The 60,948-nt window shown below is 37.6% G+C and overlaps 2 protein-coding genes across 3 annotated transcripts; one reads left to right on the forward strand and one right to left on the reverse strand.

The window, feature by feature from the left end:
- The first annotated feature begins 23,289 nt into the window (after nucleotides 1-23,289).
- On the forward strand, nucleotides 23,290-47,529 carry cuedc2 (CUE domain containing 2). Of its 2 annotated transcripts, none has more exons than XM_039772509.1 (10): nucleotides 23,290-23,376; nucleotides 26,518-26,598; nucleotides 27,529-27,616; nucleotides 30,411-30,554; nucleotides 30,766-30,827; nucleotides 33,026-33,150; nucleotides 34,816-34,986; nucleotides 40,219-40,268; nucleotides 44,160-44,217; nucleotides 47,199-47,529. In XM_039772509.1, exons 3-10 carry the CDS (start codon nucleotides 27,543-27,545, stop codon nucleotides 47,343-47,345), a joined length of 831 nt encoding a protein of 276 aa, XP_039628443.1. In that variant the 5' UTR covers nucleotides 23,290-23,376; nucleotides 26,518-26,598; nucleotides 27,529-27,542; the 3' UTR covers nucleotides 47,346-47,529. The 2 variants fall into 2 exon arrangements, with proteins under 2 accessions (XP_039628443.1, XP_039628434.1); XM_039772500.1 differs by having other exon boundaries at nucleotides 23,333-23,434.
- fbxl15 (F-box and leucine-rich repeat protein 15) lies at nucleotides 44,273-60,605 on the reverse strand. The gene is made up of 6 exons (XM_039772491.1): nucleotides 60,442-60,605; nucleotides 56,428-56,587; nucleotides 53,691-54,193; nucleotides 50,206-50,409; nucleotides 47,082-47,139; nucleotides 44,273-44,749 (listed from the first exon to the last, which is right to left on the reverse strand). Exons 1-4 carry the CDS (start codon nucleotides 60,462-60,464, stop codon nucleotides 50,220-50,222), a joined length of 876 nt encoding a protein of 291 aa, XP_039628425.1. The 5' UTR covers nucleotides 60,465-60,605; the 3' UTR covers nucleotides 44,273-44,749; nucleotides 47,082-47,139; nucleotides 50,206-50,219.
- Between the last annotated feature and the right edge of the window lie 343 nt (nucleotides 60,606-60,948).

The raw sequence follows: 60,948 nt of genomic DNA on the forward strand, positions 1-60,948 counted from the left end.
CAGCCAAACAATAATGAGATACAAAATAAACCAACACAAGATCAGCAAAACATGACCAACATTGTCAATCATACAATATCTGAAAATAAAGAAAGATGAAGGTCTCAGGACTGCTGATCTACTTAGGTCACTAAACCATTTTAACAGTGGTCTTAGGAAAGAGAAAATCAAAAATTTTGGAAGTGTTTGCCATTGTAAAATGAGAGCAGTCACAAGCCATGGAATTAAAGAATGGGTTTAATTAACAAGAATCAGCATCTAATTAAGCAGCTGGTTGGAGTGAAATTGGTTAGAGTTTGAGGCCTAGACTTAGTTGGTCTTCTGTCAGCTCACTCACTTCACATTTCACTTCTGTTTGGGTTCCATTTAAGGAAAGAAATAGAGCAATTCAGAGGAACGATGAAGAAATTCAGGGGAACCAATCTTAAAAAGCAAGTAAATTACAATCAATTCAAAAGAGGTTAATTAGCAGAACAAACAGTATACTAACTAAGAGAAGGGCTAGAATGAAACCCTGCGGCCACTGGGGCCCTCCAGGACCAGAGTTGGGGACCCCTGCTCTACAGATGTTCTGTAGGGTTTAAGCCTGGCCTTTGGCAGGGCCACTCAAGGGCAGTTAGAGATTTGTCCTGTAGCCACTGTGTCAACATGTGTTGTCAAGTGTAAACTGAACGACAAAAATGACAAATGTATCAATTTAACATTAAATCTACCACACAATAAAGTGTGAAAAAAGGTAAGGGGTCTGAAACCTTTCTGAATGTACTGTATAAGACAAAACATAACATTCTCCAGCCTACCTAATCCAGTTTAGTGTAATGGTCAGCCAGAATGTATTCCGGTGGAGTTGAGTGCAGCACATTAAAAATTCCCAGAACAGGGCACCAGCCCATCAAAACATGGCACAATACACCATATAAAACTGTTTTGTATTGGTTGAGCATTTGAAATAATGATATAAAAGCATCAGCATCTATTTTACGTCACTTAAACGCAACTAGACATAGAGAAAAGGTATATTCCAGTCAGACTACATTGATTGTGTTGCTAAACATGACATTTTTATCCACCTTAATAAATCTTTTGTCAGTAATAAAATGCATTGGATTTGTCATTCCAACAGATGGCGCACCACAAACATCAACACTGCTTTTATGAATTTCATACCAAATGACATATAACAGAGACAAGCACTGCATGGTGCACTGCAAACATTAATGCTGAGGTCCAGATTGAGGTCCATTTAGATTTCAACCCATACTAGATGGGTAGCATCACTAGTGTTTAGATATAATACACTACGGTGGCTGTTCATTTCTCTATCCAGGATTTTGAATCATCTATAGCTCACAAACCATTTGACCTATTGATGTGAAATTTGGTACACATATACTATGTGACATCTTTTGTCTGCTTTTGAGGTGATGATTGACCTCCAAGGTTATTCCTCTTTTTATTTTTATTTTATTGTATTGTAGAATCAACTCTTGGCAGCAGCCAGCAGGATGACCATGTGACGCATGTGTACGGGCGCCGTTCTCATTCCCCACCACCTTCGCCGTCACTTCCCCTACCTCTTCATATCTTAAATCATTCTTGAGGCAGATTGAAGACTTAAGTGCCAGCTTAAGTGAAAAATTAAAGAAAACTTACTAAGTAATTGCAGCACAAAAACTGACTTAATCAGTTTTAATGCAAAAAGATGCCGACGAAAGAAGAGAAGCAGCGGACCGCTACAATGGAGAAAAGAAGAGCTGCTCAGGAAGCAGCAAGCGCCTCAACCTCTGAGCAAACAAATGCTAAACATACAGAGAAAGAGGATTAAAACTATGAAGAGCACACTCACCATTTATGACAGGCTGATGCAGAGAGAAAGAGAATTGCTCGAGTGACTGAGAGCAAAGAACAGACCATTCACCAAAAACTGAGCAAAAGAGAATCGCAAGAGCAAATGAGACTGAGGAAGAGGCTAATCAGCGTCGGCAATCAGTGGTCAAACGTGTCAGAATTGCAAAGGCAAATGAGACAGAACAAAACGCCATCCAGCGACGACAAAGAGACGCTGATGGCGTGAGAATAGTTAGAACGCTCTTAGTCTATCGTGCAGTGTGCCATTACTGGTTTCCATTGTAAAAGAGGACTGTCTGCATTAAGTTGCGTCCATACTTTAAAATAAAATTTAAAGGAAATACTTTGTAAAATTCTTGATTAGGGACACAGTAATTTTGTTTTTGTAGAGTTTTTTTTTTGAGGTTGGTTTTATTTATCACATTTATCCATCTAACATCTTGTGTGCTGACTCATTGGCCTAATTACTCTTAAGATTTTCTCTCAATACTTACAATCTTTTCCACTCAGACCACCATTTTGGTTTTACTTCATGTAGTACTAGGGTGTTGTACCGTGTTAGCCATTATGAATGTAGTGAGAGGTCAAGCAAAATGACACCTTTTATTAGCTAACTAAAAAGATTACAATATGCAAGCTTTCGAGGCAACTCAGGCCCCTTCTTCAGGCAAGATGGTTTTACTTCATGAAACAAAGGCGATATAAGAAACCTATCCAGCATAAAAATGCAGCAGGAAGAGCAATCAGCATTTCTACCATATACAGTATACCATGAGAGCAAGGCTCGGTTGAAAACCCCACTGCCCCCAGAGTATCAAAACTGAATTTAGTTCATTTTTATTATGCATTTTTTAATAATCTAAAACACATTAATTAATGTCAAATTTGATTAATTAGTGTATTATAATGAATGTAACAAAACACACTGATGAATGCAATATCACAGGAAATCAAATTTCTTCTGAAAGCACAATTTGCAAACAAGGCTTATGCCACTTTGTAGCAAAAAGGTAACGTGTTTTGAGTAAATTAAATAAAAGAGTGTATAAAGATTTCTCCTTCGGTGTTTATGCTGTTGTTATCTCCTGCAATGTCCTTGTTGTCTTTTCACCTCTGTTATTAGACTTTTGCTGCTACACCTACTAGAAGCAGCACTATTAGCCATTTCCGGACTATCTGTAAGGTCACTCTGATTACTCTCAACTACAGCATTTGCCATTTGTTCCAATCATCATTCGCCGAATAATGGTAATTCACTGGAATAAAGTTTGCCTTTCATTTCTATTACTCCCTAACATTTGCCATAACTGAAAAAACATTTCGAGTTCTATTTAATGGAAGTTTATAGGGCCAGACATGTGCAAGGACAGAAGGAATAAGTTACAAAAGTTTTTTTATTAATTTATTTATGTTATGTTAATTTGCGCTTGCATTCTGTCATTGTATATGAATATGGAGGGTGTGCGTTTGTGAATGTGGTACTTGTGATAGACTAGCAGGCTTGCTTTCAGCCCTTTGCCCAGTCCCAGTGGGACAACCCTAACCCCCCACCACACAACCTTAGAATGGACTAAGAAGGTTCTAGAACCTGCCTACTGAACTCAATCCACTGAGGGCTACAGTGCCCGAGCAGTCCCTAAACGTACCATGCATGCTTTTTCTTACTTGTTTCTTTTTCTCTTTTGTGCAGAAGGAGTTTACTGTACTGTTATGTTGTATTGGCCCATGAAAACGTGACAGCAGAGTATACTCCAGTGCAGTAACACATCAAATGTATGATCTCATAAAGTGACCTATTAGACACTTACTCTGATCGTATCCTGCCTGCTCATATTTTTGTTTTAAATGCTTTTTAATTAGGTTTCAGTGCACAAGTTTCTAATCATGAGGATCAAATTGGAGGAGGGATATGTATTAATAATAATAATTCTTTGCATTTATATAGTACTTTTCATAGTGAGTGGGGACCCACTTTGGCCACCACTAATCTATAGCATCCACCTGGATGCTGCTGTGGCAGCCATTTTGCGCCAGTACACTTACCACACATTAGCTGTTAGGTGGTGAAGTGGTGAGAGAGATAGCCAATTAGAGACGAGTGGCTAGAACGACTAGGCCTTGTAGAGCAATTTAACTTGGACATCGGACTACAGCCTGCTCTTTACGAAAGATGCCCAGAGATCTTTTATGACCACAGAGAATCAGGACCTCGGTTTTACATCTCATCCAAAGGACAATGTCATTTTTACAAAACAGTGTCCCCGTCACTGCACTGAGGCATTGGAATCCACCTTTGGACCATAGGGTGGGTGGCCCCTGCTGGCCTTACCAACACCTCTTCCAGCAGCAACCCAAGCATTTTCATAGATGGTCTTCTGTACAAGTACTGGTGTGTTTTTGTGAGTGCCTGTTGGTGAAAACTTGGGGTTTTCCTGTTATTTGGCATTTTTTCCATGCATATGCAAAGCCCCCTTTGTGATCAGGACATTCAGGTATGGCATATCAGCAGAAGACCAAGGGGTACACCCAGGAAATGATGGAGGGATTACGGTTTATCATTCAAATGGCCTAGGAGTGTTGCCAAATTCCACAAAGATCTATTAAGAATAAGATAGCCTTGTCTGCCCACCTCAGCATGTTTACCACCCCAACCCTGGACCGAATAAACGGAGTGAAGATTTTGTAAAATTTTACAGTTGTTTTTATAGGCTACTGTTATTTCAATTAATTAAATAAAATATTGTGTATTCTGATTTACAGTATTTGTTAATAATCAATCATTTATTCTCACTTTGACACAGTTTTTATTGCACCCTCACAAAATACATACTTAGCTACTAGTCATTATTTCATTGAACGGGTGTAGTAAATTAGTGAAGCAAACTTCATTTTATCAGGACTTTGTATTCCTTGCCGAGGGTTTTCTTCTATTTTGAGAGGATGAACCCTTACTTCTCTGCAGACCAATACGTTTTGTACCTTTTCTTAGGGGTCTTGACAATTCAGCAGTTTAAACATGTGCTTTAGGTCCTGCTTGCTTTGCTCCATTAATGGCCACATCCCTTTTTACTAGAAGTGCTTTGTATCTAGAAATATGTGATGCAATACAATTACCCTTATAAAGATGAAGCATTCAAGTAGAGCTCAGTTTCTGAGTTCTCCTCATTATCCCTTGTCTCAGTTATTTCTGTCTTTTTTAAAATGTGTTATGAATCTTTGTTTTTTTCTCCGTGTTAATATGTGTTGTAGTTTTTTCTTTGTTTTTTCCTCTTAAGCTCCTAGCTTCTTTATGACCACGTTCTTTGTCTCTGCCAGTCCCTTACCTGATTATCACCAGTTTATGATCCACAAAGCCGCTACATTTCAGTGACACTCAGAGAGGTATTTTATGTCCATATAATGTCAAAAGCCACATAAAGCAGAGGTGGCCATAGTGGCTGTCAGGTTTGTTTCTGTCCAATTGTTTAATTAAAGTCAATTCTTGCAGATAACAGAACTGGTGATCTAATATTCTGGCTAGTTAGTGTTTTCATTTTGCCACACCGGTTATTCTTATATCGTAGGTTTTCCCCTCAAAATGTTTTTGGCCAGGAGCAAATTTGTTAAAATGGATATTCTATGATGAAAACACACAGGTATACAAATGGGGCCAAGTTAGGTGATGAGCTGCTGGCGTCTTTGTTGTTTGCATCTCATTGGGATTCAACAGCTGGCTAAGAAGATTTGTAGCAATTTAAAACAGATCATGCAACTATTTAAGGCTAAAAGAAGCAATTAAGGGTTGGGAATTTAACAAGCGCCTTAACTAAAATGAAGCAGAAAAATATGCTGGAGCCATAACTACTTTAGCAGCAATAATTAGCTTACAATTAAGTAACTGGGCTGAAACAAAACTTGAAGCCATTGTAGCCCTCCAGGACTGAGCCTTGAAAGCCCTCATGTAGTCTAAAAGCAGTGTTACACTTACAGTGCTCTGCATAATGTTTGGGACAAAATCACCTTTGGTAGACTTGAAGCAGTCATTGCATGCAACCTTGCCATTGCTACGTCCCAAACATTATGGTGCCCTGAAATGGGCAGAGGGATGCAATGATAAAAAGTGTTGTCATTTCTACATGGTTTGACCGAAATGTATGCAAGTCTGTAATGTGCACTTTAATCATGTCCGAATTGTTTCATTTGTAATTATAAACTGTGGAACAGTGGGTTAAATTAAGGAAAATTGTGTCTTTGTCACAAATATTAATGGAGAGCACTGTATATTGTACTTGCCCATGGCATTTAAAGTATAAATTATGTTAAATTCAGATGGCTTCTGAATTTCAGTTTGTGTGTATATGTGTGTGTGTGTGCGTGCATGCATGTGTGTGTGTGTTTTCTGAAGCATGAACTAAAAGCCCTAACGCAAATGGCCAGGTTGCTGGCTTCTTTGGCTTCTTTTCTCTGGCTTTTTTAGATTGCAGTGGTCAAAATATCCAAAACATCTGCAAATAATAGTTTATTCTTACAGTTTTTAAACTTTTTCAATTTAGCAGTGATTTTCTGTATTTTAATCAGCTTGCCAGGGCTAATTTTTACCTCTGTAATAAACACAGATTATTCTTACTAGCATTTAATACAGAGCAATACCGCATGCCTGAAGTAACATTTAGCCTGTAAGTTGATCAGTACTCTGTGCTCTGTAGGGTTCAATGCATAATATTCAAAATGCATAAAGAATCCACTGGAGTCCTGTTTATTGAAGAATAATAAAAAATGCTTTCTATAAAGACAAGGTATAAGAAAACTTTTAATTGCCGTACTTGCATGTATCCTTTCCTCTTGTAGAGTAGAAGCATATGATGGCATCTCTTACGATGACCGATAGATAGTGTCTAATATTAGCTTTCAGGCTGAAAATCCTTTCCTTTCAAGTCAAAATTTTGAATTCAAAATTAAAATAAAAAGCAAAACAGCCCTCTTTGATTTGAGCACAGTAGGAAAGAACTACCTTCACTGACTTTTAACTACATTACTTAAAGTAAACTTTTACATTAACATTGTCTTCTTTATTATATTGATTTCTCAGCACCACATGACTACACCTTGCTTTTCTTTCATTCCAGTAACTTTAGTGATTCTGGTTGTTTTCCAGCAAAGGAACAAGAAAAGGGAAATAATATGTCCCCAAGAAAGCTTTGTGTATAATTAGCCAACAGTATGAACAAGCAAAATACTAAAACCTAAAAGCTAATGACTAATTCAAGTTGGAAATTATTCAAATGTGAAAAAAAAATAATAGATAAGTAAATAATTCTTCTAGTGAGACCTTTTCACTTGGGGAGTTTTCAGGGGACAGAATATATGTAAGAATTTTTAAGAGCAGAGCAAGAACCAGTGTTGTACAGGGCTTAATATAATGTAATATAATATAATATAGTATAATATAATATAATATAATCTATCCATCCATCCATCCATTATCCATCCCGCTATATCCTAATTACAGGGTCACGGGGGTCTGCTGGAGCCAATCCCAGCCAACACAGGGTACAAGGCAGGAAACAAACCCTGGGCAGGGCGCCAGCCCACCACAGATATAATATAATATAATATAATATAATATAATATAATATAATATAATATAATATAATATAATATAATATAATATAATATAATATACAGTATGTTGGTATGGTAACCCATTCTCAGAATGTCAACTTCGCCAAATGTGAGAGAGGGTGTGTGTGCATGTTAGTGGGCCATGCAATGGACTGGGCCTCTGTACAGGGTGGCTTATTCAAGTGCAGGGTTTCATGGGTCAACAACCTGTCCAAACAGCATTGGGCAGAGAGACCTGCCCATCGCAGGGCCTACACACACACTCATAATCAACCGATTTGAAATCGCCAACCATCAATACAGCACACCTCTAACGACGTGGGATTAAAACCGGAGTATCTGCAGAAAATCCATGCAGGCACAGTGGGAATGTGCAGACTCCACATGGAGATCAGCTAGAAACAGGATTTAAACTTAGGACAGTGGATTAATGGGGCAGAAACACTATCCAATATCTACTATGTAATAAAGTGTGAGTGTGTGTGTGGGGGGGTGTGTCTGTCTAGTTCCAATTTGAATTTGGCTTTATTCTGATAGGCCATTTTCACTGCTGTTGCTCAGTGAATCGTCATCCAGACAGGAAGTACTGGACCACAGAGGTTGACACCAATGAGGATACCAAGGAATGGCATAGAAGGACACTGAGAGTTGTCTTCAAACAAGGGAACTATTTGCAAGAATACGAATAATGTTTTCACAGCGGGTAATGGGGGACCCATCTACCATTGGTGGTAGTCAAAAAGCAGACAGGAGTCAAGTAAGGCAGCTCAAAATGACAGATTCTGGGAAGCAGGCTTTACAGGGATAATATTGAGAGAGGAAGAATCAGACAAGAAGGGTTCAGACACACCAGTATTCCAAGGAAAAATGAAGGAGGAACAGTGAGTATTGGTATTTGCAAGAATATGAATAATGTTTTCACAGCAGGTAGTGGGGGCCCATCTTATATTGGTGGTAGTCAAAAAGGGGACAGGAGGTGAGCAAGGTGCCATGAAATCACAGAGTCTGAGAAGCAGGCTTTAGAGGAACACAACTGAGAGAAGAAGCATCAGGCATGAGAGTTTGAAACAGATGAGGAATCTAAGGAATGGCATAGGAGGAATACTCAGGGTACACATAAGGCAAGAGATATCAAAAATCAAATATTTTGAAATGTATTATTTTACCTGTCTTCAACAAGTAATGTTGCAGTAAACATCATCAGTCCTTAATTGCTAAAGATTTGTAACAAGCATAATGTCATCAGTACCATAAATGAGAAAGAATTGACAATATCCAGTGGGAAAAATATGCAAGGGAAGCTAAACAAAAAAAATGTTCTAAACTTGGACAATTTCCAGCTGATGATGACAACCTGTATGAAATCGTATGCCTTGTGCAACCCAGCAAAGAGAATTCAGCATGAACATGTCATGGTTATTTCTGTGAACATATAGCTAAAAAAGTGTACCTTAATCAGGCCATCGTTCTGCCATATGACACGTTGCTGTTTAAGTTACAAATTGTGAAACAAACTTTGTGTACTGCACCTGACAGGCAAATATTTCTCATGCATGCCTTTATAATATGCTATAAAAATGTATGTATTGTATATGAGTGAATTACTTCATATTTCTTGTACTTACTTAGTAAGTCATTTTAATTTTTACTACATGATGTTTTATTTGATGTGATGCTTATTAATGCAGTTGCTATGAAAAGTTGTAATGCAGTATTTTTTTGGCTTTTTTTTTCTTGATTTGTTGCTGGGAGTTGACTCCAAGATGAAGTTAAAGCCATCTATCAGCCAAATACTACATCCCCAAAGGTCATGCGAAAAGGCAATTTCCTATCGGGGATTAATGCATTGTACCAAATAACAAATATAAAGTTTAGATTTTGGGAGGTGAATTGTGTGCAAGCACACAACCTGTGAAGGGAAGAAAGGCCAGATATAACAGAGAAACAGAGAGAGACAGAAGTTATGAAGCATGTGTGGTGTTAGGGCTCATTTATACTTCACGCTCAGAACGCGTACGCGTCCGCATCATGGCTGCCACGCGTTCCCAGCGTTCATTTCACGCGTCCTCTGAGCAGGTCCTCAGAAATTAACGCGACGCGTGCGCGAGTTGCAGTACCAGCAAAAAGTCGGGGGGCGCAGTGTGCTAAAAGTCGGAACGTGACGTCAGAGTCTCTGTTTACTATCTACATGTGACAGCAAACCTCTATGGAGATCCTTCGGGGATCGATGTGCGCGCTTTGCTGTTTGATGAATGGCTCAAATACAGCGCTATACATTATGTAGCCGATGTGAAGTTGCAAAAAAAAAAAATAGATGGCACAAAAGATGGTATGTGAGACTTTTAAAATGTATCGTGTCATTTATATATGTCTTTTTTATGTTTTAATTTTTGCAACTTAACAACAGCAACATAATGTATAGCGTTATATTTGAGCCACTGAGAAAAAAATAAAGGACACGGTGAAAACGTGTATTTTGTGATTAAAGTGGAAATTTCGGCTTTAATCTCGAAATGTCCACTTTAACCTCGTAGTTTACTTTATCATTAAAGCAGACGGTCGTAAACATCATCCCAGTTTTTAATCGCTACAAGCTTCTTGGACCTGACAGCAGGTAAAGTAAAACAATAAAAAATAGATGGCACAAAAGATGGTATGTGAGACTTTTAAAATGTATCGTGTCATTACGATCGGAAATATGTGACGCTTGAATATAAAAGCACCACGAATGCATCTGTATGTCGGCATTTTGCTTCAGCAGCGGAAAGCAGCAATAGATCGCCAAACAGAACAAATTAAATGTATGATATTCCAACTCTCTGCACATTTAGAATCTTTAGATTTATACTTAATATCACTTTCATGATGAAATGCATTAAAATGTGTATGTTACATTTTACATATAATTTCGTTTAAATAATGAATACTGTTAATAAATACACACATGGGGGAATAATTACACACACGGGGGTGTCACGGTGGCGGAGCGATAGCGCTGCTGTCTCGCAGGGAGTTATATTGCTGGTATTTCCTGCTTGTATTCCACACTGTGCTCCGGTTTCCTTCCAAAGATATGCAGATTTGGGGATTTTGTGCCGCTAAAATGACGCTAGTGTATGTGTGTGCTTGTATTCACCTTGCGATGAGCTGAGGCCTCGTCAAGGGACTGTTTCTCACTCATGCCCAATGCTTCCTGGAATGGACACATACATCCCTGGATTTATGGATTTAATCAATAAATATCCTTTTCAGAGATACTGCGGTAAGGTGTTATTGGAATTTAATAGGTGTTTTAGGCAATTCACAACACAGAGAAGCCGAACATGTTCTCACCGCGATAATATCTCGCACTGCCACCTGGTGGATTCCTCCAGATTGACGTAAAGTACACGCGCAAGTATAAACACTACAACGCTTGCGTAGCAGGAGCGTCCGCTGCAGCATGCGTCGCGTCGCGTGAAGTATAAATGAGCTCTTAGTGGTGCAGTACATTGAGGTGGGATAGTGGACAAGCCAACTCACCAGGCAGACAGGGTTCAGGACTTGTGAAATATGTTCTACAACAACAACAACAACAACAACATTTATTTATATAGCACATTTTCATACAAACAGTAGCTCAAAGTGCTTTATATATTAAAGAATAGAAAAATGAAAGACACAATTATAAAACAAAATAAATCAACAATAATTAACATCGAATAAGAGTAAGGTTCAATGGTCAGGGGGGACAGAAAAACAAAAAAACTCCAGACGGCTGGAGAAAAAATAAAATCTGTAGGGATTCCAGACCATGAGACCGCCCAGTCCCCTCTGGGCATTCTACCTAACATAAATGAAACAGTCCTCTGTGGATTTAGGATTCTCACGGAAGGGCTTGATGATGATGATGGTCACGTAGACTTCTGCCTTTTAATCCGTCCATCATTGTTTGAGCATCATGAAGCTTTGAGTAGGTGGTGATGGCGCAGGCCACCACCACAAAGAAACCGGAAAAAGAAACAGAAAAGAGAGTAGGGGTCAGACAGTGGCTGCACTTGTCTGGTTTTTGGTTTACTTTGTAATTTTCTCTTCCTCCATGTTCATCCAGCTGTGTGTGCTTTATTTTTTCTGTCTCCAACATTCTTATAGTAGTGTGTTGTGTTTAATGTATGTTGGTATTTATTTAAAAAAAGACTCATGTGTACAGAGTTGAATTGAATGGAGTCAAATGGAATGGAATTAGTCAATATTCTACATTTCATTTGTGTGTTTCTATTTAACAACCAGCAAGATAAGCAGTCAGAGGTTCATGAAGACCAGGAAGTGAATGGAGTAAGGACTAGCAGAGATCATAACCAGAAATTCAAACAGGATCTAGTGACAGTATGACATTAAAAATTCATAAGCAAGGACTGACCACATAAAAAGTAGCACATGGGAAAGTCTTTTAGATATCCACAAAGTTGGATACTGGAATGATCCGATAGGAAGCTATTTATATTGTCGTGCTCATGACGTAATCAGATGCGACTTCTGAGGCAAGTCAATAGCAACACCAAAGCATTGCACAATAGCAGAGCCACAAAATGGTGTTGTAGTAAAAATAAAAATAACGAGGCGAATAATAATACTTTTTAAATGAGCTTCCAATGAAAGCTATTAGCACACCCTCAGATTCCTATTGAAACACAACATAGCTGAATAGCTCTAAATTTGTGGGAAAAAAAAAGGAATTATTTTCAGAATATATTAAAATCGAAACAAATTAATAGCCATTTTATATTCCTCTGAATTAAAAAAAGAACCAATGGTATTCTCCAGGAACACTGCACTCTGTTAGATTTAGTGTACTTAAAAGCCAAAATGCACAGATGCATAACATCGTAATTGTTAACTTGTTAAGTATATACCGTGGATTCTTGAAATTCCAGTGAGATATTCTGATGAGAGTTGATAATTCCACTACCAGCAATTTCAGACTGAATGTGTTTATTATATGTTTGCACAGTGGAGTGCTGCTGCTGCCTTCCAGCTCCAGAGTTCTGGGTTTAAATTCCAACCCAGACGTTGTGTGGAGTTTATATGTTCTTCCCGTGTCTGTATGGCTTTTCCTGCCACATCCCAAAGACATACATGTAAGGCAGATTGACCTCTCCAAGCACTCTGTTCAGAGTGGTTCTCGTCCTGCACTCAATGCTGCTAAGATAGGCAGTGGGTCTTCATGGCCCTGAATTGGATAAGCAGTTTAAAATGTAAATGGATTTTAATTTCTAACTTGGCATGCACACCGATTCTTTACATTTTTGTGAATTATTCTGATAATAAGATTCCTTTGGAAAACAGAGGACAACTCCATTAACTGTGATTCCAAATGGAATATTCAAATTAGTGGTAGAGTTGAGGCAAAGCAATTTTTAAAATATGTTTTCTTTCTATATTTGGTATAAATGATTTAGGACACATTCCTATTATATGACATTTTATCACCACAGCCTGCACTGTGGATGCCTGCACATGTCTGCCAATATGAAGACAGCTCTGTCATTCAATGACATAAGAAAAGGTTTTGAGCCTCCTGTGGTGCGTTGGCTCCAGTAATCAGTTTGTGAATCCTGCTCCTGAGGTTTTAACATTGTTTTACTTTATCCAAATAAAAGTGGGTGTTTACTTAGTCTGCAGCATGACTGCCAGACCTTTGCTTCATTGTCTGTGGACCTTGCAAACCTCAGTGCTCTAATAATGGCCATGAGGAAGTCTCTAATGGCTACTATTGTGAATTGTCCACATGAGGCAAAGAGCCTGCTGCTCTTGTTTACTACTATTCTTCCCATATTGTGCAATATGCTGTGACCAATAGGAATATTTCTTCTGCACCCAGAATAATGTCAAGGAAGCCAAAATGTACAAAAAGTTGTATTTTTATTAAATAAATAAAGTTTTTAGAGCGGATTAACATGGGGAACGCAAACGTTCAAAAATAAACCTAAAACAAGGCAACTGCAGCCACGCTAGAAGATCTTTCATGATCACGAACCCTGATGTCCCACCTCATAGTACTATACCACAAAAACAAAACATACCTCTCCCCTTCTACCTCTCTCTTTTTCTCTCTTTCTCAGCTTATTCTCACTCACAGGTTGTGTGCTTGGCCATAGCTTACCTCCCAACTTTACAAACTATATTTGGTGTGAGGCAGCTTTAAATTCCATCTTGGACTCACTCTCAGCTTTACCTTTACAAACACTTCAAGGTTCATGAGCAAAGAACTTTTCTAGCTTCATCAAGTGTATCTGCATCTTTGAGGCTTGTGTCATTGTTTAAGCACCAGACAGCTAAGCTATTCCAAAGCCTGCATTCTCTTATGGGTCATCTAGCAATCAGGAGGTTTTGCAATGTCTGAAATCACCTCATATGTCTCAGTAGGTCCATGGGATGGTCAGACATCCCAGCAAATATCTGGGTCATCTACAAACTAGTATCCTTTCAAATGATATTCCAAGACATGTAGCACATATGCAGGTCTTATTAAAATCTCTTCTTCGTCTTTTGGCTGCTCTTTAGGGGTTGCCAGAGCGGATTATCTGTTTCCAAATTTTCCTTTTCTCTGCATCTTACTCTGTCACATCCAGCACCTGTGTGTCCTCTCTCACCACATCCATAAACCTCCTCTTAGGCCTTCCTCTCTTCCTCTTACCCGGCAGCTCTATCCTGACAATTCTTCTTCCAATATACCCAGTATATCTCCTTTGCACATGTCCAAACCAACGCAATCTCACCTCTCTGGCTTTTTCCCCAAAGTGTCAACCTGAGCTGACCCTTTAATGTACTCGTTCCTAATCATATCCATCCTCATCACACCTAATGCAAATCTTAATATCTTTAACTCTGCTACCTCCGGCTCTGCTTCCTGACTTTTCGTCAGTGCCACTGTCTCCAAACCATATAACATAGCTGGTCTCACTACCTTCTTGTAGATCTTCTCTTTCACTCTTGTTGGTACCCATCTGTCACAAATCACACCTGATGCTCTTCTCCATCCATTCCACCCTATCTGCAGTCTCTGTACTGTTGATTCCAAGTATTTAAACTCACCTACCTTCACCAACTCTACTCCCTGCATCCTCACCATTCCATTGACCTTCCTCTCATTCACACACATGTATTATGTCTTGGTTCTACTGACCTTCATTCCTCTACTCTCTAGGGCATATCTCCACCTCTCCAGGATCTCCTCACCCCACTCTCTACTCTTGTTACAGAGTCACAATGTCATCCGTAAACATCATAGTCCACGGGTACTCCTGTCTAAACTCATCTGTCAACCTGTCCATCACCAATGCAAATAAGAAAGGGCTCAGAGCCAATCCTGAGCCACTTGCACATACATCTCTGCCACTCCTGACTTCCTCTTACAACATCACAATTCCTCTCTAAGCACCCTGTCAAATGCTTTCTCTAGGTCCACAAAGACAATTCAACTCCTTCTGGACTTCTCTATACTTCTCCATCAACACCCTCAGAGTAAACATTGCATCTTTAGTGCTCTTTCCTGGCATGAAACCATACTGGTGCTCGCTAATCATAACCTGCCTTCTTAACCTAGCTTCCACCAGTTTTCCCATAACTTCATGCTGTGGCTGATCAATTTTATCCCTCTGTAGATAATACAGCTCTACACATCACCCTTATTCTTAAAAATTGGAACCAGTATACTTCTTCACCACTCCTCAGTCATCTTCTCACTTTCTAAGACTGCATTAAACAATCTGGTTAAAAACTCCACTGCCATTTCTCCTAAACACCTCCATGCTTCTACAGGTATGTCATCTGGACCAACAGCCTTCCCATTCTTCACCCTCTACATGGCTGTCCTTACCTCTTCCTTGCTAATCCATTGCACTTCCTGGTTCACTACTGTATCTCCACATTATCTAACCTTCTCTCTCTTTCTCTTCATTCATTAACCCCTCAAACTACTGTTTTCATGTGCTCAATACACTCTCCTCACTTGTAAGTACATTTCCATCATTATCCTTTATCACCATAACCTGCTGCTTATTTTTTCCAGCTTATCCCCTCTGCCATAACCAATCAGTACAGGTCTTTCTCACTCTCCTTAGTGTCCAGTCTCTCATACAAATCATCATACATCTTATCTTTAGCCTTCTCCACCCCTCTCTTCACCTTATGCCTTATCTCCTTATTCTCCTATCTACTTACTTCATTTCTCTGATTATCCCACTTCTTCTTCACCAGCCTCTTCCTCTGCATACTCTCCTGTACTTCTCCATTCCACCACTAGGTTTCCTTGTTTTCCTTCCTTTGACCAGATGTCACACCAAGCACCCTTCTAGTTGTCTCTCTTACCACTTCTGCTGTAGTTGCCCAGCTATCTGGTAACTCTTCACTGTCACCCCGTGCCTGTCTGACCTCCTCCCTGAACCCCACCTTACAGTCTTCCTTCAACATCCACCATTTGATTCTTGACTCTGCCCTCACTCTCCAATGTCATCATACTGACCACCATCCTGTGCTGCCTAACTACTACTTTCCCCTGTCACCACTTTACAGTCTCCAATCGACTTCAGACTGACTCTCCTGCATAGGATATAATCCATCTGTGTGCATCTTTCTCCACTTTTGGATGTCACCTGTGTTCTTCCTTCTTCTTAAAATGTGTATTTACCACAGCCATGTCCATCCTTTTTGCAACATCCACTATCATCTGACCTTCTGCATTTCTTTCCTTGACACCATACCTACCCATCACCTTCTCATTCTATCTGTTCCCTTTACCAACATGTCCATTGCAATCTGTTCCAATCACCATTCTCTCTCCCTTGGATACACTCTTCATCCCTTCATCCAACTCACTCCAGAAATCTTCTTTCTCATCCATTGCACAACCAACTTGTGGCGTGTATGCACCAACAACATTCATCAGTCATCAGTCAGTCAGTCTCCAACCCAGTATATTCTAACACAGGGTCACGGTGGTCTGCTGAAGCCAATCTCAGTCAACACAGGGTGCAAGGCAGGAACAAATCCCTGGGCAGGGCGCAAGCCCACCACAGGGCAGACACACACAAACATCCACACACCAAGCACAGGGACATTTTAGGATCACCAATGCACCTAACCTGCATGTCTTTGGACTGTGGGAGGAAACAGCCGCATCCGGAGGAAACCCATGCAGACACGGGGAGAACATGCAAACTCCATGCAGGGAGGACCCGGGAAGCGATCCCAGGCCTCCTTACTGCGAGGCAGCAGCGCTACCACTGCACCACCGTGCCGCCCAGCATTCATCATTGCATGTTCAATTTACAGCTTCATAATCGTTACTCTGTCCAACACACTTTCAAATCCAAAACACTCTTGACATACTGTTCCTTCAAGATAACACCTACCCAATTTCTCCTCTCATTCACACTATGGTAGAATAATTTAAACCCACCTCTGATACACCTGGCCTTACCTCCCCTCCATTTGGCCTTTTACATGCATAGTATATGAACATTACTTCTCTCCATCATATTTGCTAACCCTCTCCCTTTACTGGTCATACTGCCAACATTCAAAGTTCCTACCCTCACTTCCAGTCTCCTACCTTTCCTCCTGCCTCCAGACACACCTTCCCCCTCTTCTTCTCCTTTGGCCAACAGTAGCCCATTTTCCTTTACCACCCTGTTGGCTAACAGTACTGGTGGCAGCCATTGTTAAACAATCCATTTATCCCCGCTTGGGACCGGCACAAAGATACACCCTGGTTTGAGCACCACACTCATGCAGTGCACCACCTGTATATACAGTCAATCAATCAATCAATCAACATTTATTTATATAGCACATATTCATACAAAAAAATGTAGCTCAAAGTGCTTTACAAAATGAATAGAGTAATAGAAGACACAATAAAAGATAAACATAAGTCAACATTAATTAACATAGAATAAGAGTAAGGTCCGATGGCCAGGGTGGACAGAAAAAACAAAAAAAACTCCAAAAGCTGGAGAAAAAAATAAAATCTGTAGGGGTTCCAGACCAAGAGACCGCCCAGTCCCCTCTGGGCATTCTACCTAACATAAATCATCATATTTTCATGGAAGGACCTGATGATGATGGTCACGTAGACTTCTGGCTTTCAGTCCATCATTGTTGGAGCATCATGATGCTTTGAGTAGGTGGTGGTGGCGCAGGCCGCCACCACAAAGAAACCGGAAAAAGAAACAGAAGAGAGAGTAGGGGTCAGTACGGATTTTAGAGCCACCATGAATAGTTATTATGAAGAATTGAACATACAGAGTATCAGGATTATGTTAAAGTGAAGTTATAAAAAGGCCATGTTAAAGTAATGTGTTTTCAGCAGTGTTTTAAATTGCTCTACAGTATACTGTATATATTAGAACACCTCAGTTTTTCCAGTTTTTCTTCAAATGTAATCAGTTGAAATGTGATGAATGACCTAAAATGGTGAAAAAGTAAGCAGAAAACTGCCAGAAATTTAAATTTAAAGTTTAAGTTAGCAAAAACTGAAAGAAATGAGATTTCAGAATATTCCAAATGGGCCTTCTTCAGGGAACAACTAAGGTTACAACCTATAGATGTTCTGCAGCTAGTAAAGTAAATTAATCCTTGAAAGTTAAAGCAAACGTTTGTTGATTAGTTAAAAATCCTCTGTCTGTATTAAGGTAGAGTTGGAACAGACTGTGACTACACTGTCTGAAGTGCTGCTTGGACAACATTACACTGTAGAAAGCTGTAAATTTCAAAGATAATGGCAAGAAAACATCAATTAATAAATGAAAAGAGTGTAGGCCACTCATTTAGAGAAATTTTTAAAAAATCAACGTGTCAGTGAGTACACTTCATTACAACATCTGTTTGTAACAACCTTCTTAACTGATATGAAAGCATTTAGGGTGCATTTAATTTTTTACAAGTGGGTAATTTGACTGTCGACTGACAAATATTTGAAAATGGCTAAAGATTATGAAATTCGTTGATTGTTGTTTGAATTGCTTATAGTAATGTTATACAGTATAAATGAACAATTAATTTTACTCAGTTGTTTCTTTACATATAAATTTGGTGAGAGAGCAAGCACATCCCCTAAATAATGTTCTGTTTTCAATATATATACTGCTCAAAAAAATTAAAGGAACACTTTTTAATCAGAGTATAGCACCAAGTCAATGAACCTTCTGGGATATTGATCTGGTCAGTTAAGTAGCCGAGGGCATTGTTAATCAGTTTCAGCTGCTTTGGTGCACTAGAGGGGCAATAATGAGACGACCCCAAAAACAGGAATGGTTTAACAGGTGGAGGCCACTAACACTTTTCCCTCCTCATCTTATCTGACTGTTTTTTCACTAGTTTTGCATTTGGCTACGGTCAGTGTCACTACTGGTAGCATGAGGTGATACCAGGATCCTACAGAGGTTGCACAGGTAGTTCAAGTTCTCCAGGATGGCACATCAATAAGTGTCATTGCCAGAAGGTTTGCTGTGTCTCCCAGCGCACTCTCAAGGGCATGGAGGAAATTCCCAGATATAGGCAATTACTCTTTGAGAGCTGGACAGATCCGTAGAAGGTCCTTAACCCATCAGCAAGACCAGTATCTGCTCCACTGGGCAAAGAGGAACAACTGCTGTTTTTGTATTGACTTCATGCAGAATTCTCTTATGAGTTTGAATGCTGTGTTTTGACAGACATTCTTTTCAAAGCAGTGTTTGATGCAAATTTGCTTAATATTCTTAGTTATTCAGACCACATTACTCATCCATAGATTTAAAGACTTTGCTGTAAGATTATGGTCTTTCTCAGAATCTATGTGATCTACCTGTATGCTTTTTTTTCCTTAGAGTGTTATTTATTTTTATACATTTCAATAAGGTTCAATATGTGACCAATGATTCCAAAACAGATTTAAGTTGTTGTCCAGAAAATGTGACAGTGACTACAGGGGTGCATGTGCTGAGGCTAGTCGTAAGTCAATTACATCCTCACTTGGGCAATGGGAGCTACCTGGGCACAGCAGTCTGAATACTTATGCAAGCAGTGGCATTGAATTGCCTAATAGCATTGGGCAGAAAAGAACCCCAGAGGTGCTTCTTAACATTGAATGGTGGAATGAGCTTGTGGCTAAAAGTGATCCACGAGAGCACCTCATGGAGGGGATGGAGAGGTATTTTAATGATGGCATCCTATTTTGTCACCATCCTCTTTTCCACAATAGCTTTAAGGGTGTCTAGATTTCGTGCAGTGAGGTACCATATGTTCTCAAACTTTGTAGGTGAAGACATACAAGAGCCAATCAAAAGGAAATCTGAACAATCATTTCTTTGTTTTATTGGACCTTATCGGTACCCTGAAATTTTAAAATAGAAAGCAATACGAACCAGTCTCTGGCTCCTCCACAACCCTAAAACTAAGCTAGACAAGTTTACTAAATGGGTACAATATGGTGAGATGTGACCTGCTACAGTAAGGACTCGACAGATTGTGCTTCATTTGTTTAACTAAGGATATGCTGTCATAAAGAGAAGTTCTTCTTCTTCATCTTTTCTCTCTTCTATGTCGTGTCGATGTGCTTCATTGCCTTCTCCATATAGCTTGGTCCTGCACCTCCTCCTGTGTCAAGCACTTTTACTTCAGATCTTCTTTATTTTTTCCACCCTCCTCCACTTTGGATTCGCTCACTTTCTCTTCTCCTGTACTGCCATTCCCATCATCTTACTTGTTTCTTTCCCCTCTCCTGTCATACTTTTCTTCTTCTTCTGTACTAATTTCTTTAGCTGAGCCCAATGTTGACCTCATATCCCTCACTCAATTTCCAAAAGGGTCAGACGAGGCCCCTACACATTAACTACAGGATACACCATACCATTTTACAAAGCTGATTAGATTGATTTCATCACTAAGGTTTTGGCTAGGTTTAACAGCTGAATGCCCTTCCTGACACTAACCCTAATGAATACTACGATGGGAATTTAGGAAATTAGGACCTCCTTAATCTAAACGACAGTATTATCTTTAACACAGTGAATGAAAAAGTGCACAGTATTCTTCATTATCATCTATAAGTAATGTTCTGTAGACGTGAGTGGAATGGTGCATGTTGAATAAGGTTTTTAACATCAACATATAGCAGACTCACTGCCCAATACATATCAACAAATTTAAAAGTAAAATTACAGTAATAATAAAAAGTAGTAATAGAGTAATTATCAGTAGGATCATAAGTATCTTAATAATTTTATACAGTACTACAATTCTTGCAAACATTTTGAAATATAATGCAACAATTGTTCACGCTTCTTTCTTTAAGCAAAGTGCCCTTCACAGACACCTAGCACTGGCAGCATTAACACGAAAACCAAATGAAAGTGATCTAAAGATTTTTTCCTACAAATTACTAAACCCCTATTATACCTGACAGGGTTCCGATGTATTGAGTGCTCTGTCAATAAGGCAGAGTAGATGGAAAAATGGAGATAACTACGTGTGCAATTCAAATTTACACCTGGGTGAGTAAGTGATTGCTGACTGTCATCGCTGAAGCTCCTCGAGTGTCTTGTTGCTCTAATTGATGAGACACTGTTTGTTTTCAGGTAAAACAGGTCCCGGTTAGAAAAGGAACTTTTACTGCCCCTTTTATGGACATTTTTAGTAATTAAATGATTATTGCCAAATCTATACTGAGGGCTGCTTATTTAGACAAATCCTTCTGGTAAGTGATCTTCAACTCAGAGCCAATTAAATGGCCATGCAGATGACAGCATGTAAAAAAACAGCATGGGCACTATTTACAAATCAGTTAAGAATAAAGGGGATGGTAAGTCTCATTAAAATTAAATGAGTAATTTGGTTTCAATTCCCATTTTTTTCAGATTATGGTAGCATTCTTTTGCAATTAAATTATTCCTTTTTACTTTTAAAATATTTTAAAATTGCAATATAGAGGGTAACACAATTTCAGCTGTCTTTTTAAAACTGCATTCATTTGATATAGCATAGCTACTTATACAGTAACAACCATAAAATTAAACTTAACAATAATTTAGATGCGCCCTGAGATTGATCTTCATTATGTTCAGAGTTGGTTCCGGCATTGCATTTAGTGCAAAGATTCATATGCTGGGCTGTTTAGATTTTACACACTCCCCCTGTGGATTGTATCCAAATGCTTTGCTTTCCATCCATGTCTCACAAAGGTGCACTTAGTTTTACTGGAAATCACATGTCACCTGTCTGGGTCCACACACAAAGGATATATGTTCAGGCCCCCAGTAAAGAAGAAGGCAAGTTCAAAATGTGGAGGGAATTCTGAAACACCTAATATAAGGAAAATTGGAATCACTAAATCACATTAATTAAGAATTTACCATGTATATATTGGCTTCATAGTGAAAGCAAATTCTAATTTTAGCTAGTACCTTCATCAATGCACACTCTTAAAAATAAAGCTTTGAGAGTGATCACATAAGGGAAACCATTTTTGGTTCCCAAAACACCCAGAAAGAATATTTTTAATTATTTTGATCCTTAATAGTCTCTGTACAGTAAATAACCATGACTAGATGGTAACAGATTTGTGAAATACCAATGGCTAATGATTTTAAAAGGACACTGGCTGCACACAATACCGCAGGCAATGTCCTGTTTTTCTTAATCTGTTAGTGTCCTGCTAGGTAGTCTTCTTCTTCTAATTCTTTCAGCTACTCCCGTTAGGGGATGCCACAGCGGATCATCTTCTTCCATATCGTCCTGTATTCTGCATCTTGCTCTGTGACACCCATCACCTGCATGTCCTCTCTCACCACATCCATAAACCTTAGGCTTCCTCTTTTTCTCTTGCCTGGCAGCTCTATCGTTAACATCCTTTTCCCAATTTACCCACCATCTCTCCTCTGCACATGTCCAAACCACCTATCATCCATTAAAGATTTCTTTTTTTCTACATATTAGGAAGTTTTAAAATCACAAAGAACCAAGTTCTTATGCAAAGAACCCTTCCCAGAATCAAAAAGAGCTTGGTCAAGCAATAATTATACGAGGAACTACACAAACCAACAAAGACCCATAAAGTGCCATTAAAGAACAATTATTTTTTATGAGTGTATACCTTAACAAATCAGATACCCTTTTTACAGTTCAAATAAGGAAACAGTCCTTAAAAATCAGCACAACAGGAACTGTGTTGTGGGATGTGGAATTTATGTGCAAAGATGTACTATTACCACATTTTACCATCAAAAGAGAGGGCTTTCTTCGATCAATCACACTATTCTTTAGAGGAAGAACCTTTTCTTTATATTAATAGTGCACTGCCACCTTAACGTACCTTGCAAACCTAATTTGTTAAGTTGTAAAAGCAGAAAAATGGACGACTTGAGCTGGGAAACTATTCATCAGATAACTCCTTGACAGGGTGAGGAAGTCTGGAAGGCTTTCATTGATGGCGTCGCTCTGTCCAGAACAAGTGGAGCTAAGTGAGGTGGTCTGGACATCTACTGGGAATATGTCATGGGTACAATCATTTGGAAAGAGACCAAAGAACAAACCTAAGATGCAAGAGGGAGAACAGATCATATGGACAGTCTCGATTCCTCATAACTAACGACTCAGTTCCAGGGTAAAGTCTACACTCTCCTAAATCCCCAGGACTCAGTGTCGATAATGAAGGGGCACAGGATCTTAATGAAATGAAAGAAACACAACAAGGAAATGATAAGCAGCAGACGAAATAGAGAAATAAAATCAAATGATTTAATGCAATTTGGATATCTTCAAAGGCGGGTCCAAACCGTTCGCCTTAAATCAGAATGAAATTTCAGTGGAGCCTTGTGTCCAGTAGATGGCGCTAACGGATCTCCGAAAAGCTTTTGAGTAGCGGGAAGTGGCGTGACGTCAGGAGTATTCAAGTCAAAAGAGGGATGGCGGGTAAGGTCATGACTCGTGGTGGGATTGTAAACAATGGGGGGTGCAAGAAAAGATTAATGTAAGTTGCATTTAAATTTCTAAATTTGCATTAAACAACGTTTTGGGCAATATAAGTCTGCATTTTTACGCGGCAGCTGAGTATTTTAGGCACATTTGTGATAAAGAAAAGCGTGAGATCTGTGTCAACCAAAATCTTTTTTTTAGGGTATCTTGTATAGTTGATACAATATGCTGTTTTTGTGCAGAGAACCTATATTCCTAGTCCGATAAATATTTGCGATATTGTTTTAAACGTTTATTTTTGCTATTGATACTTTTTATTAAGCTGTATACTTAAGGCAAATCGAGAAATTTGCTATAAATAACGAGCAGATCAAGCAAACCCATCCTTTTGTTACAGTAAGTAGACACGCAAAAAAGTAAAAATGAACTCGGGAGGCCTTTTTTCACGTAATATTGCCATCCGGTTTTCAGTGCAGATTGGGAATTTAATAAATGCATTCCCAAATAATACACAATTATTATTATTTTATATTTTATAAGTGTATTTATACTTGGAAGACATTACTGGCTCTGGTAGTTTCGTGTAGGTTGTGTTGAAGCACACCAAACGTACGGCATCGCGATGGCAGGAGCCCAGCTGCCGCTTCACGCCTTCGGGACGACGCTGCGGTGTGCAGTTTGCAGGGGGGTTTCATTTCACTTCCTGTCACATTGTTTTCGAATCGAAAATGGACGCGTGTGTGTGTTCATTCATTTGTGCCCGGTTCTGCATACAAGGCTGGAGGAATAAATGAAATATGACAGTCTTAAGTCTGTAACTGCTGAATAAATCGTTTCTAAAACACTAGAGATCTGACTTTTCTTCCATTCTTTAAGGCATAATACGATAAAAGTAAAATCTGAATATTGTTGTATATCTTTTAACCTCCTTGTGCTTATTTTATTGAAGTCTGTGTTAATAGTTGTACTGTAACACCGTAATAGAATCACCAACTGTAGGAACACAATTAGATATGTATGTTAGGGACCAAAAATAGTTTTCTTTTGGAATATGCACTTACCCTTACTGATATGAGTTGTTTAGCTATCAAAACATGGTTGAGATGATAAAATAATAAAGTGATTGTCCAGTTGTGCATTACACAAGTTTATAAAGTGACATGAACGTGACTCCAGATCTGCATTTAGTGAAATATATTCTTAACATATTAATGCCCACAGAGAGTTGGGTTTGTCAGAGGGCATCTTTGCTAGTCCATCACACCAAACCAATTTAGAGTCACCAGGTAATATTTATATTTTTAGGATTTAGGAGAAAAGTGGAATAAGTGGATTCACAAAATGGATTGATGATGCCCATTTCTTGATACATATCTTAGTGCATAATAATCTTCTTTCGGCTGCTCCGGTTAGGAGTCGCCACAGCGGATCATCTTTTTCCATATCTTTCTGTCCTCTGCATCTTGTTCTGTTACACCCATCACCTGCATGTCCTCTCTCACCACATCCATAAACCTTCTCTTAGGCCTTCCTCTTTTTCATCTTCCCTGGCAGCTCTATCCTTAGCATCCTTCTCCCAATATCTCAACATCTCTCCTCTACACATGTCCAAACCAGCGCAATCTCGCCTCTCTGACTTTGTCTCCCAACCGTCCAACTTGAGCTGACCCTCTAATGTACTAATTGCTAATCCTGTCCATCCTTGTCACACCAAAAGCAAATTTTAGCATGTTTAACTCTGCCACCTTCAGCTCTGTCTCCTGCTTTCTGGTCAGTGCCACTGTCTCCCACCCATATAACATAGCTGGTTTCACTACTGTCCTGTATACCTTCCCTTTCACTCTTGCTGATATCCGTCTGTCACAAATCACTCCTGACACTCTTCTCCACCCATTCCACCCTGCCTGCACCCTCTTTTTCACCTCTCTTACACAATCCCCATTACTCTGTACTGTTGATCCCAAGTATGATTGTGTAACGTTTAAAATACAAATAAGTATCACTTAATGAAGTATTTTTTTCCCTATTGAAATATAATGAAGCAGATTTACTAACTTTGCAGATAGGAAGTAACTACAAGCTCCCTCTTGGCTTGTGGAAATCCCTCTCCTCTGAGCTTTCAAAGCCAGTACAAAAAATGAAAGATGAATGAAGTGCATTCAATTTAATACCAGGCTATAATGACTTGTTATTCTGTTCTTTGCAGTGAAAACCGCATGGTGGCAGTATGGATACTTTTGTTTTTGATGCTGCATGTGTATGTTGTTAGATTTAGCATGTGATAGACTTTTATCTAATTCAGCACTGGCTCCTTCTTTGCTCCCATTAACAACAGAAAAGTTCAGAGCAAAATAGAAAGGCAGTGCAGAGTTGGAAAATAGTGAACTTTAACACTGAGGAATTAAAAGTGCTATTATCTTAGATACAAAGGCCCTTACATACTCCTATGTAAAGTTACTCACCCATCTGTATTATAATATTTATTGTCTAAATATTGCATGGTGGCCCTGGGAAACATAATTTTCTACCACTCTATAATGTACCGAGGTATGTTTATAAATGGTATAGCATGTATAGTATGACTTGACTTGAAATTGGTACATGTCTCAAATCAGTGCTGCATGATTGTGCAACTATGCAGGGTTTTAGTTAGTAAAGTCAACTTTTTTAAAATAGCGAGGCAAGGAAAGATATTTCAAAAACCGACATAGAGCTGATGCAGTTTCTGCCTTGTTTAATTTTTCTAGCTCTGGTTGCTCACCAGTGTCTGGGAATCTGAAAATGAATGTGTATCCCTCCTGATGTTCACAGAATGCGAGTTCATTATTTTGATTTAATAGAATTTTTAAATTTCTTATACACTGATAAAATGGATAGGATCTGATTAATGTATATTTAACTTAAATATGCATATGTGGGTTGTACTGGCAAATGTTTTGAAAGTAGAATGCAAAATGTGTGGAAATTTCCTGAGAAGTAATTCACAATTTTTACTTTCGCATTCACATTTTCTAATCCTTAGGATGCAGCAAGATCATGTTTTTAAGGCTGCTCTTTTATTTTTAGTATTTGGAAAAAATGCAACTTAGTCATTTTGGTTTGCCTTTTAATCTTACAGTATTTTTGTGTGCTTTGCAGATGTCACTTTCCCGATTTTTCTCAGTTAAGTTTTGTTCAAGAATAAAAAGTCAACAAACAGCAGAGCAAACGTAAAACAGGGTAAGTAGTAGGGTATCCAAATTACTGTGCTGGATATTAATTGTGCTAATACAGTATCAGCCATTCTTTATTTAAGGTGAGAACATAGCAATTTACAATACTTTAGTTCAATAATATTAAAAACAATTGATTGCATTTTTCATGAGAATGAAAGCTATGTAAAGAATGAGGAAAATATTGAAATGTGATTTTTTTTTTCTTATTGCATTGTTTGTCAAATTGTTTGGTTATAACTTCTTGCAATGCACATATTTTCAAAGTAAATAAACAATAGGTGTACAGAAAGGAGGCAAAACAGATTACTAAAGTTAAGGATTAGTTTGAATTTTACAATTAGCGCGTGCCTCAAAAAAGTGGAAGAGTGGTGGATAATAGAAAATTAAATGAAATGATGTTTTTAATTCTCGAGTTGCATACTGAAGCTCAAACATGCATCATACAGGGGTTATGATTTATAAAGTATTAAGATGGAGGTTGGCAGGAGGATAGGATAACCTATACTACGGTTTATGCAGTCCAGGCTTTTAGTATATATGGAAATTACTTGTAGTAATTTTCAGATATTTCCTGTGGTTGCTAATAAATGTTTTTTAAGATGCATGATTAACAAAAACAATTTTTAATATGCTATAATTGCATATTATAAAGATCTTCTAATCAACCAATGCCATTTATTAATTCATTACATTAGTAAAACATGGTTTGATAAGTGAAATAAACATGACCGCAACCATTTAACATTTTCTATGGTTTAACTTTACACATTTTCTTCTAAATGTATTTTAATTCTCACTGCTTTAATACTTATGCTAAACAGGATTAAGCATGTTCAGTAAGACATTTTAATATCTTTATAAAGATTTTTCATGTAGAATAGGCAAACCAAATTGCTGTATTTATTTCAATGTGTTATCTCTCTCCTTATGACAGGTTGACTATAAAGCATGGAAGCAGACAAAATAATTCAAAGTGTGTTATTTGACTTCATTAAATCGCATATCTCTAATGCAGATCTCAGGTAAGATCCTGATCGCGTTTAGTTGGATTTCTTCTGTAGACATGACTTTTTTTCCCCTCAATGTAAGAGGATAAGTGACTCTGTTTTATCTGTACGATCCAAGTCATACCTGATAAGTAAGACTCTTTAAGTTACCAACACGTGGTACAGTGATGAGAAAGCTTGAATTATGTCTGTTGAATGCATTCATCCAGTATTCTCTGTGTTTTTTTGGAAAAGGCACATGAGCTTGTAGGATAAACATGTCTTTTAGTTGAATCATATGCTTTAATCTGTTGAGTTTGTGGGGTTAATTAAAATGGCTTTGGCCATAACCACCAATCTGTTCTTTGTAGTGCAGACTTCCAGAGGTAAATGATGCCCCAGTAAAAGGTTTCCAAGGACATTGAAGTTGCTTACTGAATTAACACTTTTGTATCCATTAGTCAAAGTGCAGGTAGAGAGTGTACTGATTGAAAAGATTTAACACCATCTCAGCTCATTTAGGGAGTAGTAGTCCAGCAAGAGGAAAGTTTACAATACAGGTTTTGAGTCCCTGTATAATAGCTAATGCCTCCTTTGCTTAAAATGTCAGTGTTGATGACTAGTCTGTGAAGAATAAGTTGGAACAACAGTAGTGTGCAATGGATATTTAATTTCTCATTGGTTTTTTTTTTTTTTGTTTTTATTGAAACACTGGGGGGAAATCAGGTATGGAAAATAATACATTTGCATCAACACACTAACAAGTGTTTGTGAAATGGGCCTTTATGTTTGTATTAGGGCTATCAAATAATAACCAAAATGATAATGGTTCATATTAAAAATATTGTATATACATATAGTACTGTGCAAAAGTGTTATGCCACCCATCAATATTATTTTTAAGTTATCTGAGCAATAAGTGAAAACAATTCTGTATAATTTATTTAAGTAGTCATGTGGTAAACTTTTCTTGCAGGATTTACCAAATCACTTTGGATGGATTGTGGTTAGTGGTTAGAAATCTCATGTGTCGCACCTCCAGGGAACTGGGTTTGAATCTCAAGCCTGGGATGTAATAGAGAGACAGATCTTTGTTTGTCCTAAGGGGGAGGTTTGGCTTTATACAGAAGCTCAATTTATTAAAAAATAAAAAACCTCTTGCATACATAAATATTATAACAAACAAATGAACAAAAGAATTACTAAAAACTTGGCTAAAAATAAAAGAGCAGTCACAGTGAGGCATTATGCAAGTGAATTGCCATTCGTATAAAGGAACCCCAGTGGCGTTTCTTGATGCACTTCTGCTGAATTATTTGTTGGCTGAAAGTCCTCAGTTATAGTGTGTTAGAGTGAGGATGTGCAGCATTGTTCATATTGACACTCAGTTTTGTTTTTTTTTTTTATTCTCTCCTCCACTAATACCTCCAGTGGGTTGAGAGTGCTTCCCATAACAGAGCCTGCCCTTTTGATTAGTTTGTTAATTCAATGGGGCTCTCTTGAAGTGATGTTACCAACCCAGTACACTATAGATATTGGCCATTGTAGAGTTCTAGAGTAGAATATGTGATTGTGTGGCATTTGAACACTCTCCCGGTTTCTGCATTGTATTTTCCTCTGGATACTCCAGTTTTCTTTTCATATGACAAGGATAAATTTAGTTGGCAACTATAAATTAGTCTAGTGTGAGATAGTGTCAGTGGGTGTGTTTGTGATTGTGTATGGCAATGGACTTTTGTCTCATCTGTGGTTGGTTGTCCTCTTGAGCTCACTGCTACCAGGATATGGACCACAACAATGAACTGAAGAAAATGATTGGATGACTCAAAGACCTCACAGTTAAAGCGTTGTAGTCTTGTCTAAAACACACAGCTGATATAAGACTGCCAAAAAAGATAATCAATGGACTAAAGCAGGTCTGGAAGGTGGAATTAGCCAAGATACAGAAACATGGTTAAAATCATTTCTTTTGAAGAAATTACCACCAGTTACTAAATATAAAGATTTATGTACTTTTCTTTTTTCAACAAAGACAATGGATTTTGGATCTTGTTTGCAGTGTAGCTCACATTAAACATATTTAAGGATCAGTACTAGTGAACTTGCCATTCTCCACAGCTACACAGACTATTTTAAGTTCTTTGTGGAGAACTACATGTTGTTTTGCTTTCCATATGTTAAGAAGAACATAATAGCACTCAAAGACGAGAGGAAGCTATAGACTAGTTGCAGAACTGAATGCTATGAGCTATCTATAATAACTAAAGGAGTTGAAAACTTTTTATCTTAAGCAAATTAATATTATGTGGTGACATGATAGATGTGTGCTTAAAGTTATGTATGCAGTATGATTGTTCCTTCGAAAAGTATTTTTTCTGAAATAAGTACATGAGGATATAGATGAAACCTGGTTTAGGGTAAATTTGTAATAGTATAAGCTGCATTATTCTAAATAAATAAGAGACTTTTGATATTCCTAGCCATATGTGTATAACAACATTTGAACTTTTACACAATCGAGATGATTATGTTTAAGATTGGTTAGCCAATACAGTAACTGAAATTTTAAAAGCACTCTGATCCATTTATATTCATACCAGCTTGCTATAAATCAAGTGCAGTACTGAGTGGAGCACATGGCCTTTGCAAATGATGAATTAGTGATCCAACATGTGAAAATGGCACTCAGCTTTTCCAAAAATAGTTGTACAATATTTCTGGCTTTTTAAATCTGAGTTTTCCAATTGCTGCGGACTTAATTGAACATTAATATAGGGGAGATGTAAAGCAGATTGATATGGTAATGATTCCAAACTTCTTTTTCCAACAGCACAATTGATGATGTCATTCTGTCCTATATCACTGGTGTTCTTGAAGATCTAGGATCTCCAGAAAGAGAGGAGGAATCTTTTGATGTTGAGATGCTTGTAGAAATGCTCGAAGCCTACGTGCCTGGGTTTGCTGAAATTGAAAGGTAGTTGTTCCAGATATTGACATTTTTAATAGTTGATACAGTATAAGTAGGGTGTAACTTTAATTTGCTATCCCATTTTCTATATATTTTGTTTTTGTTAAAACCTTTATCCACGAAAAGGTTAAGTAATTAAAACCTTGAAAAATGCTGGCTTATGAGAGTGAAAGTTCATTTACTTTTTTTTTTATTTTTTATTTTTTTTTATTTGCAGTGTTCATGTATATGAGATGATGATTAAATTGGCAGAAACACTGGCTTCCACCCGAGAAAAAGGTAGGTGAAACCAATGTTAGAGTGTGGTCACATTGCTTTTGTTCATTCTATATGATTTTTGTAATGTAGTATAAATTATATTGAATTCACTGCACATGGATTGTAACTGCAACATTTCCTTAATTATATCCCTGCTATTTTGGCTACACCTAGAGAGAGGAGTTGGCAGCTTTTAAAAGTTTTATTTTTATTTAAACTGATGTGTAACTTTGTCCTGATTTTGATTTTAGTTAATACGATAATACTTGGTTATTCAAAATTCCCATCATAACCTGTCTTACACAAGCTCCTTTTAAGAGGAATACTCTTCAAACAGCTTGCCCCAGTTAAGACTGCTGCACACACACACAGACAAAATTTTTGCTAAAACCATTCTTTCATCATTTCAGTCTTTCTTTTAAAAGATAAGTATTAACACCATTTGTTTAGTCCCCCCATAAGAGGTTTGTTACTCCTGCAGATTTTAGCCTTGCAATATCTTCCAAATTATCATTTTTTCCCCACATTGCACAGCTAAAATGTTTTTGTTTATGCCATTTGTTTTGTATTGTAAGTTCATTTTTTTGTTTGTTTCGTATTAATGTGTTATGTTTGTGTAATCTCAATGCAATTGTAAGTTTCTGTCCCCTAGTTAAATCAACAAAAGCTAAATTTTATTAAGAGCTTGTAGATATTTGGTATCTGCTGCATATGAGATCAGTGTGATATGAAAAAGTATATTTAAGTAAAATATTTACTTTATATGCACAATATACATTTATTTATATTTGCAACATATATTTCTAGTAGGGCGGCACAGTGGTAGCGCTGCTGCCTCGCAGTTAGGAGACCCAGGTTCGCTTCCCGGGTCCTCCCTGCGTGGAGTTTGCATGTTCTCCCGTGTCTCGTGGGTTTCCTCCGGGCGCTCCGGTTTCCTCCCACAATCCAAAAACATGCAGGTTAGGGGCATTGGCGATTCTAAATTGGCCCTAGTGTGTGCTTGGTGTGTGGGTGTGTTTGTGTGTGTCCTGCGGTGGGTTGGCACCCTGCCCCGGATTGGTTCCTGCCATGTGCCCTGTGTTGGCTGGGATTGGCTCCAGCAGTCCCCCGTGACCCCGTGTTTGGATTCAGCGGGTTGGAAAATGGATGGATGGATGGATATTTCTAGTAATTCAACATATTTTCCTGAAATATTGAAGAATTATGCCTGGAATCACTAGATTTATTAAAATATATTTAACATACACAAATAGTAATTAGTGGCAAGACAAATATAGGAACATTTTACCTGTTTTCATAAAACAATATTTTTGCTTGTTTGAACATGCAGAGTTTGTGGTGCTATTTTCTTTTCATGTGCATATTAGAAACTTTCCAAGTAAGATTTATTTTCAGTCACATGGTGTCCATTTGGCATAAGGTATGGTTGCTGACAGATTGTGCTCAACAGCTGATTCAGACAAACCAATGAAGACCACATGGAATGTAACTCCCACTGCCAGCATTCTTAATGCCTCTTTTATCTAAGCATGTCTGTAAACAATGTGCTAGCTAGTGTTGCTGCATATCTTTTAAAAAAATGTGGACTTAGCAACTTTAGAGGGCATTAGATAAAGATAGCTAGATTGAAAAAAATGAATTTATGTTCTGCAACTATAATGAGGAAGAAAAGAATGGAAAATTGAAGCTGGGAACAGATCAGTTAGAATAAGTGAAGTTGTTTTCTGTATTTAAGATCCATGATTCAAAGGGACAGAGGGCTACTGGTTGGAATTAGACAGGGAATTGGAGTACAATGGAAAAACAAGAGAAAGTGTAGTGGATGAAAACAGGTATGGGGACAAAAGGAAAACATTGTGTGAAGGAGAGTATTAGAGATAACATTGTCAGGAGAAATAAGGAAATGGAAGCCAAAAACTAGATGGAAAGATGTTATAATAAGCAGTATGCATGGCATTGGTTGTACTAGGGAGATTGCCACAAATAGGAGGCCATACAGTTCACTGTAGCAACTCTAGATAAAGGAAAAGCCATGGTGAAAAGAAGTAAAGAAAAATAATATGTTAAAAGAGAGATAAGAAGTAATATTATAAAGGGCAAGAAACTGCTCAAAGAAAATTAATAACCATATAATGTTTTAGGAGGTAGGTGGCGATTGAGTTCACTATTTTATTTGCTTTATAGAAATTTATATTTGTATATTTTTATCTTTACTAAAGGAAACAGCACTCCAAAGTCAAAATCTGAAAATAATCTAAGCAAAGACTGTGTTCCAAGTGTGGATGATGAAGACAGATGTAATCAAAAAACTGCATTAATCAATTCAAGTGGAGCAACAGCAAAGGTAAATTAGCATGTGAATGACTTGTTTTAATATGGCAACAGTCTCAGTGAGTCTTAATATTTTGCCTTGTTTGTAAACACAGTGTTAAATATTGGACACGAGTACTGCCTATCCCAGAATGGTTGTTCCAGTGATTTACTGCTCAATGTGATCATTCTGCATACTTTCCTTGTGCAAGAGGGGTCTCAGGGTCTACTGCTGCTACTCTCATCATTAATCTGAAATGCTAGGATTGGATGATATTGTACTCCTTGTAAATGGGCATTTGTATTGTAACATCTGAACACTCAAAGTAAGGTGATTTTAATATTAGCATAACACCTATTCTGAAACCATTAACATTTTTCCACTGAAGCACAATTTCAGTATATTATGTTCAAAGCATGAAGCAGAGGGGGTTAAAACATAACTGAAACAATTTGACTTCCAGAATTACATACAAATGTAATCTGATAGTACCAATATTACAATGTGTACTGCAAAATAATTAATAAAATAACAATAATAAAATTTAAAAAATAAAATAACATTCAATAAATTAATAACAGATTTTATTAAATCTGGATGTCAACAGGCTTGCAGTATTGGCAGAAATTAATTTTTGATCAATATTTTCACTAGTTTTGTCTTTTATGTTTAGACAGCAAATGTGGTGTAGTGGTTAAGGCTTTGAGTTTAAAATGTTAAGGTTGTGGGTTCAAATCCCACTACTGGCACTGTGTGGAAATGAGCTAGTCTATCACCTGCCTGCACTCTAATTGGAAAAACAAAAAAGAACTATTATAATAAATATACAACAGAAAATGAAACTTTCCTAGACCATATATACAAAAATATTTATGATTTATCCATAACTGCTATTCTCACATGTTCTAGTTCTTTTGGAATAGCATATAAACATACTGTATGTTCACAAAGCATAGAAAACATCAATCACTATAGTAATGTTATATATCATATGCAGGATAACAAAAATGGCACAGACTTATTTAATAGTGATATTGAGAAAGATTTAATAAATGTATTAAACAAAGTACATTTTAACATCATTTTCAGCAATACAGACTACAACGAAAAGTTCCTGCTCTTGCTTACTCAACCAACCAACCAACCATTTTCCAGCCCGCTGAATCCAAACACAGGGTCACAGGGATCTGCTGGAGCCAATCCCAGCCAACACAGGGCACAAGGCAGGAACCAATCCTGGGAAGGGTGCCAACCCACCGCAGGACATACAAACACACCCACACACCAAGCACACACTAGGGCCAATTTAGAATTGCCAATCCACCTAACCGGCATGTCTTTGGGAGGAAACCCACGCAGACACGGGGAGAACATGCATACTCCATGCCGGGAGGACCCGGGAAGCGAACCCGGGTCTCCTAACTGTGAAGCAGCAGCACTACCACTGTGCTGCTGTGCCGCCCTCTTGCCTACTCACCTTTCAGTAAGGTGTGGAAGTTTGCTGGAATTAAATGCTAATGTGCATTATTTTTAAATCTGTACATAAACATAAAAATTGGATCTAAAATGATTATAAATTCATATAGGTTTTAAATTTATTTTTTACAAATAATTGGCCACTTTCTGTTTAATTTTATGACTTAACGTTTTGGTGGCACACAAGTGATCAAGATGTTTGAATTGTTTTTGTACTTTTAGGAAGCCTTCAGCAAGGAGGATGAGCAAGTGCAACTGCTTTTAGAAATGTTTCCTGCATGCTCAGTGAAGGAAGCCCAAACAGCACTTTGTATTGCAAAATGGGAACTTGAGGAAGCCGTGCACCTGTTAATAGCAGGAGATGTTGAGCTCAGTGGGAACACTTCTTCTAAGGTACCATATTTTAATCTTTGTCACATTAGTTTGACTATGTGCACTTATCTTCTGTGTTTGCCAATCCATTATGATGTACAAACACACATTTATAATATTTGTAGTCATGCAATAAGTTAATTTATATGCCAAATAAATAGTTCAGACTACAGATTTGCAAATTATATATTCAAGAAAATACAAGGACAGTTGAGTCATTTTTGTGTTCTGGTGTGTTAAAGTATACATGTGGTTGTAACGTATTATCTTGCTGGCAATCTTTTGTCAATGAAAAGATCGGCTCCTGGTTTAGTGCTAAGGCCTGATTGGTGCTAAGATTTCACTGGCACCGCCCCATTTCAAAACTAATTCCAAGACTTTGCCCGACAGTGAAACACAATGGTCTTTAAAGGCTGTTCCCTTCCTGAGACAGAGTCGAGATTTGGAAGATGAGTTTAGGCGAAAGCTAGCAACACAGAAGAGAGAGAAAGATGGAGACTTCAAAACCTTTGTAGTTAAGCCTTGTTAGGCTGTACTATTACATTTTGCCGCATACCTTTGCTACATTGTGGTATTTATCCCTCCTTGTGTTTTTTTGTTGTTGAAGCTGGATACTATCTATCTATCATCTTCTATCTATCTATCTACTTTCGAGACTTTTATGACCTCTTTGGGTTGGAATGATGAGTAGGTGAATTACACAAAATGATTGAAAAATATTGACAAGAGAAAATATTCAAACATTATGCCAAAAAAGACATTTAATATTAATCTCTTAAAATAGCAAAATTTTGATTCCTAACCACTGTGGCACTATGTGGTGTAGACCTGAGTATCCATTTAGAGCTCACAGACTGTGAAGTTTTGGACATATACACTGAAAATCTCAAGCTTGGTTATTACTGATGGCTAATATTTTCAGTCTTGGGCTAGACTGCTCTTTTCATCACAACCAATCAGAATAGGTTTGGTTAGGTTCCAGTTGTTGTGGTTAGGTTTAACCTATCACAGTTCCTTAATTGTCATTGCTAAATCTGCTTTAGATAAATAGTTTTTAGGGAGATCACAGGTGATATTTTTAAGACTTTTCTGCAGTTTATTTACCTATTCTGTACATCATGTATAGAACTACAGAAATAATAATGTATAGCTGCAACTAATTTCAGTGAGGGTTTAATAATAATAATAATAATAATCTCTAGTACATGAAATATATGACTATATATATGAAATATATGAATATATATAATGTTCTCACAATACTATGTGCTCATCAGTTTAAATTGGATTAAGATGGAAAAAATGGATAACTGTATTGATATTCAATATTAAAATTTGTTTATTTTTTTAATTTGAAATATTACAATTTTGGTAATATTTAACTTGTTTATTTGTTATTGTATTTTCTTTGATATGCAATATCTGTGGGGAACAATGGCACTTCCAACGTGAGAGGGCAACTGATATGTTTATTTGGCTTATAAAACACATTCCAGGATATTGTACAATTTACAAAAAAAAAAACAAAACAATAGAACAGATGATCCAGTCTGTCTGATGGCATAGCTCATACAAATGCCCATCTTATAGCGCTTCATTTTCAGTTTGTATCTCCATTCCTTAGGGTGTATGGTAGTTTCCCCAACCAGTCTACATGTGCTTTGTGGACTTGGAAAAGGCATTCGACCGTGTCCCTCTGGGAATCCTGTGGAGGGTGCTCCGGGAGTATAGGGTACGGGACCCACTGATAAGGGCTGTTCTGTCCCTGTACAACCGGTATTGGAGCTTGGTCCGCATTGCCGGCAGTAAGTCAAACCCGTTTCCACTGAGAGTTGGATTCCGCCAGGGCTGTCCTTTGTCACCGTTTCTGTTCATAACTTTTGTGGACAGAATTTCTAGACACAGCCAGGGCATTGAGGAGATCTGTTTTGGTGGACTAAGGATTGGGTCACTGCTTTTTGCAGTTGATGTTGTCGTGTTTGCTTCATCAGGCCGTGATCTTCAGCTTTCTCTGGATTAGTTCGCAGCCAAGAGTGAAAAGCCAGAAAAGGGTGGAGTGCCTTCACAGTGTTGGGAGTGAGATCCTGCTCCAAATGGAGGAGTTCAAGTGTCTTGGGGGTCTTGTTCACGAGTGAGGGAAGAATGGAGCCTGAGATCGACAGGCGGATCGGTGCGGCATCTGCAGTAATGCGGGCTCTGCATCGGTCTGTCGTGGTGAAAAAGGAGCTGAGCCGAAAGGTAAAGCTCTGTTTACCAGTCGATCTACATTCCTACCCTCACCTATGGTCATGAGCTATGGGTAATGACCGAAAGAACGAGATCGCGAATACGAGCGGCTCAAATGAGTTTCTCCGCAGGGTGTCTGGGCTTTCCCTTAAAGATGGGGTGAGAAGCTCAGTCATCCGGGAGGGGCTCAGAGTAGAGCCACTGCTCCTCTGCAGAAGAGTCGGATGAGGTGGCTCGGGCATCTAATCAGGATGCCTCCTGGATGCCTCCCTGGTGAGGTGTTCCGAGCACGTCTAACCGGGACGAGGCCCTGGGGAAGACCCAGGACACGCTGAATGGACAATGTCTCCCGGCTGGCCTGGGAATACCTCAGGATTCCCCCGGAAGAGCTAGAAGAAATGGCCAGGGAGAGGGAAGTCTGGGCATCTCTGTTCAAGCTGTTGCCCCTGCGACCAGATCTCGGATAAACGGAAGAGGATGGATGGATGGATCTCCATGCCTCTGTTTTACATTTTCCTTGGCATGTCTTCATACCATATTCTTACCTGTACTCCTGACTTGTGTATTCCTTAGTCTGTGTGTATGATGTTAAGCTCCAACCTTAGGTGATTTCTGGCTAAGCAGTCTCTTCACTTTCCAAAGTCAGCAGTAACCCTTCTTTGGCTACAGGTCCACTAGTACAGGTTGAATATCCCTAATCTAAATTCCTCCAAAAATCTGAAACTTTGAGTGCCAGCATGACCTCACAAATGGAAAATTCTATACTAGGGATCTCTTTTATGTAACTTTGCTTGGATTAGTGAAAATATGTTTTCCTCCAAAAATATGCAAATACGTATGACAAAAAAATCAGATTTATATAAAACCTGGCATGCACACGTTTTTGTGCAATTTATCTTAACAAATCTCAATCATCATGTACAGTAAATGGATCACCCGTGAAGCTTGGACACACAATTAAAAATCTAGGGGTTGGGGGTATCCTGCAAAGCATCAAGTACTATGAGGAAACAACATGTGATCAATGATTGGGGAGTGTGGGGATTGGCAGTCCCCCATGAAGCATTGGTTGCGCTAAGGAATGAAACACAGCCAATGAGCTTTGTTCACTGTGAAGTGAGAAGATAAAACATGGGCTGCAGTTCAAAAGTAATGCACAGTTATGATTACCGTGCTGATATGCAGCGTACAGGAAGCATATACTATAGAGCCTCTCCTCTGCATTCTGGGGATTAAGAGAATGTCAATGCTTATGGTTAACAAAAGCAGCTTCATGCTCACAAGGTGCACCTATTGCAATAGGAGTTCAGTAAATTTCTCCGATTAGGTCATGAAAACCAGACACTACTACAAATTGCCTTTTCATGTTGGCAAAAACATGTTATGTTTTATGCATTTACACCCCCACCATAGGAAAACTGAGTGCAGCACCTTGGCCCATTGCATTATCTGCTGAGCTGGTAGACACTAATCAGAGTAAAGGCTGGCTGAGATATTCCTGACCTGTCTGTCAGTTCTCTGAGAAGTGACAAGTAGCCAAAACTGACAAAAAAACAAAAGCCTTTCTTTAGTGCAAATACGTAGCATCGGTCCTCCTAAAAGGAAACAAAAACAGAGTCCATATATTGTATTCATTATTTATGAGGTTTAATGCGTTTGAGATGTTAATGCACAACATAATGTAGCGACTCTGCTATGACTACCATGCAAGTGTCAGAGGAGTCTTGGGTTTAGTTCACCCTTCAGGCGAGATCAATAGCAGCCAATGCAGCTCAGTGGAGGCTTTTTCCAGGGCCAGAACAGTGGGAAAGACTGTAAACAGTTCAGTTTGTTTATTTTTCCAAACCTTCCACTGTAATCTTTTTTTTTTTTTTTTAAGTTTCATTGTTTGGCTCACACATCTTCCTTTATTTACCTGTGAAGAAGTCACTACAATAATGACTCAATGATATGAATTCCTTTATGTGCAAGTCACCATTTAGCTGGTTTGTCTGTATTTGCATACTTGACCAAGGGTGTCCCCAAGCCATTACGTATATGCAAATATTCCAAAATCTGACAATACCTGAAATTCAGTCCCAAGCATTTAGGATTATGAATACCCAACCTGTACTACCTCTTGAAGGCTAAGGCACCCCAGCACTCCTTAGCTCTCTGTAACTCTTAAAATGCCAGTCATGCAATGTGGCACATCAGTTGTCTTGTCACTTAAAGGGGCAGCAAACTCCCACTTGTTCTAACGAGTAGTCAGTTGTTACAAGTATACTGGTGACCCAGCATTGCCTAGAAGTGTTTTGCTGCCACCTGTTGGCCCCAGTCTTTCATGGCTTCAGTTTCTCTCTAGGGAGGGAATCAGTCATAATTGACACATGCCAAGTTGCTACCCTCTACCCTCCTAAAGAAATTTTCCCAAGACTGGCTCTGTCACTACCTGCTTTACTACATTGGCTTGCTTTAGTTGTACTGACACGGTCAGTGTTGGTATCTTTCTGCAGTGGGGAGTTCTATAGTCCTTTGCCCCTGTAGACTTCTTGCCAACTGGCTGTCCGTTTACAATAATTTCACCTTTCATTTTTGCTTTAGACTAAGGAATGAATGACATTAAAAAAATTTAAAGTAAATTCAAAAGATTGTTCAAGTTTTTTGTAATGAGTATGTATATATTACGGTGAAATTGTTTTGTCTCCCACAGAGCAGTGACACTAATAAAACACCAACAACAGACCAGAAAAACCGAGAACATTAGGGCAGAGTCACTGCTGCTGTGAATGAAGGGTGTTCAGCCTTTGGTACGAATTAACTCCTTGGGCACAGATCTCTTGCAGGGTACCCCTGAAACAACAAAGTTGAAATCTCTCAATTTGTAGTAGAATTGCCCAGTGTAGCTAAAGACTGTTGGTGCTGAAGGGAAAATCTAATGTGCTCTGCTTTACCTGTTACAACAGTTACGCTGTAGAGCAAACATGGACAGAAAATGAATAAACTTAAGATGAATTAATTAAAACTTTTTTTTTTTTGTCATTAAAGTCTTCTTCTCCACCACGGGATGAGACACTGAAAGCTGGCATTCTAGAAAAGTAAGTGTGCCGTTTATCTTGTATTGGAGTATTCAGTGTTTTTGTGAATGTTTTCTATGAAGGGATGGTGTCCCGTTCCACATCTTCTTGCTTTGCACTCAGTGCTGCTTCCCCATGTGACCCTGTATTGGAATATGTTGGCTCAGAAAATTATTAATTCATAGCAAAATAAACTCTAATACATACATACTGTTGATACACTGTACTAAAGCAAATAATATTTTGTGTAAAGTGCAAGTCAGTGGAAGTTTGTCTAAGCTGTACAAGAAAGTTATACTTGTGGGGTACAAGTTGTATGGAAATATTTGAAGCAGCTGAATATTTACATCTTATATAGAAATTAGGGGATGACATGATACAATGGGAAAGTATATGGCGACTGCTTGACCTTGCAAAACTAAATTTAAGGCTACGTCCACATTATCCCATTTTCATTTAAAAATTGAGCTTTTAAACGGAAACCATCTCTGTTCACACTAGCATTTGAATATCATTTACATAAGCTTCCTGTACGTAATGAAATGCCTTAAAACACATAAAACTGTCCTTCACCTACACTGGGTATGCTCATATCTGCAACAAACTCCTTGAAGGGACTGTGTAGAGAAAAATTCAGAGCCCCTTGAAAATCAAAGTCCTGTTTGCTTTATGCGCTTTCAAAGCTATCAGCACAGACAGAACCGTGATAGCAGCATATACACAGCGTAGAAAAACAAAGTCTTGAAAAGCTGAAGCAAACTGCCCCCTTGTCATTTGTATGTGCTGATTACAGTTGAAAGTAAGTCTTCAGAATTGGTGACTGTCGACTATGTTCATTTGAGAAGGTGATTGATTATAAGTAGTCACAGCAATTGGGAGTGCATCTTGTGCCAAACAACATTTGTAAAACTAACTCACAAAAGGAAACAAATAAGTGTGTGCATGTGTCTTGAGTTTATGCAGTAAATGTTGAATTGAGTTTGTCAACTGTGTTATGTACAATCTTATTTTCACAGGGCTCTGAATTTTTTACTACAATGTTAATGCTGCTGGCTATGGGATTTATCACAAAACTATATCGTAATTAGCTTTTTAAACATGTATGCAGCATTCAAACTATACAAAACACAATTTAGATGGATACAGGTAAGTTTCATCAGAGTTCATGAAAGCAACTCTTTTATGTCTGATATGTTGGAAAATGTTCTTCTTCGATGAAGGGTTATCCAACAGGGAATGAGCCATTGTAATGCGGATTCAAATAGGGAAGGGCCAATGAAATAAGCACAAACCAATCAAAGTGCAATTAGAGTACCTTTTTTTTTTTTTTGGGAAAGCTGCGTTTGCACCCATCCACACCAAAATGCTGAAGCATATGGCTCTGGTGAGTGTTTTTCAAAATTTTCTGTGTCCAGGGTTTGAAAATAGTGAATAGGATAGTGTGGATGAGGAGTAAAAATGTAGGCTGATATATCTGTATTTTAAATGAAAACACATTAGTGTGGGTGGGGGTAGGTATTCATATCTGCAAATTCATCAGAGTCAACAGTCAAGCCACCATAACACGGGTCTTCTTGAGTATTGTTCAAATCAATAATCAAAGCCTACCTCGGTTACTGAAGTTCCACATCTGTTCATATATTTGTTGAAATAGCACATCATTCTAGGTAATTTACTTTTCCATGATGATACTTACATTTATCAATGTCAACAAAATAAATATTCTCTATTCTTTGGTTCACCTTAATGTTTTTTTAATATGCTTTTATTGGATTGTGTCCCTTTCTTTATTGCTTTCTGTGCAAAGGTAAATAGTATATTGGAAAAAAGATCCACTGCATGCTGATGGAGTGAAGTTTTATCATTGCTCCTTGAATCTGATCAATGTACATACAGTGGAGGAAACAAGAATTGAACACATCGTTTTTTTCAGTGAATATACAGTACAGTGATCCCTCGCTATATCTCGCTTCGACTTTCGCGGCTTCACTCCATCACAGATTTTAAATGTAAGCATATCTAAATATATATCACGGATTTTTCGCTGGTTCACAGATTTCTGCGGACAATGGGTGTTTTAATTTATGGTACATGCTTCCTCAGTTTGTTTGCCCATTTGATTTCATACAAGGGACACTATTGGCGGATGGCTTAGAAGCTACCCAATCGGAGCATGTATTACGTACTAAATAAAACTCCCAATGATATGCTTCCCGTGCGATGCTTGATTGTTTGCTTTTCTCTGTCTCTCTCACGCTCCCTGACTTTCTCTGCGCCTGACAGAGGGAGTGTGAGCAGAGGTGCTGTTTGCCTAGAGGATACGGACGCTCCTCTAAAAAATGCCGCTTTATCGCGGTGCTTCGACATACTTAAAAGCCCAAAAGCACGTATTGATTTTTTGATTGTTTGCTTTTTTCTCGCTCTCTCTCTCTGACATTCTCTGATCCTGACACGCATTCTTTGAAGAGGAAGATATGTTTGCATTCTTTTAATTGTGAGAAAGAACTGTCATCTCTGTCTTGTCTGTCTTCCAATGTTGCTATTCACGTTAAATTCTCACCAGACATCGGTATTAACTTGAGAAATCTACAAGTATAAATTATTAAACATTAATGTATTGTAAGGGTATTAATGTTTTAAGGATCTCTGTATTTGCTGTCTACAAAGGACAACAGCAATCGGGATGTTTTGTGGCAGATACCATTTAATTAAAACCCAATTGTATACTGGTAATTAAATTATTGCTGAATATGGGCTGTCTATAGGGAATATCTTCTTAGGAGGGTGATGATTATAGGGATTTAGAATAAAATGTAAGTTTTTGCCTTAATAACATTTTAACTTCACCAAATGTAACCTTTCACAACTGACTGTTTAATCTCCTTTTTAGCAAAGGTGCAGTCATTGCATTATTTTGTTATACTGAAATTTACAAAATTAAACTCTCAACATGACCTTGTTTTGAGGGAAAAAAATGTAGGTACCAGGTTTGTTCAAATTTGTCAAGAACATGTCTAGTCAGAACAGTGTGATTTACTGAATATGTTGTAACTGTAGTGAATAATGTCTGACATCATCCCCTGTACTGAAAACCTTCCCCATTCCTAAGTGTGACCATGGTGTTTTGCTTTGTTTTTAAATAAGAACAGGATGTTCCACAAAGTGTTTTACAATCCCATTAAAAACGTTACGCAGAACTTTCATGTCATACAAGTTGATTAAACCAGTGTCATAATATCACACATACACAGGACTGGCTATGGAATAGTTTTTGGGAGGTAATAAAATACTGAAATTCAATTAAATTTTATTTTTTTCTGTAGTGCTGTTCGAGAAACATACTCTATATATTGTCCAGCCTGCCAACTAAATAATTGAAATTAAGCAAAGAAACCTATTCTGCAGCAATACAAGAGCATAAACGTAGTGGCCCAGTATCATTTACTTTCCAACACAGACTTTTAAAGGTGTCATGAAACATGATTTACAGCATGGGCAACAGTATTTGATTGACAAGAAAGTGTAAATATGTTTCTTGGCATGTAATCCTTTTAAATTTTGTCAAATCTTCTATCGTGCTCAGTATGCACATTATGATTCACTGTACTTATTTTAAAATGGCGTTATGAGTATCTTAAAAGGTTCTGCCTGTGGAAGATGTTTCTCTCTATGTTTCTTCATGATACACTTTGGTATACACAGTTCTGTTAACTTCTAAATGAACAAATGTCTAAAATACCCTGTATTATTTCAACCTATTCAACAGGCTTTGACTTAACTGGAATATGTGAAATTATGTATATTGTTTGAAAACTACACTTATATAAAGCATTTTTAACTCCACTCAATTTGTAAACAAGGGTTATATTGTTTTAGTTTGCTAAACACTTTCTTTTTAATTTGGTTGATTAGGTACATGCTGATGGATGATGATGACAACAAAATCCACAGGCCCTTTATTCCTAAAGAGGTGACTACAATGTTATTATTGTTGAAAGTAACTTGATTAGAAATAAAATCCATAGTTAGTTACACATAGATTTATTACCATAGCATTCATGGCCAAAAGAGGATCATTCATTCATCATTTATAGAGAAGCTAATATACATTCATTATTAAAGTTAATAGTGTAGCATCATTTCATTATAACCAACAAGAGCTTTTGCACAAAAGTAATTTGTAGATTTGTGAGAATCCACTGTGATAGGTCTTAAACATTCCAGATGAGATTCTTATGACTTGAGATGCTTAAAGAATAAGAGGTAGACATCCATTCTGTGCATTCTTGTAGGCAATACCGTTTATTTAGGCATCTTAATTTTATGAAGTCCACTTCAAAGTACTCAATGCGTTAACAGTATCAGTACATACAACAATTCTTGTATTCTTCTAGATGCGGAAAGATACTGAAGCAGCACTCAAAGACAAATTGCTTCTGCAGAACATTATGCATGTACAGATGTCTTTCCATGTGTCAGATTTAACTGTACAGTGAAGATAACTGAAATGAATCCAAAAGAAAGCACAAAATCATTACACAATTGTGTGTTTTATGAACAAGACATGGGAATCATAATAAGGCTTGTCATGCACAGAAACCTTTTGAGAAAGCTAATGGAAAGTAGGTGGCACAGCAGATTTTAAAATATAGAGTGCATGTGATGCTTCATCTGGAAATATTATGTATAGTCCAGATTTCTACATCACAAAAAAGTAACTGTATTAGAGATGGTCCAGAGAAGCATGTCTAGCCGCCTTTTAGGACCGAGTAATATTAGCTAAAAAAATGAATCTCTTGGGGTTAGGCAAATGAAGATTAGTAGAAGACATCAAAAGGTGTTCAAAAATTCTGAATACTATGTATAGTAAATGCCAGCTGTTACTTTAAAAGGAAATGTTTCCAATAGAAGAAAAGTCTGCACAAGGGCCAGTTAATAGTAAGTTTTGCATAACTAGAAAGTTTTTCTTCACATACAGATAATAGACAATAAGCTCTGAAAGAGTGTAGTAGATAATAGTAGCTAGGGGACATTCAAATCTCAACCGGACAGCGCTTTGTAAAAGTTACACTAATACTGTAGATATTGATAAGCTATGCTGGACTTAATGAGCTGTTGTCTGTACTGATCTCGCCTTAATGCTTACATTAAAAATCCATCTAACTATACACTGTGTGCACAATTATTAGGCAAGTGAGTATTTTGACCATATCATCATTTTTAATGCGTATATTCCAACTCCAAGCTGTATTAACTTGAATGCTTATTGGATTTAAGCACGTCAGGTGATGTGTATTTGTGTAATGAGGGAGGGTGTGGCCTAAGGAGATCAACACCCTATATCAAGGTGTGCAGAATTATTAGGCAGCTAGTTTTCCTCAGGCAAAATGGGCCAAAAAAGAGATTTAACTGACTCTGAAAAGTCAAAAATTGTAAAAAGTCTTTCAGAGGGATGCAGCACTTTTGGAATTGCTAAGATATTGGTGTGTGATCACAGAACCATCAAACATTTTGTTGCAAATAGTCAACAGGGTCGCAAGAAACGTGTTGAGAACAAAAGACGCAAATTAGCTGCCAAAGATTTGAGAAGAATCAAACGTGAAGCTACCAGGAACCCATTATCCTCCAGTACTTTCATATTCCAGAGCTGCAACCTACCTGGAGTGCCCAGAAGTACAAGGTGTTCAGTGCTCAAAGACATGGCCAAGGTAAGGAGGGCTGAAACCCAACCACCACTGAACAAGAAACATAAGTTGAAACGTCAAAACTGGGCCAAGAAATATCTGAAGACAGATTTTTTCAAAGGTTTTATGGACCGATGAGATGAGAGTGACTCTTGATGGACCAGATGGATGGACCTGTGGATCAGTAATGGGCACAGAGCTCCACTCCAACGTGGAGGTGGGGTACTGGTATGAGCTGGTATTTTTAAAGATGAGCTAGTTGGACCTTTTGCATTGAAGATGAACTCAAAATCAACTCCCAAACCTACTGCCAGTTTTTCAAGACACTTTCTTCAAACAGTGATACAGGAAAAAGACCATGATTTTTATGCAGGCCAATGCTCCATCACTTGCATCGAAGTTCTCCACTGCGTGGCCAGCCAGTAAAGGCCTTAAAGATGAAGGAATAATGACATGGCCCCCTTCCTCATCTGACCTAAACCCTATCGAGAACTTGTGGGCACTTCTTAAACGCAAGATTGACGGGGGAGAAAAACAATACACCTCTCTGAAGAGTGTCTGGAAGGCTGTAGTCACTGCTCCACAAAAAGCTGATCGTCAACAGATCAAGAAACTGACAGACTCCAAGAATGGAAAGGCTTATGACTGTTATTGGAAAGAAGGGTGGCTATATTGGTCATTGATTGATTGATTTATTTTTTTGAAATGTCAGAGATGTTTATTTGTAAATTTTGAGGTGTTTGTTTATTATTCTCACTATAACAGATGAAAATAAACAAGTGAGATGGGAAAATTTTCATTTTTCCTTTAGTTGCATAATAAATCTGCACACTAATAGTTGCCTAATAATTGTGCGCACATATGTATTCCCCTGATGATGTTCACACTCACATTTCTGTTGTGAAACATTCAGGTTTCAGGTTTATTAACATTTTGGATTGACTGATAGCACTGTGTTTGTTCCATATTAAAATTAATCCTCAAAAATACAACTTGCCTAATAATTCTGCACTCCCTGTATTAGCAAACAGTACTAAAAATGTAACAATGAGTATAAGAAATAAACATTTGAACAGTTGGTGGATCCATTTGATCTATTTATAGAATAGAAGGGAGAATAGTCTATGTAGTAAAATAATAAATGGCTCACCAACAAGGAAGAGGTATTTTGATGAAATCACTAATATGTCTTCCAAAAAGATGTCCACCTATAAAAGGAAAAAAAATGTCATTTTATTTATTCATATTAATGAACTGTGTCTTTTAGGCACCTAAAAAATTAGTACGCTATTTGGACAATCGTGTTGTTAGCACTAAGGGGGAACGCTACCAGCAGATTAAGAAAGAAGAGAGTGAAGATCTGAAAAAAACATACATCAACCTGAAGCCTGCAAGGAAATACAGATTTCATTGATGGACTTGGCCTAACAATTTTTTTTTAAGCTCCTGAAAATGTTAAATACTGAAGATTTCTACATTTTATGAATTATGTCAAATATATTATGTATAATGTTTGTTAGATCAAATTGTAATATGATGTAATAACTGCTTGGGTGGTAGTCTAAAATAAAAAAAATGTATTTGAAAAGTTTTGTAAATAACAATATGGCTCCTCTTAAATTAGTAAGTAAATTAGGATTTTCTCAAAAACACTAAACGAAAAAATTCACTTTCCACAAAAGTACAGTAAAGTTTTTGCTAACATTGATATCTGGTAATATAATGAACAAAATGTATACATCCCTAAAGAGTCTTAACTCACAAATAGTGTAGCTTATATTCCTTAATATCAAGTGTCTCAGAACCTGCCATCTCTTGAAGCTTACAAGAGTGACTGTGGATTGAGAGCAGATGAGAAACGAGCCCTTGGGAACAATATGAATGGAATGTTAGCCATATATCTTACTTAGAATAAGGAAAATGTATGCTTGTTAATGATTAGATGAGCTGTTTTCCAAATATAACAAAAAAATGAACAACACCTAAATCATAAACACAGAGGACTGGTGTGATGTTTGCAGTTGTCTTGACATCAAGTCATAGTATGAAATAATGCACAAAAATTTCATTGGTCAATTGAAATTTGTCTCCCATCAAAAAAAAAAAAATACAGTAATTTTTTCTAAAGTAAATATATTTAGTCATGATCAAAATAGCAGTTATAGAGCTCCATGTAAAAGCTTGCAAATGAAGTTTTACAGAGTAGGACCCAATAGCTAAATAAGTGTTCTTTAACAAGTTGCTTAAGTAGAGTTTGGCAACAGGGTAGTATAGTACTGTAGTGGTTGGCACTACTGCATCACAGCTTAGTGGGGGTTCAGCTGCAAGCTTTGCTAACATTGTAGTCTTCTAGAAGTACCCTGTTTGCTTCCTCATGCCAAGTATATGCATGTTACACTTATTGGCGACTGTATATTGAGAACTTGTCAGTCGTGTGACGATCTAGCACCCTCTAGTACAGCAATGATTCTTGCCTTGAGCCCAGTGCTGCTGGGATAGGGTGTAATTCCGATGACCTTGTGATGGGGAAAAAAAGCAGGTTCTGAAAAAATGCACAGGTAGAATTTAAAAAAATAAATAAATAAAAAATCTCCTGCTGTTGGCTGTTCATTAAATGGAAAATGGGCGTAAAGGTACTGTACTTTTAATTGCAGCAGAGAGCTTTGAGCTTTATAGATGGCCTTCTGTCTCTCATGTGACATGGTACTAGCTAGTGAGGAGATGCTGGTGGTTCCATGTGTTACTATGAACATAGACTACAGAAGGTTTTTAAATAGTCAATTCATCATATAGCATTTTCACAATGACAAGTCATTTTATATAATGAGAGAGATATGTGTGAAGTGTAAACCACCTCCATCATCAAGCAAGTCAAAAATAACTCAATAATACTGGTTATCTGCATTCAGTGAAGATCTGTGGTGCGAGCATATCTTGTATTTCTTTACCAATACCTGAAATGGTATTTTATGAATGACACACTGGACATGGACAAATTCAACCTTTCATCACTGTTTTTACCTTCCTAGACAGTTGTTTGGCGTCTGGTGGCATAACCTGTTATGCACTCCATAGATTTGTCACTAGGAATGAGTTTTTGCCCTCTTCGTTTTCTAATATTCATTCCCAGGGTACTTTTGCATCTTCTTATGGCTCTCCCTTCTGCCTCAATGCAGAGAGATGATCCTTAGATGTTTGCATAGACTTGCAGCTATCTCTCCACCATCTCATTCTGAAGAATGAGCATCATCTTACACTTAACCTCTCTAAGCTACACATCTTATTCCTACCTTCTATTTCTCACACCACTGCATTTCCCACCAAGAACTGTACTTTACAGAATTACACTTTTACCTTCAACTACTACCAGTAATCTTGTGATCTTGAAAGACTTCCTCTTCTTTAATCATTTTTGCCATCTACCCAGTCATATAATTCATTTACATTATCTATGCAAGTCAACTTCATATTCAGGCTTTTGTTTCTCTATACTGTGCTACAACACTCCTGGCAAGACTGATAGAATACTTCTGCACACTTTGTTAATGTAAAGTCTCACTTAAACCACATTAGTCCTCTGTTACGCTTTCTCTGCTGGCACCCGATTAAAACTGGAGTTTAATAGCAAACACTTGTTTAGTCCTTTTGGGTCTTATCACTCTTCTTCTTACCAGGTTCCTCATCACCTTTAGTCTGTGGTCCTTCATATGCTACACTAAGGATTTTCCCAACTGTCCCTCATATTTCTAGAGGTCAAGTATAGGCTTTTATAATTTTTGCTTCATAGCTGTTTAACAGATTTCTTCTGGCTATCTAAAATGTTCAGACTCTTCTTAAAAAGAGTACAAAATAGAGTTGTTACTTTTAACAGTTTTAGTTTCTCCTCAGTATCTTAATTCTAGTTGTTCAATTGTAATAGGCTTGTGAGAAACTAAAAAAAGCAGATACATTTGGGCATGGCATCATTTTTGAGTAAGTACTGACAGATGAGCAATAAATTCATATTAAAAAATAACATTTAAACATTAATTTTCCAATTGATTACCTTTATAAACTTACTGCCACTCATAACGCTGTAAATAGGCTTAACAAAATGTGGACTTTTTTTTTTTTTTTTAACAATAATAAACTGGAAATTTCACCGTCTGCAGTTTAAAAAAACATTTTTGACTTTACCATGGGCATTTAAACAACTACTACCACAGGATCCAGATCTGAATTTGTAATGAAAATATGAATACATATTTTATCACCAAGACAAAAAGAACATTTACCTCAAAGAAGTGCTTTAGATTTGGAGGTTAATAAAGGGTGCAAACCCGATGACATCCTGCAGTAGAACAAGAGCACGCTGGAGTGGTGGCTCAACATCTATTTGCACGCCTCTTTTTCTAAGTAATCCTAAACTTGACTCTGTGACATTGTGGCAGTGGTTAACGTTTAGTGAACGAAGGTTGGAGCAGTACTCTATGACAGTCCTAAAACCAAGGGAACATCATAGTATATTTAGTACATATTTTCTGTGCAATAATAGCATTAAACCAACTTCAAACTATTCACCCATTCACTTTACAACTTACAAATTACTGTTGGGATTATATCCTGAGAGATTTGAGTGGAAGGGGTGCTAATAAAATAACATTCGTAATGGCAATTTATTAAATAAAAGACAGATTTCAAAATAATTGTTAGTTTGGTTAGTTGCCCCACAATTCTAATACATTCACTTTTCACCATCCTGTCATCCTTAACAGCAAGGCACATTTCTTCTTCTAGTATCCAAAAGGGCACACCTCCACCTGTCATATTTCATCTATTTGTTTTCTCCTTCACATGGGCAAAGTACAAGTAACTCATAAAACAAAGAGAGCACTAAATGTAGCCTTTACCTGCATGAAACCTGATATCATCTGCAGTAAATTACAGAGTTACAAGTTGACCCCTATCTCACCCTATGGATTATGGACTTTCTCCTAACTGGTTTGCAGTTTGTGAAGACTGACAATTATATTCTGCAATTCATCATTCATCAGTAGGAGCTCCAGAAGGCACAGTTATCAGCTTCTCTTATACTACCAGCCTAAGAGGATATGACAGCCAAGTGTTTTGCTGCCAGGTTTGCCAATAATACAGTTTTGACTGACACATCTAACAATGTGGCACATTTTAAGGGAGAGGCCAAGAGGGTGCACAGTCTGTGTGAGGAGCAGACCGTTCAACTAAATATGAGGAATGCAAAAGAGCTGCTCATTGACTTCAGAAAAAATGCTGAACCAGTATTACCACTGGTCTTCAATGTGGAACAAACTGAGATTGTTAATAGCTTTAAGTACCAGGGAACCATTTTGGATAACAGCTTGAATTTTTAATGAAAGGGCGCAATACATCTACAAAAAAAATGTCACAAGTGCAGCTATCTGTTAACAAGACTGAGGAAAATGAACATTTCAACTAGCATCCTACAGAGCTATTATACATGTCATATTGGGAGCATATTGATATTTCACTTCTTGTCTGGTATTGAGGTCTGTCTGTGACTAAGAAAAATAAACTTTGGAAAACAGCCCAACTGGGGTCTGCTTTCTGTGCACAACTGCAATTAGGAATTCAAGAGCTGTATAACAAAACCAGCAAAAAGAAAGGCAAAGAATGGCTTGAATGGATGTTTCCAAATTTTACCATCTGGAAACCGATACTTGCTACCAAGTTTAAGACAAATAAGTAGATATAGTTTTATATCAGGTTTATACAACATCATCTTTTAAATAGTTACCTATATCAACAAAATTGAATTTGGCCTATTATAGAATTCTGTTTATATACAGTATATAAAATGTCATTATACTTTTTAAATAGTAGTGTGTTTGTATGTTGCTGACTGCATCAATATAAAGGTAAACTATTTTAAAAAGTCACCTCAGCCCACATACACCAAATGTCTGGAAGTGTGCTGGGTGGGTGAAGTATCATTCTTTAAGAAATTTTTTTTTTTTTAAGTTTTTATGGTAGAAAATGCATTGAGAATCCATCCTGAATCTATTAAAGGTGTTTAAGTGGTGTAAGATCTGGTGACTACAGTGGTCATGCTTGTCAAACCTTTTGTTGACCATTATGGAATGCCTGTGGATTAGCATAGAAATGCTGCATTTTAGTATGAACAGGATTGCTCAGACGTGTTTTGTATTTGAGTTTATTTTTCATTCTAAGAGAATCAATATATGCAAAATATGGCACAAAATGCACCTTACATGACAAAAAAGCCATCAGATCTCTTCACAAGAAAGGAGCACTTACACCTATAGGCTTGTTTTTGTGTGCACCATTAATGTGCTCATCTTTTCTTAAAGAACAGCATGTAGAATGATTGCGGCTATATAATGTTTATCCACTGTTCATCTTCTGTGTTTTTGTACCATTTCACATGCAAAACTACATTCGTAACAGTACTAAAAAGGTATAAACAATGCAACTCACCCACAGTATTCCTCTCTGCCAAGTCTGACTGGCTGTTCCTTATGAAACATCCTACTCCTGCCTTGTATTGACGAATGCTGTGTAATAAGCTGATGTCAGTCAACTGAGTTTTCTTGCCTAACTATTCAAGCAAAGGCGTCTGTGCTTTTATCCAGTTACCTGAAGATGTTGAGGTCTTTCTCTATAACTTCCTTGCCAAAACCATCCTAATCATAGTTCCCCATGAAATCACAGGAAATAGAGTAGTCTTTTTGAATTAATCTGCTGCCGTCCGTGCCCCAATCAACATTAAATTCAGTGAGATCCCTGCAGTTCTTCATCAGCAACATGATGAGTGAACAGGTCTGCCTAATACTTATGACATGATCTTTAAGTATTATGTGATGTTAACTGCTTAATTATTTCAGTGACTATACCTGTTTTCAATAGAATTTGTATCCCTCATTTACTTAGCAGTTTCCTTTGTTTTGTTAGCTACTCATCATGTGACTACCACCTCACCACAAATTTGGTCTCTGCACTCACTAGATCCTTCTCCTCTTGATCTTCCATTCCTCCATTTGCATTTTGCATGACATCTACATGGCAGAACTTTGTTACTTAATCTGAAACACATCCCTGGTGATGTTAAGTGGCTCACAAACTCACCACTTATCCCTCACAACACTATATCCCTTATTAAGCCACTTCCACCATCCCAGGGGTTCCTCCAGACATACTTTCATTTCTCCGCCCTATGCCATCTTATTCCACACTACTCAAACCTTGACTTTCCCAGGATTTGCACTTAGTTCCTTTTCCTCCATACCAGCCTTCATATACAGTATATCATCTTTTTTCTTCAGTTCTACATTTTGCTTTTAATACTAAATCACCACTAACACTCTCTCATGTACATCTCTGGTCATCAGCCCTATCAATACAGCAAAAAGAAATCAAGTTGAAATAGACCGCTGATGCATCCATCTTGGTCTGAAAATGTTTTATATCCTAACTGCCATTTGTGTTGTATTTACACTGACAACACTCCAGACACCTACTGTATAATTCATTCACTCATAACCAATTTCCACACCATGTGCTAAATGCTATTTAAAAATCATACATTTTGTGTTTAACTTCAAACATTAGCTTTGAAATAAAAGACAGTAACAGTAGGGAACGTTCTTTAACTTACCTGTAAATACATTTATTGTATTTAGTATGCTAGTAAAATCAGTTTTAGTATGACTTTGGTAAAACAAAATTTTACCCCATGAGGTTAAAAAGGAAATTTTAATAGTACCTAATTGATTCATTTCTAACTCTGAGGCATCCGGTGAGATCCAGATGTTCCAATTCCAAGCAGTTCTTGGCTACCTCCTCCACAGATAAATCGGTGATGTTTACATTAACAGCCACAGAGAGTGACTTCAGCTTGGCGCATTTCCTAGCCAGGTAGCAGATGGCCTCATCCTTGAGATGGCGGCATGCAGTAAGATCGATGGACTCCAGATGAGGGCAGTGATCTGCCAAGCTGCGTAGAGACAGACTGTCTACCCACTCACAATGTGCGAGGCCAAGATGTTGCAAATGGGGACAGCTGAGACAAACTGCAACTAGGGAATGGCGGCTCAGTCTCACACAGCCTTTCATATTTATCCGGTGAAGATGACAGTTTTGGCTAATAACAGGTAGTAATTCCTTATCAGTGATCCATTCAGAGCAGTTGTGGATGTTGAGATTTTGAATCACTTTGTTTTCTCTCACCATGTGACAAAATGCATGCTTGGGAAGGTAAAGGCCAACCTGGAAAAATTCAGTTTGATTAGAAACTTGAACATTTTCAAGTAAGTAAGCACTGACATGATTACATGTTAAATTATATATACAGTGTATATACACACACATACATATATACATACACATACATATTATACAGTGGTGTGAAAAACTATTTGCCCCCTTCCTGATTTCTTATTCTCTTGCATGTTTGTCACACAAAATGTTTCTGATCATCAAACACATTTAACCATTAGTCAAATATAACACAAGTAAACACAAAATGCAATTTTTAAAATGATGGTTTTATTATTTAGGAGAAAAAAAATCCAAACCTACATGGCCCTGTGTGAAAAAGTAATTGCCCCCTTGTTAAAAAATAACCTAACTGTGGTGTATCACACCTGAGTTCAATTTCCGTAGCCACCCCCAGGCCTGATTACTGCCACACCTGTTTCAATCAAGAAATCACTTAAATAGGAGCTGCCTGACACAGAGAAGTAGACCAAAAGCACCTCAAAAGCTAGACATCATGCCAAGATCCAAAGAAATTCAGGAACAAATGAGAACAGAAGTAATTGAGATCTATCAGTCTGGTAAAGGTTATAAAGCCATTTCTAAAGCTTTGGGACTCCAGCGAACCACAGTGAGAGCCATTATCCACAAATGGCAAAAACATGGAACAGTGGTGAACCTTCCCAGGAGTGGCCGGCCGACCAAAATTACCCCAAGAGCGCAGAGACGACTCATCCGAAAGTCACAAAGACCCCAGGACAACGTCTAAAGAACTGCAGGCCTCACTTGCCTCAATTAAGGTCAGTGTTCACGACTCCACCATAAGAAAGAGACTGGGCAAAAATGGCCTGCATGGCAGATTTTCCAGGATGCAAACCACTGTTAAGAAAAAGAACATTAGGGCTCGTCTCAATTTTGCTAGAAACATCTCAATGATTGCCAAGACTTTTGGGAAAATACCTTGTGGACTGATGAGACAAAAGTTGAACTTTTTGGAAGGCAAATGTCCCGTTACATCTGGCGTAAAAGGAACACAGCATTTCAGAAAAAGAACATCATACCAACAGTAAAATATGGTGGTGGTAGTGTGATGGTCTGGGGTTGTTTTGCAGCTTCAGGACTTGGAAGGCTTGCTGTGATAGATGGAACCATGAATTCTACTGTCTACCGAAAAATCCTGAAGGAGAATGTCCGGCCATCTGTTCGTCAACTCAAGCTGAAGCGATCTTGGGTGCTGCAACAGGACAATGACCCAAACCAACACCAGCAAATCCACCTCTGAATGGCTGAAGAAAAACAAAATGAAGACTTTGGAGTGGCCTAGTCAAAGTCCTGACCTGAATCCAATTGAGATGCTATGGCATGACCTTCAAAAGGCGGTTCATGTTAGAAACCCCTCAAATAAAGCTAAATTACAACAATTCTGCAAAGATGAGTGGGCCAAAATTCCTCCAGAGCGCTGTAAAAGACTCATTGTAAGTTATCGCAAAAGCTTGATTGCAGTTATTGCTGCTAAGGGTGGCCCAACCAGTTATTAGGTTCAGGGGGCAATTACTTTTTCACACAGGGCCATGTAGGTTTGGATTTTTTTCTCCTAAATAATAAAACCATCTTTTAAAAACTGCATTTTGTGTTTACTTGTGTTATATTTGACTAATGGTTAAATGTGTTTGATGATCAGAAACATTTTGTGTGACAAACATGCAAAAGAATAAGAAATCAGGAAGGGGGCAAATAGTTTTTCACACCACTGTGTGTGTGCGTGTGCATATATATATATGCACACATATATTATATTATACAAATACACACAGGTGCTGGTCATAAAATTAGAATATCATGACAAAATTGATTTTTTTAAATAATTCCATTCAAAATGTGAAACTTGTATATTAGATTCATTCATTACACACAGACTGATGTATTTCAAATGTTTATTTCTTTTAATTTTGATGATTGTAACTGACAACTAATGAAAGTCCCAAATTCAGTATCTCGGAAAATTAGAATATCAATTAAGACAATGCAAAAAAACAATTTTTATAAATGTTGGTCCTTAAACCAGGTACTGGTTATGAAGGTAGATTCTACCCGTCTGTGATCCCACAATTAGGTAGATTAGGTAAATTTAGAAAGTGGATGGATGAATGGATGGATAGATGGACAGACGATCTACGCAAAATAATTTGGAACATGCAGATTTATTCTAAAAGCTTTAAACTTATTAGAAAATTAAAGATTTTTACCTGTGAAAAATCAAATGTCCGGCAGTTGGCCAGGTAGACCTGGACAAGTGTTTGAAATTGTTTGCTTACTCTCTGTAAGCTCAGAAGTTGCTGCAGTGGAAGATAACTTAAAACATGAGGAATAAGAATATCCTCCCATGGTAAATCTAAAAATTCAAACCTACACACAGAAAAAAGAAATACAGTTTTTAACATATCAACAGTCTTTATGATTAATTTTGTAGAATTATTTGGAGCCGACATTTACTTAAACAGACAATTTTTAACTATCAGGCTGATATCAGCCTTGAATTGACTTGTTTACAAAAAATGAATTTATGGGCAATCCCCAATGAGCAGCCATTCCATCAAGATCATGTCTTACAAACCCACTGGGATAACAGTGTTAAAATGTATGGATGAATGAAGAAAACAAATGATGGTAAACCATCAAAAGTGTAAAGCAACACCCTCTCCATTTAAAATTAATTTTTTGCACAACTTTTAACTTGTACTTTTATCCAAGTTCAAGAATTTTATGTTTAAGTCAAAATAAGGAAGATGAGAAGATACTAGAAACTAATGAAACTTACTGACGTGAACAAGCCTTTCAGTTTAACAAGGCCATCCATCTTACTTACCTATACTGTACTTTCCTAAATAACATCAGGTCAAGATCTGGAGATCCCTAAAGTTCTACGTTCTACCATGCTACTTATTAATTTATCCCATGTGCCTATGGTTCTTTGTATGTTAATATAAAGTGTTGAATAAGGTTTCTTTTAAAATTTCTAATAATCACTTTGAGGAGGTATACATAACTGCTACAGAGTTTGAAATCTCAGGATATCTAATAAACTGTAATATGAAAATGACATTAAGTGTTACAGATATAAACTGTAATTGCTTTCTTTTCTAGTTCATAGTTTTGTGCTTATTCACAACTCAGATCAGCTACATATTTTACCTACACACTAAGACGTAATAAATATAAGATTACATCTCTTCACATACAACCAGTATCAAAGGTGCACGAGTAAAACACATCTAGTTTTCTTTGTGCATGCCTTTCTATCCTCTGCCTTCAAGGGGTTGATGTATCCTCTATTTTAAATTTTGTTTAACAATGAAATAGGAAGAATAACTTGTAACTAGGGCTGGGCATTAAATTGAATTTTTGATTTGATATTTAGCAGAAATGAATATGCACAAGCCAATTATCACAGTGTTCAGCAAGCAGCACTTTCATTTGACATTTCACAACTTTTTCCGAAGGCTTAGGCTCTTTTCTAAGCATGAGTATGTCAGCTCTACTAATGTTGCCTGGGTGGTTGTAAGTGTGAGAGAAAAATTGAAGGAAAAGAATAGGGGGATGCAATATTTCCAAAAGGCCAGAGTGCTACCTGAGTAACTGCACCTTGCATCCTAGACAGACGCAGGTCCACCAGATTGGAGAAGACAAACAGAGAAAACAAATTGTTAATAAACACAGCCAGCATGACTACTGCAAAAAACAGTTCAGGTTTAACTCTTAATTATTAAAGCACTCCTGGTATGCTCACTATTTTAATTCAAATTATAATGTGCAAACTGATATTTTATATTATCATTTAATGATTGTATTTTTTTTCCTTGACCAATTCAAGTTTTTCCAAGGCCAAGATTTTATTGCTCTTGGTTCTATGCTGTAGAAACATGCACAAACTACCAGACTAAAGACCAGAGATTATGTGATAAACATCTAAAACTTTATGACTAACATTCTAGGAAATGAACATTGACATAACAAGCTAACTTAAGTGAGACACAAATATCTAAAGTAGTTGACACTGATGCTGAGGAGCTCACATTAATTAACTATTTAAAGCTGAATGTGCATTTGTGTGTCAGGTTCAATGGTATGGCCCTGCATACCAGACAAACAATCTCCATGAACGTTTGCACAGATTTCCTTTTTTTTTTTTACATGGCAAAACCATAGGCTATGTGCCTCTGGGGCATTTTTGGGACTTTTGCAAAGTTTCCCTCCATGATGAGTACAGTCAGTGAAATTTTGGTATGAATATATTTATTGACTACACCTTCATTTTATTACACCACAGTTAGTACTGAGTACCCCGCTATACTTTATAAAAACAGGAAGCTCTTTTTAAAAACATCCAGTTAACTAAATAAGAACTAAAATGGCCATTTTTAAATGGTTTATTCAGTTCAGCCATTGGCCCCACAAATATTTTTACTCAACTCTTTGCAGTCCTAGGCATCATTTGGTATGAGATCCATTCTTTTCCTATCGACTGACAGCACCTCCACTGACGTTTACTTTTTGTGCTCATCCCGTTTACCTCCATCTTGATGCATATCATCATGCAATCCTCCTCTCCCTTTCACTCCACATCCCTAACCCACCTCACCACAACACTTGTCGTCTCCACACAAAGACTCTCTTAATCGGACATTCATCTTATTCTTGCTCTGAGTCACTCCAGATATCCATCCATCTGATCATTTTCAATATTGTTCTCCCCAGCTCTGCTGCATGTTCCACTTCCAAAGACCATGTCTCACTCCCACTGACCAAACTACTCCTCACACAGCTTGCATAAACATTTTCCATCAATTCCAGAAAGACTCCTTTCAAAATAAGGGATTGCTCCCACTCTCTCACCCTGACTATCAATGCAGTGCTTGAAACTTTTCAGCTTTGTGAAAAAAAAAAAATCTGTACGTTTTCCAACAAAACTGCACTGCTGGTATCTAAATTTACACTTAACTGGCAATCTCATTGCAACAGAAACAATTTGAGTTAAGCAATTTTAATATAAATTATGCATGATCCTCCAATTGTACCTCTGAAGTGATATTTTCAGTATAAATTAATAATTTACAACCCTGTATTCGGATTCAGCGGGTTAGAAAATGGATGGATGGATTGTTGTTAAATGTTAATATTAAGACATATGGACATATCCTAATGCACTTAACTTGCACCATTCAGTTACATCTATCACTGTGCTTGATGAAAGGCATGATGTCGGTTCATTCCATTGCATCCCGTTTCTATTATTTAAAACTTCAGAGCAATTTTAGTAGCATCAGCCATCCTGTAACTCATGCAAGTACAAAAGAATAGAACAACAGACTTATAAAAGCAATTATTTAAATGATCCCTTTTAATTATGACAGGGTACACCATGGTAATTAAATTTAAAACTGTACTTCGTAGTAGTCAATGAAAGGCATTTATACAATTAAGTTCAATGTTTGTTTTTGTTTGATTTCTGTCAACTCATGAGACTTAAAAATTATAAATCTGTCTAATCAACCTATAATAACAAGGAGGATGCTTAAAGCGACGTTACGCTGGATATGCAACAGGCAACACAATATAAACCTCGACTTGTTTTTGTAATTTATCGCGTCTTGGATATGCCTATTTTACTTTGGTGCGTGCTGTTGTCTCACTTCTCCAGAGTCCTTTATTTTAAATGCTGTCTGTACAGAGTTTGGCGTTCACCACATGAATGCTTTTGTTTTCCTACCCACAAAAAGTGCCACAGGTTTTCTGAACTGGCATCTTTAAATTGCCCCAGAGTCTCCGAGTGGTTTTCGGCCTGGTTTCCGAGTTTGCATTTGATAAACCGACAAACATCTATCGATTAACGTACTGCTGTCTTCAAAATTATTGTCCCGGTGTTATTATGTGAAACAGCTATCAAACGCATCCCACTATTAAATATTATCAATACTTTAATAGCTGTTCAACGCCACAACATATCAATGAATAGCTATAACAAAATACTGTGTGTAAACAATGCAACGTTAAGTTAAACAGAAACGATAAACATAATGTACGCATAACGTTCAACGTACACATTAATAAATAGCAAGTCGGTTTAATCGAGCGTAAACCGCAAGCATCATTTGTTACCGGCAACCAAAACCTATGACCAATTCGGCCTCCTTAGTTGTCATTCACCGAATTTCAGAGCTACCGGGTAGGTCACATACACTGATAAAAACAAATAATTATACCTGCGACTTTCACCTCCTTCCATTGTTAACAACACCAAACTCGTGGCGTGCCGCCTAAATTTTCACCTGTCATGAACGAAGCCTACAATACAATTCGGTTACATTCAGAGTAATATTTTGTCGGGGGTGGAGGAAATCAATATTTCTTTGCAGTCGACCAGAAAAAACGGGACTCCCTATTGGCTCAAATTCCGGAATCGGCGGAATACAATGATTGGAAGTATTTAATTGGTTGGTACTGACATCTGTCAAAATTCATTGGCCAATGAGAAACCGAATACACGTTTCCTGTCATAAAGATATGACGTGCTCCTCAAGTGCATTTGCTATTAACAGTAAAATATTCGGTAAAATGTTATTCTTTAGGTGACAGTTTGCCTGTTTCGTCTTAGAAGACTTGAAGCCGAATGCAACGATGTAATAATTGTTTAAAGACTTAACATCTACTGAATAAAACGATTTTTGCTAGATAACATATCTAAAGGCCCACACTTTCAACGTTGCATT

This window comes from Polypterus senegalus, chromosome 1, assembly GCF_016835505.1.
Source record: "Polypterus senegalus isolate Bchr_013 chromosome 1, ASM1683550v1, whole genome shotgun sequence".
Lineage (NCBI taxonomy): Eukaryota > Metazoa > Chordata > Cladistia > Polypteriformes > Polypteridae > Polypterus > Polypterus senegalus.

Excerpts from the sequence above, each read along its gene's own strand:
- cuedc2 (XM_039772509.1), top strand. The coding sequence starts at position 27,543 with ATGGAAGCAGACAAAATAATTCAAAGTGTGTTATTTGACTTCATTAAA. Across the intron at positions 33,151-34,815 it reads CAAGTGGAGCAACAGCAAAG|GAAGCCTTCAGCAAGGAGGA; the intron begins GTAAATTAGCAT and ends TTGTACTTTTAG. Across the intron at positions 44,218-47,198 it reads GGCCCTTTATTCCTAAAGAG|GCACCTAAAAAATTAGTACG; the intron begins GTGACTACAATG and ends TGTGTCTTTTAG.
- fbxl15 (XM_039772491.1), bottom strand. The coding sequence starts at position 60,464 with ATGGAAGGAGGTGAAAGTCGCAG. Across the intron at positions 56,588-60,441 it reads GAAGGAGGTGAAAGTCGCAG|GTTTGAATTTTTAGATTTAC; the intron begins GTATAATTATTT and ends TTCTGTGTGTAG. Across the intron at positions 54,194-56,427 it reads GGACATTTGATTTTTCACAG|GTTGGCCTTTACCTTCCCAA; the intron begins GTAAAAATCTTT and ends GAATTTTTCCAG.